Source organism: Humulus lupulus, chromosome 2, assembly GCF_963169125.1.
Source record: "Humulus lupulus chromosome 2, drHumLupu1.1, whole genome shotgun sequence".
NCBI lineage: Eukaryota > Viridiplantae > Streptophyta > Magnoliopsida > Rosales > Cannabaceae > Humulus > Humulus lupulus.
The window spans coordinates 2,065,993-2,138,081 of NC_084794.1; the positions used below are offsets into that span (position 1 = coordinate 2,065,993).

The 72,089-nt window shown below is 34.1% G+C and overlaps 4 protein-coding genes and 1 pseudogene across 4 annotated transcripts; 2 read left to right on the forward strand and 3 right to left on the reverse strand.

Moving 5' to 3' along the window:
• Window positions 1-17,251: 17,251 nt before the first annotated feature.
• Window positions 17,252-19,092, reverse strand: LOC133817995 (tryptophan N-monooxygenase CYP79A68-like; annotated as a pseudogene).
• A 14,645-nt stretch (window positions 19,093-33,737) lies between these two features.
• LOC133818105 (tryptophan N-monooxygenase CYP79A68-like) lies at window positions 33,738-35,766 on the forward strand. The gene is made up of 2 exons (XM_062250812.1): window positions 33,738-34,778; window positions 35,057-35,766. Exons 1-2 carry the CDS (start codon window positions 33,738-33,740, stop codon window positions 35,699-35,701), a joined length of 1,686 nt encoding a protein of 561 aa, XP_062106796.1. The 3' UTR covers window positions 35,702-35,766.
• A 6,523-nt stretch (window positions 35,767-42,289) lies between these two features.
• On the reverse strand, window positions 42,290-42,826 carry LOC133818168 (uncharacterized). The gene has a single exon (XM_062250892.1). It carries the CDS (start codon window positions 42,824-42,826, stop codon window positions 42,290-42,292), a length of 537 nt encoding a protein of 178 aa, XP_062106876.1.
• A 6,361-nt stretch (window positions 42,827-49,187) lies between these two features.
• LOC133818265 (uncharacterized) lies at window positions 49,188-49,984 on the forward strand. Its single transcript, XM_062251041.1, has 2 exons — window positions 49,188-49,596; window positions 49,896-49,984. The coding sequence occupies exons 1-2, from the start codon at window positions 49,188-49,190 to the stop codon at window positions 49,982-49,984; spliced, it is 498 nt and encodes a 165-aa protein (XP_062107025.1).
• Window positions 49,985-67,440: 17,456 nt separating this feature from the next.
• Window positions 67,441-69,646, reverse strand: LOC133816850 (tryptophan N-monooxygenase CYP79A68-like). Its single transcript, XM_062249158.1, has 2 exons — window positions 68,531-69,646; window positions 67,441-68,427 (listed from the first exon to the last, which is right to left on the reverse strand). Exons 1-2 carry the CDS (start codon window positions 69,569-69,571, stop codon window positions 67,783-67,785), a joined length of 1,686 nt encoding a protein of 561 aa, XP_062105142.1. The 5' UTR covers window positions 69,572-69,646; the 3' UTR covers window positions 67,441-67,782.
• Between the last annotated feature and the right edge of the window lie 2,443 nt (window positions 69,647-72,089).

Consider the following 72,089-nt stretch of genomic DNA (forward strand, 5'->3'; position numbering starts at 1 on the left):
CTTCTCTTCCAAAGAAGATTTAGTCTTCAATAGGGTCTATCAAGGTATGTATTTGTATATATTTCATTTTATTTTGTGTATAACTTTATCTAATTTTTTTTTTCTATTTTGGCCATCTCTACTCCAATAATAGGGTTATTTCTTTATTTCTTTTTAGGTATTGCATTATTCGCAAGAGCTTTTGCAGGTATCCAAGAATTTTATTTATAATTTTTTGGTTTTTTTAATCTTTTTGGCATAAATATATTTGGGGTTTTATGTATAATTTTTTTAATATTTTTAATATATCGTTATTTGTCATATTATATATAATATTTGATTATGTATTTATAATAGGTAAGAATAATAATTAGAAATAAAAATTAGGTAAAAGTTTAGTGATATCCAATTTTTAGGATATAATGTTGTGTAGTATTTTAGTAAAATACATATATAGCTTTAGGATTTAGTTAGTGTAATTTTTTGGATAAATAATTAATTTATTAGCAATTAGTTTGTGTTGGATTAATTAATGATGAATGTGAGTAATAAAATTAGTATGGAAATTTATTAATTTAATAGTTTATTTTTTTGGTATATAATTTGACTTTTAGTTATAAAAATATGTTTGTATGAAAATATAATATTTGAGTGTTAATTTTTTAGATTGGGTTAAATAATTTGAGTGTTAGATTATTAGATTGGGTTAATAAAGTTTGATTATTAGAGTGGGTTTTGTTTCTTTAAATTGAATTTTGTTGTTGTTGTTATTTTTTTTATTCTTAGTGTTGATGAATATTGATGCTTTATTTTTGTTGTTAATTTTTAGTAGAATTATGATATTTTGAATAGAAAATTGAATCATTAATAAAATTCAGACTAATAAGTATAAATTATATAGTCGTTTACAATGTATTTGTATTGCTTTATGTATGTTCTGGGACTGAACATTTTTTTTATGTGTTATTTGCAGATTTTTAAATTTTGGAATACATGAAAATACAGTCGTTATGCTGCCAAATTTTTTATAGAATTAAAAGTACTCAATAAAATTTCTAATTTATAAATAGTGAATTGATAAGTAATATAATATATTTTTAATTGTGATTAAATAAAATTAACATTAATATTATGCAACCAAATTTTAATAAAAATAAACATTAATCTTGAATATTAATTAAATAAGTAATAAATCTTAAAGTAATTAAATAACTTTTAAACAAATCTTAGAAATTTTGTGTAAATTAATAAAACTATTCAATAAAGCATAAGTAAAATATGTAATTTAATAAATACTGAATTAATATGAAAAATAATAATATTTGTTAGTTCTGATTAAAGAAAATTAACAAATATATTATTAGAAAATCAATTTCAAACATAATCTTAATAATTATTAAAATTAATTTAACTGTAAAAGATTAACCATTAATTGTAAATAAAATTAAAATTAATATTTGAAGTTAGAAAAAAATATGTCAAATTTAAATAATTTTAATAATATTTACACTCAAATATATATTACAGTTAGGTATCATAAAACAACATAATTAACTTCAAAGAGCATAACACATTATAAAAATAATATTTAATTTATTTGTTTTTCTTTGGTAATAAGAAATTATTACCAAAGATATGATAGTGTGTTATTATCACCTAGTGGTAATTTTTTATTTTATTAGTGTTCATCACAAGAAGCCTTAGACCCGTTCTGTAACGTCCCTAAGGTAGGGTACGTCTGCCACATACTCGTAATTCTAGGGTTTACGAGTATGTAAGGCACTTGACCAAAAGAATTAAATAAAATGATACGAAGAAATACAGAAAAATTTAAAACTTTTATATAAACTTATTAGAAGAAATTATTACACGTATGAGTACTTTAAATTTAAGGCAGCCATATGAAAACTCTAAACCATTATTGCATTGCTACTGAGTCCGTGCTCCACAAGTTGCTCAACAGCTAAAGCCACACCTGGAAAAATGTTGGAAAATAACATAATGAGCTAACGCTCAGTAAGCAAATCTCATGCATACACATACACATGAATGTCGTGAGTTTGTAGTGCACATATACTAATATGCTGACTTATATACTTATGCATTTCATTTATTGCTCATGCACTTTCAAACTTTACTTTTATGCTCTTTCTTTTGGTTTCACATTTTTATGGGCCCAATATCACTTGTGCACACTGTTTGATTCAGCCAATGCCTGCAGGGCTTGTTACACATATCATATAGAATCCCATGGGTTCTCCTCCGGCTAGCCATCATCTCAGCTAGGCTCATCATAACACTCATTTCATCGTTGCCATAGCTGCCATACTTATTATACATATGGAGGAGAAAGACGGGAACATGGCAAACATATCTGAACGGTCAACTCTGACCTAGCCCACACTAGTGGACGGCCACTATAAGCCTTAATAGACCTCCGTCTTCTTTACTGAACTTACTTGATTGCTTCATCGAAACAGTGGCACCCTTTTTAACATCTTATTATCACTTTGCTTAAGCCTTGTGTCATTAAAATGTTTAACTTTACATAAAACTTTTCAAGACATTTCATAACTTTTCTCATATTCATATGCATGGTCTTATATCACATAATAATGTATCACATAACTGTACATGCCATGCATACATGCTGATGCTGAAATGCCAATGTTCATGTTCATGATTCATGTTGATGGTATTCAATCAAGGCATTGTATCACATCTCATATAACTCAAAACATCTTTAGTCATAATACATGAAGCTTTGGGTTGGTGGCGTTGTTATACCTTAACGTAGAGCTATGGCTCAGGTCTAAGGTTTCCAGCCTAAAAACTTAAACGCTTCATATATCATAACATATAACAAATCATGAACATAGAGTAATCCACATATCCATCAACATAAGAACACATACTTGCACATAATTCATATCATTCTTAACCAAGTAAGACATCTTTCACATATCACAGAATTCATTAATTACATATCACACAACACCCTTATGGTGTTCATATAACCATTCTTCACATACTTATCATATGCATCATCATCATACCATACTTAACTCATCAAATGTACACAATCAATGTAGTCATGCATCTTACACTTAAGCACAAAAGGTGAGATTTACTTACCTTAGGTCCTTAGCTTATTTTAAAATTCCTCACCAAGAGTCAATCAATCAAATCCATACAAATCCTATTCAAGGCACATCATTTATTAAATTCTATCAAAATCATAAATATACACTATTGATAGTGTATATTAATAATACCAGAAACTATATAAATGATAATAATAAATTATTATCAACGTAATGCAAATAACTCTTCATATAAAACCATGCTTTAAACCTTGCTCATAAGATAATGTACCCTTATGATAATAATAATAATAATCCCAACAAAAATAATAATTATCGTCTATAATTAAACTTATTTCGATATTAATAACAAAATACTTCAATAGCAATACGTATATGGATGTATATATTCAAATAGTCATTTTATAAAAGAAATCATATTTTTAACATAAAGTTGTAATAATCAATATAATGATAATAATATAAATATAAATATTTATATTATTATTAATTAGTCATAATATCAATTCCAGTGATATAATAAATATACTTTCTCCAAACTTCACTGGTCTTACAAATATCAATAACTGTAAGAAACTAATATTTGATATTATTTTAATATTCAAATATTAATATATAAGAATAATTGTTAAATAACATGTTTACTATAAATCACACTTTTTTTATATATATATATGAAACTATATTCTTGATTTACTTAACAAAATAATAACAATAATAATTAAAATTACTTAATCATAATAATTTCCATATTAATATAAAATCAATTAAATATCTATTTTTATACTTTATTTAATATCTAATATTTTCTAGAAAATTAGACAGCACAACGGCTATAAAGTGGACAATTCCAAAATCAAAACCTGTATCAAAAATATATATAATCCCAGACAGCCAGTAAATTACAGAAAATATTCCATATATCAATAATATAGAATTATATACTATAAATACACATAATAACAATTACTCTAATCAATCATAATTAAATCACAATATATAGGTTAAATAAATTATACCAAAATGATCGGGTTCCACAATAAGTCAAAAGATGATTTTCTGAGACTCAAAACGTACTTCGGAACCTCGAACACTAAGTTTTGACCGTCGATCTACGGTGGATCGCGGTGGCTCGTGGTGGGACCACCACCCAACTATGGTAGATGTAGGAACAAGTTATTGGGTTTTGAAGCCCACAACACGAGGAGCACGATGGTGGTGACGGATCGGCAAACGGATGCCCGAGGTGGCCGAATCGCAACTTTGAAGTCGCGGGGTGGCCGAACTTAAATCGAGTGGTTAAGGCGTTTAATCGGCGAGTGAGCTCTAGATTCTCGCGTGGGTCGATAGTTCGGAGGCTTCTGAATCCAACGGTCTGGCGCGTGGCTAAAAATGGTGGCCGGAAAGTACTCCTGCGTCGTCGGCAACAGTAATACGCAGAGGAGAGAGAGAGAGAGAGAGAGAGAGAGAGAGAGAGAGAGAGAGAGAGAGGGGTTTTCTGAGGAGAGAGAGAGAGACTCGGGTAAAAAAGAAAGGCTGAAGCCTTTTCTTTTCTTTCTTTTTTTTTTAAATTATTTTTAAAATTACACTTGGACCCAAAATATTAAAATTCTTTTCAAATAAGCCCTTTAGCAAAACTTTCTTAATTTTATAAAAATCCCCAATTAAAATTATATGACATTTGGGTCCAATACTTGACTACTCAAGTTTCTCTCTCTTTAATCTCATTAAAAACATAAAATCATATTTTAAACACTGTTTTTCCATTACTATTTCTTAAATTTGTAAACTTGTACATTTTATGTATTAAAACTCTGATTTATTATAAATAAATGTATTATGAAAATGTTGGATATTACACGTTCGGAGAGGGTGAGTCATTGAAAACTCTTAAATTTGCAGTGCTACACTCATACAATGTCGATCGACAAGAGCTGAATTAATTTGACAAATCGATTATCTCATGAGTATGAGGCCGGTGTGATGGATTTTCTCTAGAGAGCTCGGCAGTGCGTTGACTCAAGGGGATTGATGAAATTTCTGTGTAGGAGGTGTGTCAACGTTGAATTTCGGACGATTGATGTATTAGAAAATCATCTCTTTGTAAATGGTTTTCTGCGGAAATATACCAATTGGCATTGGCATGGAGAGGATGAAATAATATCAATGAGGAAAGTGATAGATCAAAATGATGAAGATGAAATGATGGATGTTCTCATTGATGTTATGCAAAATGGCAATGACTACAGGGGTGGACAACATTATAACGATTTGTTTCCTGAGATCGAGGCTCCATTATTCCCCGGATGTCAAAATTACACATCATTGAATTTCCTAGGAAGTTGATGCATTTCAAAGTGTTGGGAAAAATTCCCAACAAAATATTTGATGGAATGCTGGAGTTGTTACATGATGCATTTCCAGCCCCAAATAAGCTTCCAAAATCGCATTATGCAACAAAAAGGTTGTTGCGAAAACTTGGATTGGGCTACAAGTCAATCCATATCTGCAAGCATAATTGCGCATTGTTTTGGAAAGAACATGCTGGAAAAAGCAAATATCATGTTTGTGGGGAGGGTCAGTGGGTGGACAAGAACACCAAGGGCAAGAAAGTGCCTCATAAAGTGATGCATTATTTTCCTTTAACCCCTAGGTTAATGCGAAAATATGCGTCGAGGCACATTGCTCAACATATGAGATGGCATCACGAGCAACATATAAAAGAAAATGGTGTATTGCATTATCCTGCTGATGGGAAAGCTTGGAAGGACTTTAACCAAAATAATCCAACGTTTGCGATGGAGTTAATTCAGGGAACTCATTCGCCAGGAAAAGATTTTGATGTTTTCACCATTGATTGATGAGTTAAAAGAATTATGGGTGATCGGTGTACAAACTCGAGATGCAGTCGATAGTAGTTTCTTCACTCTTCGAGTAGCTTTGATGTGGACTATAAACAATTACCTAGCAAGGAGTAGCCTTTCTGGATGGACTGGCCAAGGTTATCATGCTTGCTCTACTTGCAATGTAGCAACACCATCTATTCGTTTACAAAAGAAGGTTGCTTTTTATGGCCATAGACATTTTTTACCAATTAAACATGTCATTAGAAGGGACAAGAAGACATATGGTGTTGTTGAAAAAAGACTACCACCAAAGCCATTAACCATGCAAGGATTGAACACACGAGGAAAAAGGGAAGAGTTGGGGAGTTCTCTCCCTCTCGAGTGGGATGTGCGAGAGAGAACATATAAAGAGATCAGAGATTACAGTTCAAATTTCTCAAGAGAGCTGGGATTACTTGTTCGACAGTACACAGATCCAGACTGTCATCAATGGTCAAAAGTATCAAATGCCTCAAAACAAATAATACTTGCACATCTGGAGGTAAGTAGTTTATGTATTTATGTTAATTCTATTTTTAGGTTATATATCATATTTACTAATAAATGTTTGTAATTTAGGAGGATTTGTTTGATATCGGGCGTACCAGCACTACAAGAAAATGGGGTATTTACCAATTGTAAGTGTAGGTAAAACTAACCTAATGGTGGGTAATATGGTTTACCTACCAATATTGAATTGGTAGAGACTGGTAGGTAAAGGTTAATGGGGAAAGAGTCTTTACCTACACTTATTGATACTAGTAGGTAAAAGAATCAGTGGACCCCACTAAGCTATAAATCATTTGATGAGTCATCAGATGACGTGTCATCCTACGTGTCTGCTGACATGGTTTCCATAGTAGCATACACATGGCATACGTCAATACCGCCACTTGGCATCTTGTGGTTACTCCATGTGTCAAACAATAATTTGTCCACGTGTCGTTTGATAATTAGTACATATGTCATCATTTGATATAGACCACGTGGCATCATTTTATTAGTCCACGTGACATCATTTTATTGGTCTACGTGGCACAATATTATTGGACCACATGGGGTCATTTTATTAGCTCACATAGCATGATTTTATTGGTCTGTTACATCATTTATATTTTGATCAAATTTAATGGTTATGTGTAAGTAAAAGATAATAACAGTTATTTATACAAATTCTATATTAAAAATAAACTAGAAAAAAACCATACAATCATCTTGTGACTCCCGAACCGAACTCAAATAAATTATTTAACATTAATAATAAAATAATCATACGCATATTATAAAATATTCATTGCTTATTAAAGATGAGTGTTAAAGTAATTACATTTCATAAAAAAATATCAACAAGTCTATTACAAGTCTATTCTTCACTTTGAGATTATTACACGAGTGCATCCTTTTTCTCGAACTTGTGAATGTCGATGATGGCTTTGTGAGGTGGACAACGACGATGGTTGGAGGTGGGGTTCGGGTTGGCAACAATGGGAAAATATAATTAATCTCAACACAATAATTATCCCCAATTTAATCATCATAAGGATTTCATAAAATATGACTTATTATTATGGGCATTTATGACACTTGATATACCAGCATATATTAAAAACAAATATATGAGCACATCAAGTCCCATAATCACCAACATAAAATAAAATCATTTATCAACATCACAGGCAAAAAAAAAAAAATCAAAGTAGCATAATGATCCAAATCAGAAAAAGAAAATATAAGTCAACATTCAAAACTACTTTTAATAGGCAATTTGCATCGAAAACTAGAATTCATGTGATAAAACAAAGAATTTCATCTGCAGTATATATGAACATGTAAACAATGATGAAGATAATACAAACTAGATTCAAAATTTAACATAAAAAAAAACTCAAAATAAAAAGTAGATGTCTCTTCTCCTTTTTAAAAAGAAAAACAAATTCATGTATATAATCAATGAACATAAAACATAACACATCTCGGAGCCTCAGAACATTGAAACAATAATCCAGACAATGAAACAAAACTCTAGAACACAACTTAATACCTCAAACCAATAAAGCACATAAACCTCATTAAAGTACTTAATATATCAGCATAGCCAAATTAGGCAGTTGAGTCTATACCAAATTTATAAACCTAATTCATATCTGATAGCAAGAGCATTGGACTTTGGATATACCATATATTTATTAGAAAAGGAGCAAATAATTATGTCAAACATTATCTCAATAAAACAACAAATAAAGTTTAAATATGCAAAAGAATAATAAAAAACTAGTTTCTTAATTACATATATAGATGACAAGCATATAAGTTAGTTCAAACAAATCCAGAATTATGTCAAATTCAGCAAGCATAAAGATTATGATGTTACAATCAAATAATCTCACCAAAATCAGTTTTTCACCCATACTCAAAATCTTATATTTCATTCAAGTCAATTAGTCAACAACATACAATATAATTTGACATGAATCATTTAATAAATTTGAATAACCACAGAAAAACTAAAAAAAAAAAAATCATAGAGCTACTCTCATTAGAAACAATACATCATAAGCAAGCATGAGAAAAGAGTAAGACAGTAATGAATGAGTTACTCTCATTAGAAACTAACTGAACCCCCTTTGGATGAGTAGATTTGCATTTCCCTACAGAGGAAACAATTAATCTACATAACAGTGGAATAAACATTTAATTTCTCACTAACATATGTCACCCATTGATTCATTGAATCCAAACTTTTAATTTCAAAATCACACAAAATGCAAAGAACTGATAAATGTTCACCATCACAGTAGGCAATATTACACAGATAATAAAAACTCATCAAAATATCTAGATTATAAAAACTCATCAATATTAATAACTATAGCTTTCAAACAAGATAAAAATGAAGATATACAAGACATTCTAGAACCACAAACTGTGACATTTAAAGATTTTCATCTAAACACAACCAAGCTTGTAATTCATAAATACAAGAAGTATCCAAAGCCCAAATGAAGACAACAATGAAGAAAATACAAACCAGTAAGCAGAGTCCTTAATCTGAATATAAATCATTTAAAGTCCCTTAAAAACATGTTCATTGGTAATATGTTCTTAAAAACATGAGACATTAAGCTAATATGTTCTTGAATAAACCCATATCAATTTAAAAATCAGGAACACACGCAAGAAAAGATAGATCATTTCCAAAAATACTCAAACACTGAAAATTTAATCTCATAAAGAGATCAAAGACCAGATCTGAAATATGCCACTGTCAGAAGCAAAATGCCCAAAACTAACAACATAGAAAGATGCAAACAGAACCACTCAAACTAATTGTTACATCATATCAAACACTTGCATAAAAAAAATCATATAATAGGATAAAATATCAGGTCCAAAAAATAATTAGAAACAATAAAATAACTAATCAAATTCAAATCATACTCAAAACACAGAATCACAAAATAGCATCATAAATCAAATCTCCAAAATATATTCAAACAAAATATGCCTCAACTGTAATGCCCCAAATTTCCTAATAAGGTTTATGACCTTGATTAGGAGGCCGGGAGGGCCATAATTGATTTATTATGGTATTTAATGATCATGTGTGTGTTAATGTGAATTATATTATTATATGATGATAAATGCATGCATATGGGTGTATTTATAATGATAAGGGCATTTTGGTATTTTGGCCTGCTGAGGGCGTATTTGTAAATTGGGTGCATATCGTAATTTGTGAATGAGATTTTATTATTATGGAGATATATTTGAGCTATTCGGCATGAGATGGTCATATATATGGATTAGCGGTTTTGTCATAACGGGGTCAATTTCGGGGTAATAGAAATGTTTATTTGGTGATAGATTTGGAGTATTTGAGATCAGGGTGGAATTCTGGAAGTTTTGACTATAGTATCCCCGGGGTTGTTTTCGGGACCCCGAGCACTAGGTTTTATTTGAGGTTACTTAAGCTTGAAGTAGCTTCCCAGACAAGAACGTACGTTAGAAAACCTCTCGTTTTCTCTCTCGACAGTCCGTTATACCATTTGAGCATTTTTGAGGAAATCTTGAGTTCTAGGAGTCGGAATCAAGCGAGGATCGAGGCATAGCGATCCTAGGAAAGATTAGAAGCTTCTTAACCGAAGGAATTGACAGAAAACAACCCAATCAAAGGTAATCTAAGTTTGAAGTTTTAAGTTTTTAAGCTTAGAATTGGACTTTGTGAATTGTTGAGTTTTTGGTTAGTTTGAACCTTGGGTTTTGAGGGTTTTGGAGTATTGGGAAGCTTGGGAACTTTGATTTGATGATTGGGGAATGTTTGGGTATGTTTTTGGAGGATTTGGAGTGCTTAAAACACGTTTTGGGAATGGCCCAGGGTTGGGGGCCGCGGCCCTGTTCTTGAGCGCCGCGGCCCTTGCCTCAGAGAACCCTGGGTTCGTGGCCCAAGATGCTAGGGCCGCAGCCCTTGCCCTGTTTTCACCCCGTTTGCTCGTTTTGACCCCGGGAATTTAGCTATGGGCCTCGGGAGTGTCCCTACTACTTGGATTAGGTTGTATTGATCTCTTGGAGGCTAGATATTGGTTTGAAAACCTTTGATTATCACGTTATTGATGGTGTTCCATATTTGGTTATGATTAGGTGACCGCTAAGGGCTTAAAGGTTGATCGTTCTCAAGGGTCGTTCTTATATTGGTTCTAGCTCGAATCTTAGGTAAGAAAACTGCACCCCATATGTGACATGCGTGGCTATGGTTGATGCATGTTGGATGTTGAATGTGAACATTGATAGCATAATGTATGCTTGGCAATTTTGCCCATTTGCATATGGTTATTATTGAGGCATGCTGGATGATTAAGTGTGATGCATGTGATGCACGAGAAACATGTGATTAGGGCATGCCGTGAATGATGAATATGAGATTTGTCAGAGCTTGAGTCTTTGTGTTTGTGCATGATCATAATTATGCTAGCAACTATTTAGTAAGCATGCTGAATGCCCTATTCTTGGATAATTGGCATATGATACACATTGATAGCATTGCCTTCCTGTGCATGGTACTGACTAATTAGTCAGATTTGGCAAAGGTGCTGGTATCAACTGTGAAGCTGTGACTTATTAGTCAGGTTCGGCAGTGGTACTGGGCACTGGTCACGTTGCACTGACTCATTAGTCAGAACGGCCTTAGCGTGTATCACGCAAGCCAACAGAGATTAGATCTAATCGACTATCAGCATTGAATGACTCAAAGAGCATTAATGCCAGACCGACCTCGAGGGTCGATGAATGAAATAAGCGCTTGGAGGCTAGTGGCTTACCTAGCAACCACTCTCCCACTTGAAACAGTGACATGCTTGTCAGTCACTCAGTATGGTTTATCAGAACCTGTTGAAGGCTAGTGGCTTACCTAGCAGCCACTCTTCCATTTGAATTAGTGACTTGCTCGTCAGTCACTCAGTATGGTTTATCAGAACCTATTGAAGGCTAGTGGCTTACCAAGCAGCCACTCTTCCATTTGAATTAGTGACTTGCTTGTCAGTCACTCAGTATGGTTTATCAGGACCTCATGTGATGTTCACTCACTTGTTTGAAAGCTTTATGCTCAGTGTGATTATAATGATAATCATTTGATAATGTTTACATATAGTGTTATGTTTTCTTGCTGGGCTTCGGCTCACGGGTGCTTTGTGGTGCAGGTAAAGGCAAAAGGAAGCTGGACCATTCTTGAGTTGGAGAGCTTAGGTGATGACGTGTACATATGCAGCTGCTCGACCAATACTTGGGCGAGGTTTGAAAGTGGAACTAGGGCTGAACCCTGTTTTGCCGCTTAGAACGGCCTGTTGTAAACACTTTCTTGTAATAAACTCTGAAATTATATTTTTTGGATCCCAATATATACAGTAAACGTTCTAGTGAAACGTTATATCTTAACCAAAGTTTTTAACCCCTAAACCACTAATCACGCTTAGTTACACGTTTATGGCCAAACGACTCGATTAGCGAGTTTAGCACTGTTTGCAATGTGCACTGTAGCGGTCCCTGGAGTTGGGGCGTTACATCAACAATTAAAAATTCATCATCAATCCTTCAGAATTGGGGATTTTCATCAACCAAGATGCTGAAAATATACCTCAAAGCCACCTGGCCAATAATTCAACATTCCGAGAGCCACCAAGCCAAGTGCTCATCAATCTGAAAGTCACCAAGCAAAATCTGAAACCAAATAACCATCCAAAGAAATCAAACCTACAAAACAATGTAGAAATTAATATCAAAATTCACAATAGCACAAACTACAGTATTTACCAATAAATAGAAAAGAAAATACCCATGGAACAGTCAGATTAGGGATAGAAAACAAGGCAGAGACTCACAGTGAAAGTGAACAAGGTGGCGACCCACGGTGAAAGCGAATAAGGCAGTGACTCACCGTGAAAGCAAACAAGGCAGGGGCTCACAATGAAAGAGAACCAGGCATCGACTCACGGTGAAAGCGAACCAGGTGGCGGCTCCAGGTGAAAGGGAACCAGGCGACAGCTCAAGGTGAAAGTGAACCAGGTGGCGGCTCAAGGTGAAAGTGGACCAGATGACGGCTCACAGTGAAAGCGAAGAAGGCAATGGCTTATCATGAAAGAGAACTAGGCAACCACTCAAAGTAAAAGCAAAGCAAAGGGAGGGAGAAAGGACGACAATGGTGGGAAGGGATGGATTGGAGAGAATAACAAAGAGAAGAAAATTTAGGGGCGGCTGCTAAGATTAGGGTTGTTTACAACCCTAATCTATTTATATAAATAAATTTTTTAATAAAAATGTTTTTTATATATAATATAATTAAAATGTATTATAAATATATTTTATTTATATTTTTTCCAACTATGTACACACGTGGCATGCCACATGTTATACAATGTGTACACATCATATTATTTACTCCACATAAGTTTCCAAATAAGCATTTATAATAATGAAAATAAAAAACGGGGGGAAAATTGAGCGGGAGTGGTTAAAAAATTTCCCTCCATAATATACGTAGGTAAAGATCATTACCTACTAATATTATTGGTAGGTAAAGCTATGTTCCGAAATATAATATAATGGACTAGCATTTACCTACTAATATTATCTACCAATAAATATTGGTAGGCAAAACATTACTTTCCCTACCAATATATATTGGTAGGTAAAATATTGGTAGGTAAAGATCAGATTTCTTGTAGTGCAGATATGGACAAGGGCACATGCCTGGGATCTTGAGAGACATTGATACATAGTGTGCTGTAACGACCCAAATTTGCTATTAAGGCTTAAGGGCCTTGATTGGTGTGTCGGGAGGGCATAACTGGGATTAGAATGAATGTTATTGATTTAAATGCGTAAATGTATGATTAATAGTGTGTTTATGATAATTAGTGATATTATATGATGATGATGATATATATGTTTGAGATATATGCGAGAACCACATTATGATGTGGATAATTTAGCAGCCGGCGACTCGAGGCAATCCTAGGGCTAGATAGTAGGAAAAGTCACAACGGGGCATTATAATTGACTCTGGACAAGTCAGGGGTATTTTAGGTATCGGGTAGAGATTTAGACTATCGGGTGATAAAAATAAATAATTGGAGATATATCTGAGGTTAGGATGTCTAGGCGGGATTATTGGGGGATTTTACCGTTTTGGCCTCGGGGACGTTTCCGGCACCCCGAGCTTTGGGATTAGTTTAATAAACTAAGGGTATACTTGGAAGACTTAGGAAAATTCTAGACAGAAAAGTGTAAACCAACCTTAACTTTCCTTCTCCCTCTCTCTTCTCTCTTAGCAAAGGAAGAACTTCTGAACTTGAGAGGGAATTGCTGGAATTAAGCTAAAATTTGGGGAAATAGTCTGGAGGATTAGCCCAGGAACTGATCAAGTTCTTAGCTAGTGCTAAAGGTAAGTGTTGAATTTTCGTTTCTAAGGTTATGAATTTAAAGAAAATGGCTGAGTTTTAAATTATTTGTGGTTTTGGAATTTAAGGTGGGATTGAGGCTTGAAACTTTGAAGATAGGTCAGGGGACTCTTGGAGAATCGATTCTACAGGTGAGGTAAGGTTTAAATTATAGTTTGATGGTTGAATTTGGGGGTTTTCATGGCTGGTTTTAAGTTCTGTGGGTTTGAAATTTCAGAAGTTGGAATTGGGGGTTTTGGTGAGTCTTAGGCTGGATTTTTGGTTGGATTGTGTTGTTTAAATCATCCTAATGTTGTTATAATTAATTGGTTTTGAGTTGGGGGCTTTGGGATGGTTTAAGGTGAGGTTTAGAGATTGAAAATGGTGTTTTTTTCTGGGTTCGAATGGTCGGGCCGCGGCATGGTTCTTGGTGAGCCGCGGCCCTTCGAAATTGTTTCATGCTGAAGAAGAAGGGCAGGCCGCGGCATGGCCCAAGCAATTTCGCGACCCTTACCTGTTTTTGAGCTGTTGGAGGTTCTGTTTGGGGGCCATGCCGTGGCATGGGTGGCCTATGCCGCGGCGCTTAAGGGATTTTGGGATTTTAAGATTTTAGGCTTGGGAATTTAACCTAGGGTGCTCGGGGTTGAGTCTTTTACCATATTTGGTGAAGTTCAATGTTCCGAGTACTAGAACTTGGCTTGGAAGCTCATTTAAGGTTGTTAATGGTGTCTTTCTTCATGGTTGTGACTAGGTGTTAAGCTAGGGCTCAAGGATCGGATCGCGCTCAAGGAGTATCGCCCGTAACTAACTCATCTGAAAGTTAAAGGTAAGAAAACTGCACCTGGTTGATTATATGAGACGGGACTAAGGGTTCCCTATTGTAAAAGCTTGAAAGAATGGTATTATGTCATGCAAGCCATTTAGTGAACCAAAGGCCTAAGGGTGCCAAGGGTCTCACTAGCGCACAGGGCGCGGCTCGGCCACTGGTAGCCGAGGACAGCTTATTATGCACTGAGCTTGGTTTAAGCGGGCCAGAGTCAGTGGGTTAAACAGAGGGCGCGGCCTAAGTCGTCGGCCCTGATTATTATGTGATATGACAGCATATGTGGTAGAATGTATCTTGTATTGGATTGTATATGCTGATTATCTGTTGTGGACTATCTAGTGAGTTTACATGCATACTGAGCTGTTTGTCTGTTATTATTGTTTGAGTTATCTATGATGTTTTCTTGCTGGGCCTTGGCTCACGGGTGCTACGTGGTGCAGGTAAAGGCAAGGGCAAGTTAGATCAGCCCTGACTGGAGAGCTCGGCAAGCGGAATGTACATAGCCAGGTGCTCGGCCGCCACGATTGAGGTCTAGGCAAGGACATGGAACCTAAAGACTGTCTGTTTTTCCTTAGTATGGCTAGTGGATACTTATGTACTTTTGGAAGTCTGTAAACTTATTTTAACTTTGTGTTTATGGGATCCCTTGTTTATTACAGTTTAAATATATGAAATGAGTCTTTTGAGACCGAAACCTTTTTAACCATAGATCTTACATGTCTAGTGACACGTTTTCAAATTAATGACTTGACTAGCGAGTCCTGCACCTTTTTAAGTACACAGTGTAGCGGTCTTGGCTATCCTAGGCGTTACATGTGCTAAAAAGTATTTTGATTGGAAGTACGATATTAAAGAACATTTAACGATTAATGGGCGGTATTAATTTCTTGCTAAAATTAACTCTCTTAATTAAATATATTACTAACATAAATTTTTTGCAGAAACGTTCTGGGATCAACAAGGAAAATAGGAAGAAACTAAAAGAGCTTAGCTATGGAGGTTCTCAATCAATCCCAGTACTGCGCTATAAAAAAGTTAGTTAATTAATTCTTTTTAAGTTTGTTTTTCTTATTTACGTTTAATTATTATTTTTATAAAAATATATGTACGTGATAGCGCAATTTAGAGACTGGGCAACTTGAGCCTATCCCGGATAGCTGGATGAATACTTCCCATAAATCAGGCACAGGGTGGGTGACTGAGGCAGCAAAAAAAACTTGGGTAGGTTAAGTTTTTTTAAACATTTTTCGAATTTTAAATTATTTGTTTACAATACATAATTACATTATACATTGTATCATAGGAGGAATTGCGTGCATATCGCGACACACAGTAGACACAAACAACTGATACGGAGAGTTCCACACCAGTTTCGAGTGCGCCTGAAGATGACGACTTATCTTTGGTACAAACTGTCTTCGGAAAACGACGTGACCACCAGAAAGGATATGGACGTATCTTTAACATAAGGGACCGAACTCCATTTACTATTGATCCTCCACAAACTAGAGATGAAGATATGTCTGAGATGAGAAAGCGTGTTCGATAATTAGAAGAGCACATCCGGACTCATTGTATCACCCCGGGATCTCAATGTGCCCCACCACCACCTGATGATCCTGATGTTGGAGCACTAACTCAGTAGGACTTATGTATGAATTTTATTACTATGGACTATTACATTTTTCATGTTTATGACAACTCTTTATTTTGATTTAGCAAACGTACTCTTATGTTTCTATTTATATGTTTAATATAAGTGTTTTAATTTTATTATATTATTTTATATTTAATTCAAATTAAATAAATCAATAAATAAATAAATAAGTGAATAAACATTACAAATATAAAAAAATTCTCAGTTCAGTCTTCTCGGTATAGCCCATCCTTATGACAAAATTGGACTGGTTGTGTTGAGAACATTGTCCACTCTATACCGATAACATTGTCCTCGGTACAACTTATATTGAGAACAGATTTAATGTTGTCGGTAGAAGTTTACCTCTACCGATGCGGCAATACCAAGGACTTATTGCTAAGAACATGTTCTCAGTAGAGGCTATACTGAGAACATTTAGGCTTATACCGACGGCATTTGTTCTCGGTATAGGCCTTGTTTTTTGTAGTGTTTGAAGATCACACATCAACCCATGGAATCTATCTTGCTATCTTTTTGCTCTTTATTTTTTTCTTTATGATTTCATTTGTCTTTAATGATTCAAAGCTTAAATTAAGTAAAAAGTTTAGTTAAAACACTAATACATGCATTTCGAATAAGTATGTGTTTGATTTTTTTTTTTTTTTTTGCAATTTTTTTTACAATTTTTTAGATTTGAAACATAAAAATTTATAGAAAATTCGATATACATTGATTTCTAGATCGATGGGCCCTTAAAAATCATGTTTTTCATGAAAAAATCTATCTGCATCGACAGGAACTCAATAGAACTCGGTACAATTAATAGAAAGAATATAACTTTTAAGTCTAGTGTGCCTATGAATTTTTTTTTTTTTAATATGGGTAATTTTTTGAAATCTACACGTATGATGTGTACACACATTTGTCATATTATTGATGATGATGAATTCCCTAGCTGGCCATTGATGATGATAAATTCCCTAGCTAGCTAATAATGATGATGATTCATTCATGTGATAATGATTTATAAAGAGATGGATTGAAGCGAGGCTTTGCATGGGCATACAATGGCGTAGCCTTAAAGAGAGAGCTGCCCTCTCCACTCCTCAGATCGATCTTCTCCACTTCTTGTGGAATCGTCCAGGTGAAACACTGCAACAGTCTTCCCAAAAGCATAACAGTCATGTTGGTCCCCAGCACCATTCCGACGCACCCTCTCCTCCCTGTCGAGAAGCTGATGAACCGCAGCTCCGATTCCCCCAAGTCACACTTGTTCTCCGGAAGATGGCGCTCCGGATTGAAGCGCAACGGCTGATCCCACACAGCTGGGTTGCGCCCGAGGCCGTGGCGGCTGAGGAGGACGTGGCTCCCTTGGGAATGAAGTAGCCAGTCACGGTGCAGTCGGCGGTGGACAGATGGGGAAGGTTGAAGGCAGTGACCGGGTGGAGGCGGAGAGCTTCTCTTGCGCAGGCCACAAGGTAAGGGAGTTGGGGGATGTCACACTCTTGGAGGAGTTTGCCACTGCCACTGCCAACCACTCTGTCGATTTCTTCAGTTGCCTTTTGAAGCATCTCTGGCTGGTTCAACATCTCTGAGAGTGCCCACTCTGCTGCACTGTATGAATTGTCAATTCCTGCTAAAAGCAATTCCTGCGTTTCCATACAAATTGTGTATTATGTATTTGTAACTCTTGTTATTGACATGTATATATTAACTAGTCTTTCGAATATATATATATATATGAGATCACCGTGACTTGTGCTCGGATTTAATCGTCCGACAAAAGCGGATTCCCGTCAGAATCTTTGGCCGAGATGAGAACATCCAGCAGGTCTGAAGGTTGCTTCTTGTTCTTGGCCTCAGCATGCTCGTCCTCTCTCCACTCTCGAATTCTCTCGCTGATTATCGAGTCTTGGTGGTTGTTGATCACTTTTATGGCTTCACTAACAGTCCTCTGATGACCATCCAAGTCAAACCACCGCAGCCATGGCAGAATGTCCGATACAGAATAGGCATAAGCATGCGACAGCAAAGTAAACAAAGCCTCCACGTGCTCTTCCTCTTCCTTCCCAGGGCCACCGTCCCCTCTTCGCTTCCCAGAATATCCTCTACCGAACATCATTCTCCTCAGTACCCCAGCCGCGTAATGCTTCGCGGCAACTTTCACATTCACCACTCCTCCTCCTCCTTCTCCACCGCCACTGCTAGCCAAGGCCTGTCTATAAACGAAGCGAACCAGATCATCAGCTTCCTCGGTTCTCTTCTGGAGAAGCCAAGCGAGCTTAGAGCGGTTGAAGAGCTCGGACACCAGAACTCTCCTCATCTTCTTCCACTGGTTTCCGAATGGAGTGACGACAGTGGCCTTGTAACCGCGGCTTATTAGAGAAGTGACCACCGTGTCGGGTCTGGAAGCGAGCACTGCGTCGTCGTGTTTCTTCAAGAACTCTCTGGCTATCTCCGGAGAGGTGACAATGATGAGATGCGTGGCCGTGCCGAGGCGGATACAGGCAATGTCTGTGTTCGTCTCCTTCATGAGACGGTGGATCCACTGGTACGCTGGTCTGTTCCGCAATATCTCCGGAATGTTTCCGAGGATCGGCCATGGAGAGGGACCCGGAGGAAGAGTAGTAGTAGTGGGCTGCTTCTTCTTATTACCACTAATATGTAGTAGTAATAATAACACTATTATTATTACTCAAGCTCTAGAACATCCTGGTTGGAAGAGTGCCATGGATGTTGAATTTAATGCCCTTACACAGAACAAAACCTGGTTTCTTGTACCGCGAGTGGAATCATACAATGTTGTGGGAAACAAATGGGTCTTCAAGGCCAAGTTCAATGCAGATGGGAGTTTTCAGAGATACAAAGCTCGTCTGGTGGCAAAGGGGTTTCACCAAAGACCCGGTATTGATTTTGGGGAGACGTTCAGTCCAGTGGTGAAAGCTTCCACTATTCGAATCATCCTAACCATTGCAGTAACTAAAAGCTGGACAGTGAGACAACTTGACATAAACAATGCATTTTTAAATGGTTTTCTGGAAGAGGCCGTGTATATGGAGCAGCCCGAAGGCTATGAAGACAAGCATAATCCCACGCACGTGTGCAAGCTGCAGAAATCGTTATATGGCTTAAAACAAGCTCCTAGAGCCTGGTTTGACAGTTTAAAGGCAACTTTGATTCGCTGGGGCTTTGTTATTTCAAAAGCAGATAACTCATTCTTTATCCTCAAGAAGCAGAAATTTGTAGTTATGGTGTTAATATATGTGGATGACATTATTGTCACAGGCAACAATAATACAGAGTTACAGGAGTTCATTGGCAGACTGAATAAAGTCTTCTCATTGAAGGATTTGGGTGATTTGCACTATTTTCTGGGTATTGAAGTGTTTAGAGACTCAACTGGTATTTACTTGAATCAAGGAAAATATATCAGTGAAATGCTCCATAAACTTAATATGCAGAGCCTAAAACATGTTCCTACGCCCATGGTCGCTGGAAGACCACTTTCAGCAGAGGATGGCGAAAAGTTAGAGAATCCCACGTTTTACAGGAGCATCATTGGAGGATTACAGTATCTTACGCATACACGACCCGACATAGCGTTTGCAGTGAATAAGTTGAGCCAATTTCTCAAGAGTCCAACCACATGTCATTGGAATGCCACTAAGAGGATTCTGCGATATTTAAAGGGTACTATAAACTGTGGCTTACATATTGGGGTCAGTGAAAACTTGAACTTAGTGGGTTATTCAGATGCAGATTGGGCATGTTGCCCAGATGATAGAAAATCTATTGGGGGATACTGTGTTTACTTTGATGAAACACTTGTTTCTTGGTCTTCAAAGAAGCAAACGGTGGTGTCTCGATCTAGTACTGAATCCGAGTATAGAGCACTTGCTCAGGTGACTGTAGAAATTGTTTGGATTGAATCACTTCTCAGTGAGATAGAATTTCGGCCACAACTTGTGCCTGTGATTTGGTGTGACAATATGAGTGCAGCAACATTGGCGTCTAACCCTGTTTATCATGCTCGTACCAAACATATAGAGCTAGATGTCCACTTTATTCGAGATCGAGTTCTGCAGAAGAAAAATCGAAGTTCGCTACATCTCCACTTTTGACCAAATTGCAGACTGTTTAACCAAGGGACTACCGCCTGCCAGATTCAAATTTCTTGCAGAAAAACTGGGCATTACAAACTCACCCTTAGGCTTGAGGGGTGGTGTTAAGGCATAATACAGGAGACTAATTAATATATAAATTAGCTGTCTATTTGTCTAGGACAAGCCAGTAAGGGTGACCACGATTGTATGCTTTTCCCTTTTTCACCTTTCTGTTTTGCCTTGTTATTTGTGCTTTCTGTTACATAGCCGTTTGGCTCATTGCCACACGTCAGTAGGCTAAAGGCCTTCTCCTTGGTTGTAATGATTGTATTCCTCATACAAAGATATATATACAGAGTACTCTGGCTCTCAATTCTTTGAGCTGAGTTTACAAATATTGTGTAAATACCATTTCTTAGCTATATATATACATAAATGATTCAGATTTGCTGTCAAAATCCCTGTCTCAAAGGATTCAGACATCTGTCTATTACAACACTCAAATCAGCTACTTCTCACGCGCCATGTCTTCACTCTATTAAAACCATTTGTTTATGCAATTTTTTTGTATTTATTATGCCCATTCCACACCATACCTAAATCTTTATCTTTCCTTGAGCTGAGCATAAAATTTTAAAAAAAAACTCAAGTACACCGATATTTTGATAACTACAAAAACTAAAATCAATAAAACCAAATGTCAAAAAAATCGTTAACGATGTAAACTGTCACTGTTCAGTTGGTTTGAATATCTATGTGGACCGACTGATTAAAACCGAAACTGACCAAAATTATAAATATATATAAGTTATGTTATGCTTATAGACTTTTATTCAAACTTTTTAATTTGTGTATGTAGTTATATTCTATGAATTTATGCTTTAAAAAAAATGCAAAAATAGATTCCAACAATTCAATTTTTTTTAACTAAAACTTTCTAAAAAATTATGAAGAAAAAAAAACAACTTCAGTTTGGTCGGTTAATGGTTTGATTTTTTTTCTTTAATTGGTTTGGTCGGTCGTATTTTGATTGCACCAATCCAAACTGAAAACCAAATTCTAAATTTAATAATATGAAAAAACTGCTCAAATCAACTAATGCTCCACCCTACGTGTTATTCTAAAGGAAACTTTTTTAGGGGCTTCTCAAGTAAATTTGTAAGTTGTAATATATTGTTATTTTCTCATTTTTGTATTTCTTTTTTTCTTTTTTTTTTTGGGAAAATCGTGAATTAATATTTCAACTTTATATTTTAAAAAAAATCAAAATTGTCTTGTCATTAATTTAATAAACTTTAAATTTTTGCCTTTCAAAATTATAGGTATATCTCTTCTATATAAAAAATGTATAGATATTTAAAAGTTTTTATTATTTTTTTATTAATTTTAACGAAATATTTTTATATTTAACGGTAGATTGTAAACATAACTTAAATTTAAATAAATAATTAAACGAATTAAAATAAAATATTTTAAAGATATTTTAAATAATTATTATTTAAAAATAATAAAACCATATATTTTGTATCTTAAATAAAATTTAATTAAACTTAAACTTAATATTATATTAAATATATGATGTAATGTCCCGAATTCTCCGATGTGGTTTAATGGCGGGATTGGTAGGCCAGGAGGGCCATACTTGCTTAATTATGCCATTAATTGATAATATGCATGCATATGTGAATTATATTATGATATGGTGTTATATGTGTGCATGTGGGTCCACATTTGAATATTATGATAATTTGGCCCGTTAAGGGTATATTTGTGTATTTGGGTGCGTATTGTGATTTGTGAATGAGATCTCATTATTATGGAGATATATTCGAGCTATTCGGCATGAGATGGTCTTATATATTGGATTAGCAGTTTTGTCATAATGGGGTCAATTATAGGGTAATATGAATGTTTATTTGATGATAAATTGGGAGTTATTGATATCATAATGAAATTCTGGAAGTTTTGACTATAATGTCCCCAGGAGTGTTTTCGGGGTCCCAAGCACTAGGTTTTATTTGAGGTTATTTAAGCTTGAAGTAGCTTATCAGATAGAACGTACGTTAGAAAACCTCGTTCTCTCCTTTGTTAGTTCGTTTTGCCATTCGAAGCCTTTTCGAAGAAATCTTGAGTTCTAGGAGTCGGAATCAAGCGAGGATCGAGGCATAGCGATCCTAGGAAAGATTAGAAGCTTCTTGACCGAAGGATTTGACGGAAAACAACCCAATCGAAGGTAATCTAAGTTTAAAGTTTTGAGCTTTTAGAATTTCTAAGCTTTGACTTGGATTTTGTGAATCGTTGAGTTTTTTGTTCGATTGAGCCTCGGGTTTTGATGGTTTTTGGCCATTGGGAAGGTTGGGAACTTTGATTTGATGATTTGGGGATGTTTAGGCATGTTTTTGGAGGCTTTGGGATGAAGGAGAACGTGTTTGGGGATGACTCTAGGATGGGGGCCGCGGCCCTGTTCTTGGGCGTCGCGGCCCTAGCTCGAAGAAGCAGGTGGGGGGAAATTGCCCTTGCTGGGCGCCGCGGCGCTTGCTCCTAGTGTGACTGGGGGCTGCGACCCAAGGTGCCAAGGCCGCGGCTCTTGGGCAGTTTTGAGCCCGTTTGCGTGTTTTGACCCCGGGAACATAGTTTTAGGCCTCGGGATTGTTCCTACTACTTGGATTAGTTTAGATTGATGTCCTGGAGCCTAGATATTGGTTTGGAAACCTATGTTGATCATTTTTATTGATGATGTCCTGTATTTGGTTATGATTAGGTGACCGCTAAAGGACTAAAGGTTGATCGTTCTCAAGGGTCGTTCTTTTAATCATTGTAGCTCGAATCTGAGGTAAGAAAACTGCACCTTGTGTATGTATAACATGCGTATTTGTTATTGAGGCATGTTGGTTGATAAATGTGGACATGGATTGCATATTAAATGCTAGTGAATGTTGTTTACTTGTATATGGTACTGACTAGTCAGGGACACTGACCTAAGAGTCAGAACCGGCATAAGCGTCCTCAACGCAGGGCCGAGTGAAGATTAGATCTAATCGATATCAGCGTTGAATGGCTCTAAGGCATTAACGTTGGATCGACCCTAAGGTCGATGAACTTATAAGCGCTTGTCTAGTCTAAGACTAGTTACTAGAGCCAGGGCTTAAGGCCCCGATGACTGCTTGTCACATGGCTAGGGAACAATGTTCCAGGGTTATGACTCTATGGTCATGAGGAAGGTTATGTTGGTGACCAGTCACCATGCACCTATCCTGTTTGAACTTATAAAAGGTTCACCTATCTGTTAAGCCCCGGTGACCCTATCGTCACAAGGCTAAAGGGAGCTAGACCCAACTTAGTGACTTTTGCCATTTTTTTTCCCTTTTTCTGGATTTCGGACCCCAAAAGCTTGGTTTTTGTTAAATCTTCCCTTCCAAAGAAGATTTAGTCAACAATAAGGTCTATTAAGGTATGCATTTATATATATATATATATATATTTTTCATTTTTATTTGTGTATAAATTTATCAATTTTTTTTCTTCTGTTTTGGTCTTCTCTAATGGGTTTTTTCTTTGTTTATTTTCAAGTGTTGCATTATTCACAAGTGGTTTTACAGGTATCACGGATTTTCTTTATAATTTTTTGGTTTTTTTTTATATTTTTTGCATAAATATATTTGAGGTTTTATGTATAATTTTTTTAATATTGTTAATACATTGTTATTTTTCATATTATATATATAATTTTTTATTATGTATTTAAAATAGGTAAGAATAATAATTAGTAATGAAAATTAGTTAAAAGTTTAGTGATATCCAATTTAGAGGAAATAATGTTGTGTAGTATTTTAGTAAAATACACATATAGCTTTAGAATTTAGTTAGTGTAATCATATGGATAAATAAGTAATTTATTAGTATGAAACTTTATTAATTTAATAGTTTATTTTTTAGGTATATAATTTTCCTTTTAGTTATAAAAATATGTTTGTATGAAAATATAATATTTGAGTGTTTGTTTTTTAGATTGGGTTAAATAATTTGTGTTAGATTATTAGATTTGGTTAATAAAGTTTGATTATTAGAGTAAGTTTTGTTTATTTAATTTGAATTTTGTTGTTGTTGTTAATTTTTTTATTCTTAGTGTTGATGAATATTGATGCTTTGTTTTTTATGTTAATTTTTAGTAGAATTATGATATTTTAAATAGAAAATTGAATGATTAATAAAATTTAGAGTAATAATTATAAATTATATAGTCATTTACAATGTATTTGTATTGCTTTGTGTATGTTCTGGGACTGGATATTTTTTTATGTGTTATTTGCAGGTTTTTAAATTTTGGGATATATGAAAATACTGTCGTTATGCTGTCCAATTTGTTATGTACTCAATAAAATTTCTAATTTAAGAAATAGTGAATTGATAAGTAGTATAATATATTTTTAATTATGATTAAATAAAATTAACAATAACATTATGCAACCAAATTTTAATAAAAATAAACATTAATCTTGAAATTTTATTTAAATAAGTAATAAATCTTAAAGTAATTATAACGATTTAAACAAATCTTAAAAAATTTGTGTAAATTTATAAAACTATTCAATAAAGCATAAGTAAAATATGTTATTTAATAAATACTGAATTAATATGTAAAAATAAAATTAACAATTATATTATTAGAAAACCAATTTTAAACACAATGTTAATCATTATTAAAATTAAAATTAATATTTGAAGTTAGAAAAAAATAAGTCAAATTTAAATAATTTTAATAATATTTACACTGAAATATATTATAGTTAGATATCATAAAACAACATAATTAACTTCAAAGAACATAAGACATTAAAAAAACATATTTAATTTTATTTGTTTTTTTCTTTGGTAATAAGAAATTATTACCAAAGATATGATAGTGTTATTATCACCTAGTGATAATTTTTTATTTTTTTAGTGTTCATCACAAGGAGTCTTAGACCCGTTCAGAGAGGGTGAGTCATTGAAGACTCTTAAATTTTCCTCTCTCTGAATTAGGACACACACAAATTGATTGTAAGTTTGATGATTAGTGTTCCGTGCAGTGCTACATTCATACAATGTCGATCGACAAGAGCTGGATTAATTTGACAGATCGATTATCCGATGAGTATGAGGCTGGTGCGATGGATTTTCTCCAGAGAGCTCGGCAGTGCGTTGACTCAAGGGGATTGGTGAAATGTTCGTGTAGGAGGTGTGTCAACGTTGAATCTCAGACGATTGATGTATTAGAAAATCATCTCTTTGTAAATGGTTTTCTACGGAAATATACCAATTGGCATTGGCATGGAGAGGATGAAATAATACCAATGAGGAAAGTGATAGATCAAAATGATGAAGATGAAATGATGGATGTTCTCAATGATGTTATGCAAAATGACAATGACGAATATGAAGAGAATGAGCGCGATCAAGAGATACCTACAACAGACTACAGGGGTGGGCAACATTATAACGATTTGTTTGCTGAGATTGAGGCTCCATTATTCCCCGGGTGTCAAAATTACACATCATTGAATTTCCTAGTGAAGTTAATGCATTTCAAAGTGTTGGGCAAAATTCCCAACAAAATATTTGATGGACTGCTGGAGTTGTTACATGATGCATTTCCAGCCCCAAATAAGCTTCCAAAAACGCATTATGCAGCGAAAAGGTTGTTGCGGAAACTTGGATTGGGCTACGAGTCAATCCATGTCTGCAAGCATGATTGCGCACTGTTTTGGAAAGAACATGCTAGAAAAAACAAATGTCCTGTTTGTGGGAAGGATCGATGGGTGGACAAGAACACCAAGGGAAAGAAAGTGCCTCATAAAGTGATGCGTTATTTTCCTTTAACCCCTAGGTTAATGCGAAAATATGCATCGAGGCACATTGCTCAACATATGAGATGGCATCACGAGAAACATATAAAAGAAGATGGTGTATTGCGTCATCCTGCTGATGGAAAAGCTTGGAAGGACTTTGACCGAAATAATCCAACATTTGCAATGGAACCCAGGAATGTGCGGCCTGGATTGGCTGCAGATGGATTCAATCCCTTTGGTAATATGAGTCTTTCTTATAGTATGTGGCCGGTTGTGTTGATGACCTATAACTTGCCACCATGGTTGTGCATGAGAGAAACTAATTTCATGTTGAGCTTATTAATTCCGGGACCTCATTCGCCAGGAAAAGATTTTGATGTTTTCTTAAGATCATTGATTGATGAGTTAAAAGAATTATGGGTGACCGATGTACAGACTCGAGATGCAGTCGATGGTAGTTTCTTCACTCTTCGGGCAGCTTTGATGTGGACTATAAACGATTACTCAGCAAGGAGTAGCCTTTCTTGATGGACTGGCCAAGGTTATCATGCTTGCTCTACTTGCAATGTGGCAACACCATCTATTTGTTTACAAAAGAAGGTTGCTTTTTATGGTCATAGACATTTTTTACCAATCAAACATGCCATTAGAAGGGACAAGAAGACATATGGTGTCGTTGAAAAAAGATTACCACCAAAGCCATTAACCATGCAAGAAATGTTCACACAAATGAGTTTTATACCCGATTCTCTTCCTGGTAAGCATGTCAATTATGGCGGCCAAAAAAGAAAGCGTACAAAAGAGCAAGTAGGTTGACGGAAAAAAAGTATATTTTTTGAGCTCCCATATTGGGCCAATATAATGTTGCGACACAATCTAGATGTTATGCATGTTGAGAAAAATGTGTGCGACAGTTTAGTAGGCACAATAGTTGGGTTGGAGAATAAGACCAAAGACACAGTTAGTGCCAGAGTAGACTTGGAGAAGATGAAGATGAGACCAGAGTTACAGCTGAGGAAGTTGAATGGTCGGATACAGAAGCCTGCGGCCAAATTCACTTTCACTGTTGAAGATCGCCAAAAGTTTTGTCGATTTCTTAAATCAGTGAAGTTTCCAGATGGCTGATGTTATTGCTCGATCTCACGGGGGTGATGGTGGAGGATGCGATCCTCCACGTGGACCGTCAGATATATCCCAGCTGATTGTGAATGAGGTAATACTTTACACATTGATATACTCCTTAAATTTTAACAATTAATCCATATTAATTTTAAAATATTGAATTTGCATACAATAGCGCCTCCAAACAAATGTGGACGCCATAAAGGATTGAACACGCGGGAAAAATGGGAACAGTTGGGGCGTCCTCTCCCTCTCGAGTGGGATGTGCGGGGGAGAACATATAAAGAGATCGGAGATTACAGTTCAAATTTCTCAAGAGAGCTCGGATTACTTGTTCGACAGTACACAGATCCGGACTGTCCTCAATGGTCAAAAGTACCAAATGCCTCGAAACAAAGAATACTTGCACATTTGGAAGTAAGTAATTTATGTATTTTTATGTTAATTCTCATTTTATGTTATATATCATATTTACTAATAAATGTTTGTAAATTAGGATGATTTGTTTGATATTGGGTGTACTAGATATGGAGAAGGGCATATGCTTGGGATCTTGAGAGGCATTGATACTTCGTGTGCTAAAAAGTATTCTGACTGGAAGTACGATATTAAAGAGCATTTAACGATTAATGGGCCACAAAATCCTTATGGTGGTTGCACGGATACGCAGTGGCAAAAAGCCATTGAATTTTTCCGACGCCCAGAAATTACGGTATTAATTTCTTGCTAAACTTAACTATCTTAATTAAATATATTACTAACGATAACTTTTTGCAGAAACGTTCTGTGGTCAACAAGGAAAATAGGAAAAAACTGAAAGAGCTTAGCTATGGAGGTTCTCAGTTAATCCCAGCTCTGCGCTATAAAAAAGTTAGTTAATTAATTATTTTTTAGTTTGTTTTTCTTATTTACGTTTAATTATTAATTTTATAAAAATATATGTACGTGACAGCGCAATTTAGAGACTGGGCAACTTGAGCCCATCCCGGATAGCTGGATGGATACTCACCATAAATCAGGCACATGCAGCCAAAAATACTTGGGTACGTTAAGTTTTTTTAAACATTGTTCAAAATTTTAATTGTTTGTTTACAAAACATAATTACATTATACATTGTATCATAGGAGGAATTGCGTGCATATCGCGGCACACAGCAGACACAGACAACTGATACTGAGAGTTCCACACCAGTTTCGAGTGCGCCTGAAGATGAAGACATATCTTTGGTACAAACTGTCTTCGGAAAACGACGAGGCCACCAGAAAGGATATGGGCGTATCCTTAACATAAGGGACCAAACTCCATTTGATTTTCGTCCTTCATAAGCTAGAGATGAAGAGATGTCTGAGATGAGAGAGCGTCTTCGACAGTTAGAGGAGCATGTCTAGACTCATTGTATCACCCCGGGATCTCAATGTGCCCCACCACCACTCGATGATCCCGATGTTGGAGCACCGACTCAGTAGGATTTATGTATGAATTTTATTACAATGGACTATTACATTATCATGTTTAAGACAACTCTTTATTTTGATTCAGCAAACATACTCTTATGTTTTTATTTATGTGTTTAATATAAGTGTTTTAATTTTATCCTATTGTTTTATATTTAATTCAAATTAAATAAATAAATAAATAAGTGAATAAACATTACAAATATAAAAAAAATTATGGTTTAGTCTAAACCGAGGACATTGTCCTCGGTATATCCCATTAAGATGACAAATTTGGGTTGGTTGTGCCAAGGACATTTTTCACTCTATACCGATGACATTGTCCTCGGTACAACCTATACCGAGAACATGTTGATTGTCGTCGGTAGAAGTTTACCTCTACCGACGCGACTGTACCGAGGACTTACTGCCGATGACATGTTCTCGGTATAAGCTCTACTGAGAATATTTAGGCTTATACCGATGACATTTGTTCTCGGTATAGACCTTGTTTTTTGTAGTGTATGGCAGCTATGGCAACGATGAAATGAGTGTTATGATGAGCCTAGCTGCGATGATGGCTAGCCGGAGGAGAACCCATTGGATTCTATATGATATGTGTAACAAGCCCTGTAGGCATTGGCCGAATCAAACAGTGTGCACAAGTGATATTGGGCCCATAAAAATGTGAAACTAAAAGAAAGAGCATGAAAGTAAAGTTTGAAAGTGCATGAGCAATAAATGAAATGCATAAGTATATAAGTCAGCATATTAGTATATGTGCACTACAAACTCACGACATTCATGTGTATGTATATTCATGAGATTTTCTTACTGAGCGTTAGCTCATTATGTTATTTTCCAACATTTTTCCAGGTGTGGCTTTAGCTGTTGAGCAACTTGTGGAGCACGGACTCAGTAGCAATGCAATAGTGGTTTAGAGTTTTCATATGGCTACATTAAATTTAAAGTATTCATACGTGTAATAATTTATACTAATAAGTTTATATAAAAGTTTTAAATTTTTCTGTATTTCTTCGTATCATTTTATTTAATTCTTTTGGTCAAGTGCTTAACATACTCGTACACCTTAGAATTACGAGTATGTGGCGGACGTACCCTACCTTAGGGTCGTCACAGTCTTGACCACAATTTTTTTTCATAATGGTGTTCATTGTATAGCAAATCTCTTGCAAGTTTTTGAAAAATTATGAATAATTAAAATGCCGAAAACAAAGTTCAAAAAGCTTGTTGTATGTGTGCTTTTTTTTTAATTATTATCATTATTATAACCTTGGTGTGATTATTTTTTTTATAAAATATCTAAATTATGTATATGAAAATTTATGTTTTGTGTAAAACTTTTTTTGGGCGATTACCTGTTTGAACCATTTATTTTTAAAAATTAACTTTTAGACCTCGTGTTTTGTCAAAATGTTAAATATGGGATTGGATAGATTGATTATTTGAACATTGTATTTTAGCCGATTACCTGTTTTGACCCTTTATTTTTATAAATTAACTTTTGAACCATATATTTATTCAAAAGGTTAAAAATTCTTTATAAAAATTAAATTATATATAATTTATGTTTTTTGTAAGGGTTCACACCATTTTGAACCTTGTATTTTAGCCAATTACTCGTTGGGGCCTTTATTTTAAAAGTTAACTTGTGGACCTCAAGTTTTGTTAAAAGGTTAAAAATAGGAATATATAGATCGGTTATTTGAACACTATACTTTGACCAATTACTCGTTTTGACTCATTATTTTTAAAAATTAACCTTTGGACTATGTATTTATTCAAAGTGTTAAAAATTCTTTATAAAAAGTAAATTATATAAATATATATCATTTATGTTTTACTTAAGGGTTTACACCATTTTGAACTTTGTATTTTTAGCCAATTACCCATTTGGACCCTTTATTTTTTTTAAATTAACTTGTGGACCTTGTGTTTTATCAAAATGTTGATTACTCGTTTGGGTCATTTATTGTTAAAAATTAACATTTGGATCTCGTATTTTGTCAACAGGTTCTAAAAAGAAATAGATAAATTATTTATTCATTATTATATATAGATACTTTTAATTGACATCTATCATTATTATTATTCTTATTAAAATAATTTTGAGAAAAAAGAGAAAATAGATATAGTTTTTTCCTTGATTAATTAATAGCCATAAATTAGGAAAGTAAAATAAAAAATGAGAAAAGTTCATGGTTATTTATATTTATAATTTAATTAAATAATTTTCGTAATTAAATATCTAATCAAGTTTGAATTCAAAATAAAAAAATGTGAAAAAAAAAAGATAGAATAGGTGTTTAGAGCAATTTTAGAGTGTCACATCATATAAATATATTAGAAAATATATCCGCCTTCGCATAATTTATTTTATAATAATTTTAAATATATATTTAAGGTAATTTTATATTTGTTTGATAAATATTATAATTTGAATTTATACATTTTGTAATTCAGCTATATATATTTAACGTAATTTTATATTTGTTTATATATACTAATATGATATATATATATATAAACTAACAATTTTAGATATACAATTTGTATATATACACATATATTCATATACATATATATATAGAGTGAGTGAGAGAGAGAGAATGAATACCTTGAAACTTAAATTATTGATTATTACTCACTTGAGTAATTGAGAGTCAAGTCATGAAGCTAAATAAATTCTTGATCAAATTAATATTATGTTTATATGTATTGATATTTTTAATTGTTAAGATATTTTGGTTTTGAATTTGAAATTTTTTACGTTTTAATAGCTCTTTAAATAAATTTTTAATCAAAATAATATCATGTGTATTATTTTTTCCAAAGGAACTCTATATCACCACACCATATAATCTTTTATATATCATTCCAAAGATTATGAACTGTGACTTTTTTTTTTTAAATGATGATAATATATATACATTTTTGTTACAATATATTTATCATTTTTTTCAATATATATTATATAAAAATATATGCTACAAAATTAAATATATAAATATAAATAATATATTAAGTATTAATATAAATTTGATAAACTCAAAAAAAAAAACTATTGGGTATTTTATTAAAAAAATATCTTATTATCTTATATAAATATCTAAAAAAATAACGCTTAACGTGTATGTGGTTATTAGTATATTATGTAATATATATTTGTAGTTTTTTTATTATTTTATTTTTTTTGTTAGTTTATTAGGTATTTAATTAAAAAAATATCTTATTTAAATATCTAAAAAGATAATGTTTAACATAGTTCTTTTATTATTTTATTTTTTGTTAGTTTATTAGGTATTTTATTAAAAAATATCTAATTTAAATATCTAAAAAAATAATGTTTAAATAATTATTAATAAAAATGAATAAAAAAATTAGATTAAAAAATAAAATAGAAACAATACTTGGGAGTAATTTTAGAGTGACACATCATCTCCTTGAATCTCTCATTTATATATATATATATATATAGATGCTATGTATTTTATTTCCTTTAACATTGAGAGCAATAATGTTAATGTGGTTTTCTATTTTATTTTTATTTCCAGAAATATTTTTTTAAAAAAATTTGTCATTTAACGTGACTGATTACTTTTAATAAGGATTTTTAACAATTGTCACCAAAAAAATTATACTTTTAATTAATTGAGATTAAATATTAATAAGGATTTTCAACTAATTTTATATTTAACCGATGAATATTATTGCTAAATTTAAATTGAGATTATTTTTCTTTTAAAAATAAATTGATATTATTTTTATTTTTATTGGACAAAGAATTTAGCATTAATTGATGAGAGAAAATTGAAAGCTCATTTAATTCATTTTAACGTTATCAAATAATTTTATTAATAGTTAATTAAATTAAATGAGGTATCGGATCTGATTGGTTCGCGATTAGAAAACTGTATTTTTGAAAAGTGGGATTCTGAAATGAAAATCTGAATTTAGTGACTAAAAACATGTTTCTGAAAATGTGATTGGTATTAAATTTGAAAATATAACAGAAACTGAATACGTGATTGGTTCAGCTGAAAGTAAAATTTAATTATATTGATAAATTAAAATTTAATAATAGTGCATTAATTAAATTCATAACAATATTACATTGTCATTAACTTTGATTTTTTTTATAAATTAAAGTTATATTTATTTAGGGCATGATTGGTTAGTGATTTAAAAATTGTATTTTGAAAAAGTATGATTTTGAAAAAATAATCTAGATTTAGTGTCTGAAAATATGTTTATGAAAATGTGATTGAATGTATTGTCCGTTAATTATTTTTTAGTTTTATAAAATTGAATAATTTTTTGGTAGAAAATCTAAAAATTGAATATGTAAATATTATTTTTTTTATTTTTGGTATAATAGTAATTGAAGTGAAATTTTTTTTTTATTTATTTGTTGTAATTTTTATTTGATCAATGAATTTTTTTAGCAAACATATTGTAAATTAGAATCAAATTATATTCTGTTATATGATTTTATAATTAATTATTTTACTAAATTTATATAGATGACTAAAAAAATTGATAATTGAAAATTTGAGAAAACGATATATTTGTGTTTTCAACTTTTGCCTTAGTTTTGGAGTTTAGATTTGAAAACACTTTTTCAAAATAATGAACCAATCAACTATTTTGGTGGGACCTACTTATTTTGAGTTTTCATATTTATAAAATTGTATCTCAATTGCTTACCAATCAAACCCTTAAATTAGTTAGTGAGATAGGGACGAGACAATAGATTTTTTTTTTCACTCACAACACTAATTTCTTCATCACAATCTTATTTCATACATCGATCTATTAGCTCTCTCTCTAGTTCTTCCTCTTCATTAATCTTATTATCATATAAGAATATGGAAGTTTCATCATCCCTAATTGTAGGGAACAAATCACACTACGTTTCTTCTTATCATAATGAAGACAGTATTACTGTTATGTTTTTCATAGCACTATTATTGATAATAGTGTTATTATTACTACTACATATTAGTGGTAATAAGAAGAAGCAGCCCACTACTACTACTCTTCCTCCGGGTCCCTCTCCATGGCCGATCCTCGGAAACATTCCGGAGATATTGCGGAATAGACCGGCGTACCAGTGGATCCACCGTCTCATGAAGGAGATGAACACAGACATTGCCTGTATCTGCCTCGGCACGGCCACTAATCTCATCACTGTCACCTCTCCGGAGATAGCCAGAGAGTTCTTGAAGAAACACGACGCAGTGCTCGCTTCCAGACCCGACACGGTGGTCACTTCTCTAATAAGCCGCGGTTACAAGACCACTGTCGTCACTCCCTCCGGAAACCAGTGGAAGAAGATGAGGAGAGTTCTGGTGTCCGAGCTCTTCAACCGCTCTAAGATCGCTTGGCTTCTCCAGAAGAGAACCGAGGAAGCTGATGATCTGGTTCGCTTCGTTTATAACCAGGCCTTGGCTAGCAGTGGCGGTGGAGATGGAAGAGGAGGAGGAGTGGTGGATGTGAAAGTTGCCGCGAAGCAGTACGCGGCTGGGGTAATGAGGAGAATGATATTCGGCAGAGGATATTCTGGGAAGCGAAGAGACGGTCGCCCTGGCAAGGAAGAGGAAGAGCACGTGGAGGCTTTGTTTACTGTGCTGTCGCATGCTTATGCCTATTCTGTATCGGACATTCTGCCATGGCTGCGGTGGTTTGACTTGGATGGTCATCAGAGGACTGTTAGTGGAGCCATAAAAGTGATCAACAACCACCAAGACTCGATAATCAGCGAGAGAATTCGAGAGTGGAGAGAGGACGAGCATGCTGAGGCCAAGAACAAGAAGCAACCTTCAGACCTGCTGGATGTTCTCATCTCGGCCAAAGATTCTGACGGGAATCCGCTTTTGTCGGACGATGAAATCCGGGCACAAGTCACGGTGATCTCATATATAAATATATATATATATTCGAAAGACTAGTTTATATATACATATATTTATAGATATATTGTAAGGATTTGAATAAAGGTACCATATTTAACATGAAAAGACGACACATGCATGCACTTTAACTTGCTAGCTAATTTATCAGGTTACTAATTTATCAAATAAGGATAATGATTACGTACATATTACACACTAATGTATATATATGTTGTCACATGTCAATAACAAGAGTTACTAATGCATAATACATAATTTGTATGGGAACGCAGGAATTGGTTTTAGCAGGAATCGACAATTCATACAATGCAGCAGAGTGGGCACTCTCAGAGATGTTGAACCAGCCAGAGATGCTTGAAAAGGCAACTGAAGAAATCGACAGAGTGATTGGAAATGGCAATGATAAACTCCTCCAAGAGTGTGACATCCCCCAACTCCCTTACATTGTGGCCTGCGCAAGAGAAGCTCTCCGCCTCCACCCGGTCAACGCCTTCAACATTCCCCATCTGTCCACCGCCGACTGCACCGTAGCTGGCTACTTCATTCCCAAGGGAAGCCAAGTCCTCCTCAGCCGCGTCGGCCTCGGGCGCAACCCGGCTGTGTGGGATCAGCCGTTGCGCTTCAATCCGGAGCGCCATCTTCCGGAGAACAAGTGTGACTTGGGGGAATCGGAGCTGCGGTTCATCAGCTTCTCGACAGGAAGGAGAGGGTGCATCGGAATGGTGCTGGGGACGAACATGACTATTATGCTTTTGGGAAGACTGTTGCAGTGTTTTACCTGGACGATTCCACAAGGAGTGGAGAAGATCGATCTGAGGAGTGAAGAGGGCAGCTCTCTCTTTAAGGCTACGCCATTGTATGCCCATGCAAAGCCTCGCTTCAATCCATCTCTCTATACCTCCTTATCACATGAATGAATTATCATCATCATTATGCAGCTAGGGAATTCATCATCATCAATAATATGATCAAACTGCCTTGGTTATAATTAAGTATTGTCCTTTGTTTTGTTCTGTTTTTTATGTTCTCTCTTGAATAATTATTTATAATTAAGTACTGTCCTTTGTTTTTTTTTTTTGATGAATAAGGATCAATTTATTGCTCAACAATGTCTATTACAAACTCAAGAACAAAGGCCTAGACATGGCTCAATTGCTCAAACCAATTACAATCACTATGACTAGTTTTCTCATTTTTAAAAAGAGAAAACCTATTACAAATTCCTCTTTTAATTTTCTGTACAAGAGTATAAACTGTATACACATTATCATTCCACAGAGTATTTTTCCTAGCTTCCCAAAGATTATATACAAGGCTATTCACAATGGCAAGATAGAACTCTCTTCGGAATTTGGAATGCTTCGACCTCTTGATCTTTTTGATACATGCTTCAAGCTCCAATTTATGCACATTGAAATCTGCCCAAGTAAAGATAATTTGAGCCACAGTAGAGCTAAAGTGACATCTAAAGAAGAGGTGAAGATGCGACTCTAAATGAGCACCACAAAAAAGACAATTAGCATCAACAATCTGTCCAATTTTAAGAAGTCCCTCTCTAGTTTGTAACCTGTTTAAACAAGCAAGCCAAGTGATGAACTTGTGCTTGGGAGTACTTAGCCGATTCCAAATGGAAGAGAACCAAACCTTCTTGACATTTATAAGTGATGAACTGTCCTTTGTTTTGTAATAGAATAATTATTTATAATTAAGTAATGTCCTTTGTTCTGTTATGGAATAATTATTTTTAAAAATGCTTTGGATTTCATCTCGATACATATATAGGATAATTCTATCGAGCCATCCATACTTTTTGTGTTTACAGATTCGTTAATAGTTTTCGGCACGATTTTTTTATGACATTGTATATTATAGTTATTTAAAGCATTCTGCAAATTTTTACAAAATTCTGAATAATTTACAATACTGAAAACTAAATTCAAATAAGTTGTTTTTCACTCGCATAAAAAAATTAATTACGTGTACAACATCTAAGTTCAAATATGTATGCACCATAAAATTATCATATATATATATATATATATCTTTTATATAATAGGTGTGTAAATAAATGAAATTTTTAGTTTTAACGGTTTTTTATTTTTTTAATGTTAACTTTAACGGAATATTTTTATATTTAACAGAATATTTTTATATTTAAGGGTAGTACCCACAAGAAATTATATATTATATGTTTAATGTAATATTAAATATTATACGTAAATTTTAAATTTAAGTTTCTTACTAAATTTTTTAAAAAAACAATTTGTTGCTAATTGACAGTAGATTATATTATATGTTTAATATGATATTATTCTAATAAGTGAGTTTAAGTTTAATTCACTTTTATTTAAGTTATAAAACGTATAATTTTATTATTTTTAAATAATTATCATTGTAAAATATCTCAAAAATATCATATTTTAATTTTTTTAATTATTTATTATTTTTAAATAATTATCATTGTAAAGTATCTAAAAAATATCCAATTTTAATTTGTTTAATTATTTATTTTTTTAAAATAATTATTATTGTAAAATATCTCAAAAATATCATTTTTTAATTTTTTAATTATTTATTTTATTTTATTTAAGTTTAAGTGTTTACAAACTACCGTTAAATATAAAAATATTCTTGTAAATATAATAATATTCCGTTAAAGTTAACATTAAAAAAATAAAAGACTATTAAAACCAAGAATTTTCATTATCTACACACTTATTATATAGAAGATATATATATAATTATATAGGAGAATTCTTCGATAGGGGCTTCACTTTAAGCCTTATCGATGGGGCTCTCAGTGTTCTCGACCAGTAAACAGTTTTCGACGTGATTTTTTTTATGACCATGTATATTGTAGCTATTTAGAGCATCATGCAAATATTTAGAAAATTCTGAATAGTTTACAGTACCGAAAACTAAGTTCAAATATGTTGCAGGCGTGACTAATTTTTTTTTATGTACGTGGAAAACAACATGTTTGAACCTACTTTTCGGTACCGTAAACTAATCGGAATTTTATGAAAATTCGCAGCATGCTCTAAATAGCTACAATATACACTGTCATAAAAAAATCGCGCCAAAAACTGTTCACGAGTCAAGAACACTCAGAGCCCCACCAACAAAGATTAAAGTGAAGCTCCTATAAAAATTGTACTATATATATAATGGATTATATTGATTGATTGGCAAATTGGCCTCGTGACTCTATATATATAATGGATTATATTGATTGATTGGTAAATTGGCCTCGTGACTCTATAAATATTTAATTATTGTACTTGCATGTGTGTGACAAATCGTACGTACGTATATTGAGTAGTCCTAATGACATGGATTAATTAATCCCTTAATAATTAGTTCGAATAATGTCCATTTCATATCATACATTTATAGTACAAATTATTATTATTATTATTATTATTGAAAAATTAAGACCCTGCACTTTTCAATGATACATAAAAGCAAAGTTAACAAAGTAAGTCTTCTTAAATACAAAATCTTATTTCTAATAAAAATTAATTGGAACCACCTGTGCCAGTTGGACTTTTCTATGAACTTGTCATATTTTTATGAAAAATTAAGATCCTACACTTTTACATTTTTCAATAATACTAAGTAAAAGCAGTGCAACGCACTATTTATAAAATATATTTTTTAATTGTTATATAAATTTTAAATAAATAAATATTGTCATATATTATAAAAGAATGATATAAACATATTAAAAAAATAAATCAAAATATTTTCTATAATTTTAAAATAAAATAAAAAATAAAAATTGATAAACTAAGAATCCATTAGATATATAAAGATATAAAAGCAAAATTAACAAAGCACGGCTTCATATAAATACAAAATCTTATTTCTAGAAAAAATTAATTAGAATGATTGGACTATTGGACTTTTTTATAAACTTATCTTTCTTACTCTAAAAATGACTTTAATTTTGTGTCAAAGGACATCTAATTTGGTAATAGAGATGGGATTGGATGGAGATACATTTTGTCCATATACTTCCCCTACAACACAATAAATCCAAAAAAAAAAAAACAAATGAAAACACACAAATGTTTTAAATATGAAATTAAATGTCTAGAAACAAAACTCATCTCTACATTGAGAATCTATGTACTTATCCATGGATTTTCTCATAAAAAACCTAATAAATTGATGGTTTTGTAGGTATTAGGTTGAACACTTGTGTTCACTTCTATTTTTGGAACGATTTCAACGTTCTTTCACAAAAATTCGCCGGAGATGTTAGGGGTGATCAGATTTTGGTGGGAGAGTTGTGAGAGAGATTGAGAGAGAGAGTAATCAAGAGAGAAAAATGAGAAAAAACATGGGGTAATATAATAGTGAGAGAGGTGTATTTTAATTTGTCTTAGAATATAATATTGACATGTTGTACAAGGATTAATTGCATTAAGTTAGGATAGTTTTTAAATTATGTCCCCACTTGAAGTATAGTTTCTCAAATTTCCCTAAGTTAAAAGGCCTTTCTTTTTTTCTTCTTCTTCTTCTTTTGAGAAATGTTAAATGGAGACTTCTAGCAGATAGAATAATAATGTAATTACCAAGCAAAGATAATAAAATGTCCTTACGTGACGTGTCTTTCTCTCATTCACCAGATAGATAAGGGGGACAGGTGTATGTCCTCGATCGAGAGAGAATACGGATTTGATGGAGACATCTATGTAATATACTAGTTAAGAGATATAGAGATAAGAGATAAATATATATACTAGTTAAGAGATAAATATGGCTCTATGTAATATATAAATTTATATCGATTGTGTACAAGATTATATTCACAAAAAAAAAATTATCTATTCTATATAATAAGTATGTAGATAATAGAAATTCTTGATTTTAACGGTTTTTTATTTTTTTCGTTAACTTTAACGGAATATTTTTATATATAACAAAATATTCTTATATTTAACAGTAGATTGTAAATATGATTTAAACTTAAATTAAAATAAATAATTAATTAATTAAACAATTTAAAATATAATATTTTTGAGATATTTTACAACGACAATTATTTAAAAATAATAAAACCATATGTTTTATAACTTAAATAAAATTTAATTAAACTTAAACTTCACGTATTAGAATAATATCATATTAAATATATAATATAATATAATCTACTATTAACTAGAGACAAACTTAAATTCAAAATCCACGTATAATATTAATTATTTTTATAAAATATCTCAAAAATATCCTATTTTAATTTTTTTAATTATTTATTTTATTTTATTTAAGTTTAAGTTTTCACAAACTACCGTTAAATATAAAAATATTCTGTTAAAGATAACATTAAAAAAATAAAAAACAGTTAAACCAAGAATTTATGTTATCTACACACTTATTATATAGAAGATATATATATTAGATACAAACAACATGCAATATGCATGTTTGTTTAGTTTTATTTATAGAATTTATTAATTATTTTTGTTAAATTTATATTAATGTCATATAAATTTTAAAAAATATCCAATTTAATTAAATAATTTATTTATTTTTGTTTAAGTTTATGTTTGTTATAGTTTTTGAATTTGGGAGTGACAACAAGATATTATATTATATGTTTGATATAATATTAAATATTATAAGTGTATTTTAAATTTAAGTTTCTTGCTAGTTTTTTTTTTAAAAAACAATTTTTTGTTAATTCACAGTAGATTATATTATATGTTTAATATGATATTATTCTAATAAGTGAGTTTAAATTTTATTTTATTTTATTTAAGTTATAAAACATATGATTTTATTATTTTTAAATAATTATTATTGTAATATCTCAAAAATATCATATTTTAATTTATTTAATTATTTATTATTTTTAAATAATTATCATCATAAAATATCTCAAAAATATTTATTTTAATTTTTTAAATATTTATTTTATTTTATTTAAATTTAAATATTTACAAATTACGATTAAATATAAAAATATTTTGTTAAAGTTAACATTAAAAAAATAAAAAACTGTTAAATACAAAAATTTCTGTTATCCACAACATTTATTATATAGAAGAGATGTGTAATTAATTAAGCTTAATTTATATGCATCGCCAAAAAGAAAATAAATTCATCCGTGGATTAAGTTAGGCCATAATAAATATATTTTTTTTTAATTATATAAAAATAAAACATATATCAATGAATTCATGGACCATATTGTATATTAGTTTGTGGCTCATAATCTCCACACGTTTATACACGTAATACGTGCTAAAATAAATATGCAACAAGAATACTTGTGTTGTTGCCGACACTCTTGACCTCGATCGTAGATAATCCTCAATTTCATATAATTATATAAGCAGAGGTAAAACTCCATCAGGGGGCTCTTATGTATTTCTGATCTGTGTATAATTTTTTACGTATATATTTTGTTGTTATTTAAAATATTTTATAAATTTTTCAAAAAATTTTAAATAATTATAAGTTTAAATATATTATTTTTTACGCATATAAAAAAATTAATTACATGTGCAATAACTAAGTAATGTTCAAAACCTGACGAGGGCGATCTGAAAATTGTGTTACTCGATCTCTGTTACACACATCTAAGATGATATGGAAGATATCTCTACATAGCCAAACTTGGTGACGTAAGCTCGAGCTATTTACTCTGTGGTTGATAAGACATCTTCATAGTATTATTATTGAAAAATTAATAGAATAAAGAAGTTAAAAGATGCTTTGACAATATATATACATGTTGTTATAATTAAGTTTTGTTTTTTAGTAGATATGTATATAGGTTAGGGTGGTTTTATAGCCATACAAATTAGAATAGCCGTGATCAGTAGATATATAACTCCATCACAACTTTAAATATACTCCCATTTAGCTGTTTATAAATAGTGCCACAACATATATGCTTGCACTATTCACACGGCAAAAGTTTTTTTATATATATATTTCATATTTGTTTAAAAAGATAAATATATTTATATCTTATATATATAAACATATGAGTATTATTTGGGTCTATATTTTATATTGTGTTTTTAAATTATAAATACACATATAACTTAATTTTCTAAATAAAATTTTAAATATTTCATAATTAATTTTTATATAATTTATTTTAATTTGTGTATAAAAATTCTTACTCTACACTATAAAAAAATAAAATTAACATTGAAATTGATTAAATATACAAAAGATAATTAAAATATTACAAATTTACATTCTAATATTAAAATCAAACACACCAAATATAAAATGGAAAACAACAATATATATATATAGAGAGAGAGAGAGATAGAGAGAGAGAACACAAGACAAACTAAGACATATTTCTAATAATTTTAAAAATTATTCCCAGTTCCGCCAAAATAGTCATAATATTGACTATAATCTTGTGAATGATTTTGAGATCGCTGATGTTCATCTTCAGCTCCTTCTCCTTGTTCTTCTTCATATTAAGATCTTTGGAACTGAGATGCTCGATATTGAGATCCCTGATATTGAGATCATTCTCCATGTTCGGATATTTGTGCTGTTGATATGTAAATTTTTCTCTTTTCGCTTTGAATAAATTGGCGAAACTCTAGATCGGATATAGAATTCAAATCCGTAAATAAAATTTTATTCTCTTCTCTCATTCTAGCCACATCAACCTTTTGTCTCAGAAGTTCATTTCTTTCAAAGGTACCATTTTCTATAACGTTAACAAGTTTTTGACTTTGATCCATTAATTTCTTAAATTGTTCATCACTTTTTTGTTTTCCTTTTTCTTTTTTCACACCGATAGGTCTTTCAGATATATTAATAGGAACTTCCTCATCATTCATATTAAGATCAAATGTACTCATACCGGTGGGTGTCGATGTCAGTGATTCGAAGCCAGAAGAACAAGATTGTGGGGAATTGAAACTACGACCATGTTGTTGGAATCTAGCTGGTGAATTGGTGTTGTCATTTGTAAATTTCTCACAATCTTTAAGAATGGACCACACATGATCAAATTTGAACCATCTTCTGTACTTTGGATCTTGTGCTATTAGCATCTTCGATTGATTTAACTATTGAATAATAAATAAATTTTGTCAATAAAATTAAAAATAAGTTACTAACTAAAAATAAACTATAACAATATATACTCACAATATCTTCTTGTGAAGCACCACTTGTATTTTTATTTTCAATTTGGTTAACGCATCCCCTTAAGTTTGAAACTGCCGCAAGAATGGTCATCATTCGAGTTTGCAAAGATCTTCTCGATCAAGGTTGACTACTAAACTGTCCAGAGTGATACGCTAACTCAACTCTTGCCCACATCTGATCTATGGATTGGTTAATTCCTGTGATTGGATTTTGAGAAATGTCAAGATACACATGACACAAGTGCACATCTTCTTCAATTGAGTATGAAGAAGTTCGAATTGAAGTCATTTTGAAAGAAAAAGAAGTTGGTTTAGAACTATGTTGAAGATGTGTGGTCATCTTATGTGAAAAATATGCCATTATATAGGGATGTTGAAGCTAGATTTCTTAAGACAAAATAATTTGAAATCCGAAGACAAAAATACGATGTGACAATACAATGCGACAGGTATCTTTTCTTAAGACAAAATATAATGTGACAATACAATGCTACTGGTATCTTTTCTTAAGACAAAATAATTTTAAATCTAAAGACAAAATGCAATGTGACAATACAATGCTACGGGTATCTTTTCTTAAGACAAAATAATTTTTGAAATCTGAAAACAAAATACGATGTGACAATACAATGTTACGGGTATCTTTTCTTAAGACAAAATAATTTTAAATTTGAAGACATAATATGATGTGACAATACAATGCTACGTGTATCTTTTCTTAAGACAAAATAATTTTAAATCTGAAGACAAAAATACGATGTGACAATACAATGCTACGGGTATCTTTTCTTAAGACAAAATAATTTGAAATCTAAAGACAAAAATACGATGTGACAATACAATGCTACATGTATCTTTTCTTAAGACAAAATAATTTGAAATTTGAAGACAAAATATGATGTGACAATACAATGCTACGGGTATCTTTTCTTAAGATAAAATAATTTTAAATCTGAAGATACACTACAAGAAATCTCATCTTTACCTACCAATATATATTGGTAGGGAAAGTAATGTTTTGCCTACCAATATTTATTGGTAGATAATATTAGTAGGTAAATGCTAGTCCATTATAATATATTTCGGAATATAGCTTTACCTACCAATAATATCAGTAGGTAATGATCTTTACCTACGTATATTATGGAGGGAAATTTTTTAACCATTCTCGCTCAATTTTCTCCCTATTTTTTATTTTCATTATATTATTTTATTATTATAAATGCTTATTTGGAAGCTTATGTGAAGTAAATAATATAATATGTACACATTGTATAACATGTGGCATGCCACGTGTGTACATAGTTGGAAAAATATAAATAAAATATATTTATAATAAATTTGTATTTAAAATTAAAATAAAAACTAAAAATTCTACCTACCCACGTTTTTTTCTTTTCACTACTACAAAATATCATTTACGAGATACTTTTTTAGGACACGCACATAAATGCAAGTCCTTAAAAATATTTCTGGAGTTTTTATGACACTCATTGGGAGTCCTGAAAAAATATGCGAGTCCTAAAAAATTTGGGCTAAAAAATGAGTGTTTTACTTAACAATTTTAAGGACTTGCTTTGGGAGTCCTTAATACTCTTTAAGGACTCGCTTTGTGAGTCCTTAAAACACTTGGACTGAAAAATTAGGAATGGTGACTTTTAAAGACTCACTTTGCGAGTCCTAAAAGAGTATTAAAGACTCTCAAAGCAAGTCCTTAAAATTGTTAAATAAAATAGCATAAAAACTTTTAAAACTAGATTTTTTTTGTTTCTAAATTTTTCATATTATTAACTTTTGTATTTATAATAATTTTTATATCAACACTTAAATTTATTATTATTTAACCAATTTATAAAATTAATTAATAATCAAAATTATATGAATATATATAGGTAGCAAAATTTTGGAGCCAAATGAAATAACGGGCGGCAATTGAAATAATAGGAGGCAATACAAATTTCCTTTTTTTTATTCTCTCTAAAGTAACCTATCTCATTCCCTCAACCTCTTCTCTTAGCCTCACCCTCTCTCTTCTCGTCTTTTTATCTCCCTCACATCTAACCTCTCAGATTTCTTTCCAAGTATTCTCTTGCAGGTGGCTGGCGTAGGAGACTCGACGGAGATAGCGACGGCGATGGGGACGGGGCTCGACCGAATGATCAACACTCTTGTAGGAGTCTCGACGGCAACGGGGACGGTGCCTGTTTTGTAGAGAAAAAAGGTCTCAATATTTTTTAGAATACATTATTGATCTCCGAGAGTACGATGTTCCTTACCATGTTCGTTTTGCCATTGACAACGGTAAGTTCATTTTGATGCTTGGGGAGTTGGTTTTTTAAGCAAAGGTTCCGACTTTAAAATAAACTTGTTTTTCTCCCTTGACATGCTATGCTTCCTAGATATACGCTGTGGGCAGTGGTACGATGTTAGCATATCTTGTAACGATGTTATGCTGGAGAGAAGAACAGATCTTCTACAGTGTGCTGAAGTTCGTGTTTGTGCATTCGATATTGAAACCACCAAGCTTCCCCTGAAATTTCCAGATGCTGAATATGATCTAGTAATGATGATTTCATACATGGTTGATGGACAAGGGTATCTGATAATTAACAGAGAGGTATTTGTGACTGAGTCAACACTAGTAATTTCTTTCCTTCTTTAAGGTTACTTATTTAAAATTCCATCATATACTCAACCTTTTAAATGTGCTAATAATTAGATACATTTTGGTTGTTCACATGTTATTAATTTATGCTGATTCTGGGTACTTATATTCGTTTTTTATTTCTTTTCTTTTTTACCCGCAATACTTATCAAAGTATTGTCTTTGAGAAGATGCTAGCGAGAGAAGTCCTATTCTTGCAATCAGTAGAAATGATTTGATTGTTTGTCTGTCAAAAAGAAAAAAAAAAGACTATTTACCTAGTAATTGGTTCTCATGGTCTTCTAAGAGTATTGTATTTGTGAAAAGTCCCTGGAGGCTTTGATGGTTTTTGATTTAGTAGAGCAAGTCAAGTGGGTTCCTTTTTTTTTGGGCACGTGCTGAAACAATGATTGTCATTGAGAGCTCTGTTTGCAGACTTCAAAGTCTACAGGAATTATAGAAAGAATGTAGCTTGTAAATCATTGTTTGGAAGGTATATGTTGTTTAATGTCATTGCTGCAACAGATACACCATGTTGTATGTAATAGGTTCACACTTTCATTCATGTGGTTGTTGTAATGATTCCTCAGCAGTAGGCAATTCATCTGATATTTTAGATTATTCTATGATAGAGTGGGCAATCAATCCACCTGATATTTTACATTATTTCATGGTACATTCCTTATTGGCAAGATTTATTAATAGTCATTTGGTTCTTGTGTAAACTTCATTATTGCACTTGCCATCTAGATACTTGTTTCTTGTTATTCCTATTGGCATCAATTACATGTACCTGAGTATATGATATGGAGCTAGACATGTGTTGTTTTCTTATGCCTTACTTTAACATGTCTAATTGCTTTTTGTTTGTAGTGTGTTGGTGATGATATAGAGGATTTGGAATACACTCCGAAACCAGAATTCGAAGGGCATTTCAAGGTTACAAATGTAAAAAATGAGGTAATGAATTCTTGTAGAAATAATATTCTGATTCTCATGTGGTTTCATTTCTTAGTTAGATTACTGTGTGTGTGTTTTTTAAATATATGAGTACAAAGGACTTAATAAGGTCTGGAAAGGAAAATTGTCTGAAGCCAAAGCTAATGGAAATTCTATTAAAATCCAGGAGGCACAGGTATGGAAAATTCATATGCTTGTTGAACATTTGTCTACAATAAGCGTCACCATGATGAGGATGATCATTAATACTGACCACAAATTCTATCGTCTGATTGTTTCCATTTGCATTTTTTATCCTCTCTTACCCATGCCTTTCTAATCAAAATGATATTGATTCTTGAGGTTTCTGCTTGTTGAGTTGATCCGTTCCCATTTGACCTGTATTTCCTAGTAGTATAACTAGTATATATTCTTAAAATTGTCAACTTAAAAGTTCACTTGTTGGTCATTACAGTTCTATCTTTCTTAACTTTTCATGGGTGTTGTAGAGATCAGCTGCTGAATCCATTGCATTTATTTTATTTTCCTGCCATCCTTTTGTTTCTTTGTGCTGGAACCTTTGTGAACTTTTTGGACTATGATTTATGATTTATTTTGAAGATTTATGTGTTTTTTTAGATATTTTGCCAATGATATTTGAACAATAAATATGATTAGTTTATGTTAGCGATTATGAGACTTGTTGTGCTCGTGTGAATATATGTTGCTAACCAAGTGTTGTAAATGCCCATAAAAATTCATATTACTTTCTTTTTTCTGAAATCCTTATGATGATTAAATTTGAGAATATTTTATTAATTAAATTTTGTAACACCCTTGGCCTCTAGCTCTCTCCATTTATTGAGCCAATCAGCCTATTCAGCCATCGCCACTGCTCAATCCAAAGCTGCTTGTCATCTGTTCTGAGGCTTTGAGTTGTATTTTCCTATTTTGTTTTTGTCTAAGGTCATAGACTGGTTTGTCTTAGTTCATGATCTTGTTTGTTTAGTATGTTTTTTATATGTTCTTTGATTTTATTGTGCGATTAAATTTAATTGTGGTGGCTTTAAGAGTTAATTTCAAATTTGTGGCTTTATGAGTTTTGTATTGTTGGCTTGGTGGCTTTGATGTAACTTTTAAATCCCTAATAATTTGAAGGGTTTATGATGATTGATTTTTCAGAGGCAATTTTTTTTATGCTCTGTTTGAGGTAAATTTTTTATAATATGTATCTATCCTTTTTTGTTGCTCTGGTTTGTTGTATTTAGTTCTTTAGTGTTTCATATCACCATATTTTTGTATTATGATTTAATTTTGGGCAATCTGTTGTGGTAGGTGTCATTGTTACTTTAACCCCACCTTCGGCCATTGTCGGTGTCTACTTCCCAAAGTCATCATCGACATTCACAATAAGTTCAGTCAGAGAAAAGGAGGCTCTCATGCAATGATCTTAAAGTGAAGAATAGGAAGAATGTCAAGAAAAATGACATTATTGAGTTTTCAATGACCTAAAAATAATGTATAGATATTTTTTTTATGAAATGTGCTTCTTAATAAGCAATGAATATTGTATAATATATGTTTGTTTATTTTTTTTTATTAAAGTTAAATAATTTATTTGATTAATAATGTTAAATATTTTTCAAATTAATTACTTTCATTTATTATTTATATTAAATAAAATTTATATATAATTAAAATTACCTACATAGAAATATTATATTTACTCACAAATAAATAAGTGTAGGTAAAAATAAGTATACTACAACATGTCACGTGGACTAATTATTTAGTGCTACATAACCGATAAAAAGGGGATAAGTAACACAATCATTTGAATTTATTGTAGCACGTGGATAAATTATTGTTTGACATGTGGAGCAACCACAAAATGCCAAGTGGTGGTTTTGATGTATGCCACGTAGGATGCCACGTCATTAGACACATAAACTATGGAAACCATGTCAGCAGACATGTAGGATGCCACATCATCAAACACGTCATCTGCTGACTCATCAATTGATTTATAACTTAGTGGGGTCCACTGATTCTTTTACCTACCAGTATTAATAAGTGTAGGTAAAGACTCTTTCCCCACTAACCTTTACCTACCAATCTCTACCAATTCAATATTGGTAGGTAAACCATATTACCCACCATTAGACTAGTATTACCTACACTTACAATTGGTAGGTAAAGACCTCATTTTCTTGTAGTGATAGTGAATATCTACACTATAAAACATTGGCTTAATGTAGACCAACAACACATACTGCTAAAGATGAATTCTCATTATGGTAGTTCATCTTATTTGGCATCGTCTTCTTCTTCAGATGATGATGATGATTATTATGATGATCTAGAAAAGCAAGTGGTATGTCAAATTACTGCTAACAACAATTTTTGCATCGCTCAACACCAAAATAACGAAGGGTCACACAAGGGCTCAATTCCTAGTCATATAGTAGTCAACCGTGACCGAGAAAATGCTGATCACAATCTCTTCAACGACTATTTTGCAGAGAACCCTCGATGTTCCGCCGAAGATTCCGAATGGGTCGTGCATTATTCCTTCATATTTATGATGTTGTACAAAGGCATGACAATTACTTCGTCCAACGAAGAGATGGACTCGGTAAGCTTGGGTTATCGGGTCTACAAAAAGTAATAGCCGTATTTCGAATGTTGGCATATGGTGTACCGGCAGATGCTACCGACGAGTACATCAAAATAGGAGATTCTACTGCTTTGGAAAGTTTGAAACGATTTTGCCGTGCTGTTGTCGAGGTCTTTGGAACCCGCTATCTCCGATCACCTAATGTTGATGATGTTGCAAGGCTACTAGACATTGGTGAAAGTCGAGGTTTTCCAGGAATGTTGGGTAGTTTAGATTGTATGCATTGGAAATGGAAAAATTGTCCTATGGCTTGGGGAGGACAATACGGTGGTCGTAGTGGATCTCCAACTATTATTCTTGAAGTTGTAGCTGACTATGATCTTTGGATATGGCATGCATATTTTGGTCTGCCTGGATCTAACAATGATATTAACGTGTTGGAGGTGTCCTATCTTTTTGCTGATCTTGTTGCGGGTATTTCTCCACCCGCTAATTATGTCATTAAAGGGAAAGAGTATAATATGGGTTATTATTTAGCCGACAGTATATATATATATATCCAAAATGGTCTACTATCATTCAAACCATTCGTGATCCACTTGGCCCGAAGAAACAATTATTTGCTCAAAAACAAGAAGCATGTAGAAAAGATGTAGAACGTGCATTTGGAGTATTGCAATCAAGATTTGCCATTGTGGCAGCGCGTCTATGGAATAAGAGTATATTACATGATATAATGAATTCATGTATTATTATGCATAATATGATAATAGAAGATGAACGCGACTTTAATGCACCCATTGAAGAACGACTCGAAGTGTCAAATCCAGAAGTTGAGATGGTGGGTAATGATGATGCTTGATTTCAAGAATTTCTAGCTCGACATAGAAAAATCAAAGATAAGGATGCTCACATTGCACTTCGAAATGCATTAATTGAACACTTCTAGAACAAATATAGTATCGGAAAATTAAATTAATTTAATTAATATTTCAAGGGTGTGTTATGTTTTAGAGTTAATTGAATGTATTTTATTTTAGTAGTGTAATATTTAAATAGGAAAATGTAATGTGTTATTATAATTTTCAAGTTTTAATATTTATGAAATAAGTTTCATGTAATTAATAATGACATGTTTACTTAATTGATTAATTAAATAAATAAATAATATAATAATAAAAAGAATATTCTATTTTATTAAAAAATAATATAATAATAATGAATATATTTTTGGTGTAATTTTTAGTGTTGTGGTTGGAATGGAAAAAAAATATGGTGCTAAGATTCCTTATGTAACGCCCTGGTTACCCCAAAACAGTTACGGTGAACAGTGAACCGAAAATTTGACCCGCTACCCGAGTCCTTTGGTTAAAAACGTGATCTAAGTATTATTAACAAGCTAAAGTGTAAAAACCAGTAAAAAGGAAAGGATACATTTCATTAAGTAGATAAACTGCTCATGAGCCATTAAAAACGTTTACAAGAAGTTTACATTACAAAATGGTCGCTACAGTTTCAAATTTACAATCCCCGCCGACCTAAGCGGCAAAAATAGGATAAACCCCTAGTCCCTCTGAGAACTCCCTAACCGTGGTGGTCAAGCGGCCAAATATGTACACAACATCGCCCAAGCTCTCCACTCAAGGTTGGGTGAGCTTCTCTTTCCCTTTACCTGCACCACATAGCACCCATGAGCCAAGGCCCAGCAAGAAAACATAATAAAGCATGATATAATATCAACAATGATCATAATAACCATTCAGGACTATCAGTCCATAACAGATAGGTGACAATAGCAAAAGTCGCAAAAGTGGGTGCAGCTCCCTTTAGCCATGTGACGATAGGGTCACCAGGGCTTAACTGATAAGTGATTCCTTCATAAGTTTGATCAGGATAGGTGTATGGTGATTGGTCACCAACATAACCTTCCTCCTGACTCTAGAGTCGTAACTATGGACAGCGTCCCCTAGCCATGTTGACAAACAATCACCGGGGCCATATGCCCTGACTATGAACATCTGGTCTTAGACCAGGAAAGCGCTTATAAGTTCTTCAACCTTAGGGTCGGTCCAACATCAATGCTATAGAGCCATTCAATGCATGTTCATCGACTTTAGGGTCGGTCCCTGACTAGTCAGTTGTTTAACACCCAAACGTGACTTCCACTTAGCGGTAGTCGTAGTATAGATGGGCGGTCGATTCCACAAGGAGATAAATGAACAAGTTAATCAATAAATAAATGTTAGAGATAAATAATGTGAGGAAAATAGAACAAGTGATATTTTTGTTATTTTTGAAATTTAAAGATTATAAATAAAGATAGAATAAAGTGTGATGTAACAATAGGTAACAAATAAGAAGGATCAAGAGTCACCAATATGCATACTTATTTATTTGGATCTTTGATTCACAAAAATTACACAAATGGATAGTTCACATCCCAACTATTCATTTGGAAGATTTATCATTACAGCACAAATATATTTCACAAAATGTATTCAAGTGATTATTATTCTTTACCATGAAAAGATGAGATAAATCTTATGAGAAATCTAAAAATGACATTATACCATTGGCAATAATGCAATAAAAGATTGGACATAAAACCTAACACAAATATTACTTTTACTATTTATAAAATACATAGAAAGAGCATGACTAATTCTATATAGATTTTAGCAAAAGTAAATATATATGGATGAGATGGAGAAAATGATAAATATATTATCTATATTATTTTCACTAATTTGATAATACATAGAAAGTGTATGACAAAATCTATATACTATTAGTAAACATAAATATAGATAACAAGATGAAGAAGTAGAGATGAAAGAAAATAAATCACTCAAATATATAAACTTTAAGTACATGGTGAATCAAAAATACCAAACAAAGTCATAGTGCATATAGGATCATCCTAACCTTCCCAAGAAGGTTAGCCTATTATGCTAGACATTCTCATAAAATTCTAGAGAGAAAATATGAGAGATGAGACTAAAATTTGGTAGAGTTTTGCTACCTAAAAATTACATACCAAATGTGAAGAGAGTGTCCCTATTTATAGATGGAGAAAAGGACTAAAAAGAAATTAAATAACAATTTGGGGTTTACAAAATAAATCTGAAATATTAATAATAAAATATGATTTTGAAAAATCAAATCTTATTATAAATATTAACCTAGCTATTTTGGTGTATGGTCAAAATGCCCTTTTTCAAAAACACCAAAAAAAGATGAGCTTTAAAGCTCCAAATGGCAATGTGCACAAAAATTTGGGCCAAGGGTGGCTGGTGGCAACTGGTCCATTGACCAATCCCAGCCAATCAAATCATGCCACGTCGATAGGTGGAGCTGGCTGGTTGGGTCTTGGAGTTGTGGGCCTTCAGAGGTGATTGGGAGAGCTGACCTTGCTGGAGCTGAATTTGGGCCTTGGAGTTGTACGTTGGGCTTGGGATGGTTGAAGGCTGGCTGAAGGAGGATTAACGTGGGTCAAAGGTGGGTCAAGGAGATGGAAATTGATGGTTTGACCGGTCAATGGTCAATGCAGGAGACAAGCTTCTGAAGAAGGCTTGGGGGCGTGAGATGCTTTGCTGAAGTGGCGGACAGGTGGCGCAACCTTGGTGGCTGGCTGGAATGTTGTTGGGATGCGTGGCGCGAGGAGGGCACGCCACCTGGCAGCTGGGTATTTGGGCCGAAATTGTGGGCCAACTTTCTTCAAAAACACCAACCTTTCCTCATTTCTTCAACTTTATTTATTTATTTCTTCTTTCTTTTCTTTATGACAAAATACACCTTTAATTCCTACAAAATAACAATAAATTAAATCATAATTAAATATTTTCATTTATAAAATAAATCATAATAATTTGATGAAAATATTAATTAAAACTTAATTTATTTTGACTATTAAAATCAATAAATGTGTATTTTTGGGCACTAATCATTAGTGCCATAAACAAGTAATCAACATTATCTAGCATTTAATATGCAATCCATGTCCACATACATCAACCAACATGCTTCAATAACAAATCATGCATGTCATATACATATACGGGGTGCAACTGTATCCATACACTTTTTTCTTACCTCTGATTCGAGTGAAAATTATTATAAGAACGACCTCTGAAAACAATCAATCTTTTAGCTCCTTAGCGGTTACCTAGTCACAACCAAATATAACCTCCATTAATGAGAATCCACATAAATAGGGTCTTAACCTAAGCACCACTCTCGGGACCTCGAAACATGCCCACACGGTGAGTAGATTCGATCCCGGACCTTAAGGATTGAAACCCCAAGTCAAAAACCCTTAAAAACACTCAAAACAGGACTTAGAAGGAACAAGGTAGTGCTACAGCGCTCAACCCCTAGCGCCCCAACGCTATACTCAGAACCACCCATATGCCAAAAAGCCTCCTGAGGAGCGCTGTAGCGCCCTAAGGTGGGTGCTATAGCGCTACCTCCAGACCCAAACTCCCCTAAACCGACCTTCTTCAACTCCTTCAATTCTAACTCGATTTCCAAGCTTCCAATTCCTATTCTTGATGCCAAATGAACCCAAAAGCCATCCTAACACACCCCAAACATCACAAGCATGGGAACCCTAGCCAAAACTCCCAACAAAACCAAGAATTCACCCTAGAAATCTCAGCTGCAAAACAGAACCAGAACATGGCAAACCAGAGAAATCCATGGTTAGAAACTTACCCAAAGTTCAGCTTATGATGCTCTTCAATGATGGAACACACTCCCAAACTCCCAAGGCTTGCTTCCCAAGCTTGAATCCTCAAAATTGGTTCAAAAACCACAAAGAAAGGTGAAGAAAAGAAGGTACGGGAGAACTCTTAGGCATGCTCTGTTTTTCCACTATCTTCTTCAGCTATCAAAGGATATATCTATCCTAGGGGTGAAATGTCCATTTTACCCCTAGGTCAATTAATAGTTTCTAAAGGCTCCCAATGGCATATTTGGTACATCCCTCCTATCTCGTTAATCATAACTAACGCTCTCCAATTCCCGCTATTCTCAATAATCTCAAACACCAATAACTCACAACCCGTTACCCTTTAATACCCGGTAATGCTCTAATCATTAAAATCACCCCGAGACTCAACCCAAGCCCCGACACTTAAACCTGTTGTGACTAAACCGCTAATCAATATTCTAAGATCGTCTCATGCCGAATAGCTCGAACAAACCCACATTATAATGTGGTCTCAACATATATCATCGACATGCATACAATTATACAATTATGCCCTCAACGGGCCAAATTACCAAAACACCCCTGTAAACAAATGTGGACTCACATGCATGCATTTAACATCATATTATAATATAATTCTCATAAGCATGCATAAACACATTTAATAGCATAATTAAGCAGTTATGGCCCTCCCGGCCTACTAATCCGGCCATTAAACCATATTAGGGAATCCGGGGCATTACAACTATCCCCTCCTTACAGAAATTTCGTCCTCGAAATTTACCTGAACAACCCGGGATACTGACTCCGCAAATCTGACTCCAGCTCCCAGGTCGCCTCCTCGACCTTGTTGTTCCTCCACAATACCTTAACCAAAGGTATTGTCTTGTTCCTGAGGACTTTATCTTTCTTGTCAAGTATCTGTACAGGCTGCTCCTCAAAGGAGAGATCTGGCTCAAGCTCCAGATCTTCATAACTCAAAACATGACTCTCATCAGATACATACCTCCAAAGAGCGGAAACATGAAATACATTATGCACGGCCGACAATGCCGGAGGCAAAGCTAGCCTGTAAGCCACTTGACCAATCCTCTCCAGGATCTCAAATGGACCTACAAACCTGGGACTCAGCTTGCCTTTCTTCCCAAATCTTCTCACCCCTTTCCATGGTGAGACTCTAAGGAAGACATAGTCTCCTACCTGGAACTCCACGTTCCTGCGCTTGGGATTTGCGTAGCTCTTCTGTCTACTTTGAGAAGTAAGCATCCGAGCTCTAATTTTGTCAATAGCATCACTGGTCCTCTGAACTGCTTCAGGACCTAAGTATCTCCTTTCACCTGTCTCATCCCAATGAATGGGAGATCTACATTTCCTACCATACAGCATCTCATAAGGTGCAACTCCAATGGTAGACTGATAACTATTATTATAGGAGAACTCTATCAGAGACAGATACTTACTCCATGACCCACCAAAGTCCAGCACACATGCCCGCAGCATGTCCTCTAATATCTGAATCGTCCTCTCAGATTGCCCATCTGTCTGAGGATGATAAGCTGTACTGAACTTCAGTCGTGTACCCATGGCTGTCTGTAAACTCTTCCAAAACTTGGAAGTGAATGTAGGGTCCCGATCAGACACGATCGACCTAGGAGCTCCATGGAGGCGCACGATCTCTCTCACATAGAGATCTGCATACTGGTCAACAGTATAAGTAGTCCTCACTGGAAAAGAGTGAGCTGACTTGGTATAGCGATCCACTATCACCCAAATAGAATCATGCTAACCAACAGTCCTGGGTAAGCCCACCACAAAATCCATCGTGATGTCTTCCCATTTCCACTCTGGGATATCCAGAGGCTGCAATAACCCTGCCGGCCTCTGATGCTCAGCCTTGACCTGTTGACATGTCAAGCACTTAGCCACATACTCCACTACATCTCTCTTCATCCCTGGCCACCAGTACAATGATCTCACATCCTGATACATCTTTGTGGTGCCTGGATGCAAAGAGTAAGGTGTAGTACGAGATTCATCCAGAATCTCTCGCCTCAAAGCAGTGTCCAACGGAACACATATCTGTCCATTGTACCTCAACAACCCCAAATCAGACACTGTATAGTCTCTAGATGCTCCAGCCAAGACATCCTCTCTAATCTTGATCAGCTGTGGATCACTCAACTAACTCTCTTTGATTCTCTCCAACAGCGTAGACTGTAGCGTAATATTGGCCAACTGGCCCACTAGCAACTCTATACCAGCTCTGGTCATGTCATCAGCTAACTCTCTGGCTATCAGCCTAATACCATGAATCTGTCCCGGACCCTTCCGGCTAAAGCATCAGCTACCATGTTGGCTTTCCCTGGGTGATACAGAATCTCACAATCATAATCTTTTACTAACTCTAGCCAACGCATTTGCCTCATGTTCAAGTCTTTATGGGTGAAGAAGTATTTCAGGCTCTTGTGGTCTGTATAAATCTCGCACTTCTCTCCATAGAGATAATGCCTCCATATCTTCAGAGCAAAGACCACAGCTGCTAACTCCAAATCAACTGACGAGAAGCATAAGCTATCACCCTCTCAGATTGCATCAAAACACAGCCCAAACCCTGATGAGAAGCATCGCAGTAAATCAAAAACTTCTCCTGGTCTGTTGGAAGACTCAGAATCGGAGCTGTAATCAATCTCTGTTTCAGTTCCTGGAAGTTGTTCTCACATTTATCTGACCACACAAACTTCTGACTCTTGCGTGTCAGCTCAGTCAACGAAGTAGCAATCTTTGAGAACCCTTCCACGAAACGCCTGTAATACCCTGCCAATCCAAGGAAACTTCTAACCTCAAAAGCATTCTTTGGCCTTGGCCAATCTCTGACCGCTTCAATCTTTGCTGGATCTACTTTAATCCTCTCCTTACTGACAATATGTCCAAGAAAAGACACTTGAGACAACCAGAATTCACACTTCTTGAACTTTACAAACAATCTATGCTCCCTCAATCTCTGTAGAACCAACCTCAGATGATGCTCATGTTCTGTCTCAGACTGAGAATATACCAGAATATCATCGATGAAGATGATCACAAACTGGTCTCGATAGTCATTGAACACTCTGTGCATCATATCCATGAAAGCAGCAGGGGCATTAGTCAATCCAAATGACATAACTAAAAACTCATAATGCCCATACCTGGTACGAAAAGCAGTCTTCGGTATGTCTCCCTCCTTGACCCTCAACTGACGATAACCAGAACGAAGGTCGATCTTAGAGAATACCGTCTTACCCTGCAATTGATCAAACATATCGTCTATCATTGGCAAAGGATACTGGTTCTTAATTGTCAACTTATTCAGTTCTCTGTAATCAATACACATTCTCAGAGAACCGTCCTTCTTCTTCACAAACAGAACTGGCGCACCCCAGGGTGAAAAACTAGGTCTGATAAAACCCAAATCCAACAGCTCTTGCAACTATACCTTTAATTCTTTCAATTCAGCTGGGGCCATTCTGTATGGTGCTCTAGACACTGGCTCCGTCCCTGGTGCCAGTTCTATAACGAACTCAATCTCTCTGTGTGCTGGCAACCCTGGTAAATCTTCTGGAAACACATCCAGAAACTCACATACAAGCCTAGTATCCTCTGGTCTCACTGGCACGACCTGGGTGGTATCAACCACACTGGCTAAGAATCCAATGCAACCCCCTTGCAATAAATCCCTAGCCCTCAATGTAGAGATCATAGGAATACGGGGTCCATGCACAGCACCAACAAACACAAAAGGATCCTCACCCTCAGGCTCAAAGGTGACCATCTTCCTTCTGCAATCAATGGTTGCTCCATACTTTGCTAACCAATCCATACCCAGTATCATATCGAAGTCAGTCATAACTAACTCTATAAGATCCACTGACAACTCTCTGCCCTCCACTATCACTGGCAAAGATCTGACCCATCTCCTGGATACCACTAACTCCCCAGTGGGTAGCAAAGTACCAAACCCCATAGCACAGAAATCACAAGGTCTACACAATCTATCAATAACACCACTAGCAACAAAGGAATGCGTAGCACCAGAATCAATCAATACATTATAAGTGGTTCCAGGACTAAGAAGCTGACCTGTAACAACTGAGGGGGAAGCCTCAGCTTCTGCTTGAGTCAATGCAAACACTCGAGCAGGGGCCGAGCTGTCTGCCTTCCTAGGTTCTTCCTTTCTTGCCTTAGGGCAATCCTTTTTTAGATGACCCACTGCTCCACAAGAGAAGCAACTCCTCGCCCTACACTCTCCCAAGTGATGCCTCTTGCATCTAGGACACTCAGGATAAGACCTCCAGGCTTCATTACCACCAGGACGACCCATAGAAACACCACGAGGCCGTCTGTCAGGACCTGGAACTGGGAAGGTGTCAGGAACCTTCCCCTTCTGATCACTGGGGCCAACACCCCTACCAGAACCCACAAATGGAGGACCTGGCCTCCTGAAATCCCTTATGGATGCACTGTCACGCCAGATCTTAGTCTCTGCACTCTCAGCTGTGAGTGCCTTCTCCACCACCTGTGCATAAGTAGTAACTCCTGCCACAGTGGTGATACGTACATCTCGGGCTAACCTGGGCTGTAGCCCCTGTAAAAATCTCTCTCTCCTGGTCCCATCAGTGGGCACCAACTCCTTGGCAAACTTTGCCAAGCGGTCAAACTTTAAGTCATACTCAGTAACTGATAAGCTTCCCTTAAGTAGCCTCATGAATTCATCAGCTTTAGCTGCCCTGATGGCATCATTGTAATACTTTTCATTAAACAAGGCCTGAAACTCCTCCCAGCTCAGAGTATTAACGTTCTTGGTCTGGGCAATCACTTCCCACCAAATCCGGGCATCATCCCGAAACATATAGGTAGCACAGGTTACCCTCTCACTACCAACTACCTTCATAAAGTCAAGAATAGTGGTAATCATGCTCATCCATTCTTCAGCCTTGGTAGGATCTGCACTACCCTCAAACACAGGAGGTTGTTGTTTCCTGAACCGTTCATAAAGAGGTTCCCATTTGTTTCCAACCTCAGGCAGTTGCCCAGTAACTGGCACCGACACAGAAGGTGCCTCTGCAACACTGGCCACTACAGGCACTTGCTGCTGTCTTAGGAGACGAAGCTCCTCTCCCTGCTTTAACACTGTTGCCTGCAACTCCTCAAACAGATGTTGCCAGTTTGCAGGTGCTAGCTGTGGAATCTGGGATTGGTCATTCTCTTGACCCTGACTGTTATTATTCTGGCTTGGATCACTCTGGCCAGCTGACATGTCTGTCTACCCTGGATTCATTGTCACTGATACCTTACTGAAACAATAATCAATACGGCCAGTCAAGTAGTAATAACTAAACCTCTTGCCGCCTTACGGTCCAAGAAAAAACAGACAATTATCACATTCCACAGTCATACACATATATGAGCAGGTACATGTTTATAGCATTCAGCACTCAGCATGTATCACATAATAACTTGTAAACAACCATACTAATAAGCAGGTTCGAGCAATCTCAGTACTAATTAGCACACATTTGCTGAAGATATAATATTCCAGGGCACAAGTTCAGCATGGTATCTCATGCACACAGGTAAAGCATATATATCACATTTAAACAATTATACATGTAACCACATAGATAGTTACCAAACCATGAGTCGAGCTTGACTTCGGTGATGTGTGTACATACCCAGCCAGTCTACAGGAACCTTAACCTTGGCATTGCTCTGATACCAAGTTGTAACGCCCTGGTTACCCCAGAACAGTTACGGTGAACAGTGAACCCGAAATTTGACCCGCTACCCGAGTCATTTGGTTAAAAACGTGATCTAAGTATTATTAACAGGCTAAAGTGTAAAAACCAGTAAAAAGGAAAGGATACATTTCATTAAGTAGATAAACTGCTCATGAGCCATTAAAAACGTTTACAAGAAGTTTACATTACAAAATGGTCGCTACAGTTTCAAATTTACAATCCCCGCCGACCTAAGCGGCAAAAATAGGATAAACCTCTAGTCCCTCTGAGAACTCCCTGACCGTGGTGGTCAAGCGGCCAAATATGTACACAACATCGCCCAAGCTCTCCACTCAAGGTTAGGTGAGCTTCTCTTTCCCTTTACCTGCACCACATAGCACCCATGAGCCAAGGCCCAGCAAGAAAACATAATAAAGCATGATATAATATCAACAATGATCATAATAACCATTCAGGACTATCAGTCCATAACAGATAGGTGACAATAGCAAAAGTCGCAAAAGTGGGTGCAGCTCCCTTTAGCCATGTGACGATAGGGTCACCAGGGCTTAACTGATAAGTGATTCCTTCATAAGTTTGATCAGGATAGGTGTATGGTGATTGGTCACCAACATAACCTTCCTCCCGACTCTAAAGTCGTAACTATGGACAGCGTCCCCTAGCCATGTGACAAACAATCACTAGGGCCATATGCCCTGACTATGAACATCTGGTCTTAGACCAGGCAAGCGCTTATAAGTTCTTCAACCTTAGGGTCAGTCCAACATCAATGCTATAGAGCCATTCAATGCATGTTCATCGACTTTAGGGTCGGTCCCTGACTAGTCAGTGCCATAAACAAGTAATCAACATTCGCTAGCATTTAATATGCAATCCATGTCCACATACATCAACCAGCATGCTTCAATAACAAACCATGCATGTCATATACATATATGGGGTGCAACTGTATCCATACATTGTTTTCTTACCTCAGATTCGAGTGAAAATTATTATAAGAACGACCCCTGAGAACGATCAATCTTTTAGCTCCTTAGCGGTTACCTAGTCACAACCAAATATAACCTCCATTAATGAGAATCCACATAAATAGGGTCTTAACCTAAGCACCACTCTCGGGACCTCGAAACATGCCCACACGGTGAGTAGATTCGATCCCGGACCTTAAGGATTGAAACCCCCAAGTCAAAAACCCTTAAAAACACTCAAAACAGGACTTAGAAGGAACAGGGTAGCGCTACAGCGCTCAACCCCTAGCGCCCCAGCGCTATACTCAGAACCACCCATATGCCAAAAAGCCTCCTGAGGAGCATTGTAGCGCCCTAAGGTGGGCGCTATAGCGCTACCTCCAGACCCAAACTCCCCTGACACTACAACAATAAAGTCTATTAGCGGCGGATTAATAAGCGGCGGACTAAGTCCGCCTGTAATGTCCAGTATATTAGCAGCGGACTTGGGGTTCCGCCACTAATAATAAGTGACTATTTAAAAAAATATAAAAAAATGTATTAGCGGCGGACTGTACGACTATTAGCGGCGGAGGCTCAGCCGCAAATATCCCAAAATAAACGCCTGGGAACGGTTTTTAAAATTTATTAGCAGCGGATAATCACCTTTATTAGAGGCGGGCTATCCGCCGCTAATACTATCAGCGACGGGTAATCACCCTTTATTAGCGGCGGGTCCCGCCGCTAATAATATCAGCGGCGGATAATTACCTTTTATTAGAGGCGGGCTACCCGTCGCTAATAATAGTTTTGGCGGCGGGAGAAACTATTAGCGGCGGGACCCGCCGCTAATAATATTATTGGAAACCGCCCATTTCCTCTTAGCGTCTGTTCTCAAACTATTCGCTCATTTCTTTCCTCCTCCCCTTCGCGACTCTCCCTAACGCCGAGCCTCTCCAGTCCGACAACCGCAATCGAGGCCGTTCCTAGAAAATCCATTGACACTTTCGGACAAAGAACATCTATATACCGTGGTGTAACTAGGTCATTTTCTCATCTATATACACACACATATGTATATATATATATGCACACATTTTTTTCTGTTGTATTATTTCTTAGATATTTGGTTTTGAAATTTTTACAGGCATAGATGGTCAGGTAGATACGAGGCTCATCTATGGGATAATAGTTGCAGAAGAGAAGGAAAAACTCGCAAGGGAAGACAAGGTGGAGTTCTATATAATAAATATATATATATTAATTCATGTATATATAAACTCATCACATTTTTTATTAACAAAACCATTTATTTTATGTTTTATAGATAAACTATTTGTGCTTTGTTCTGTTGTGGGTCTTATTCTCCTCGATTTATATCTGCAAGATCTTCTTGGTTTGTTGGGGCTTTTGTTATCATCATCACTACTCGATCTCCTTTGCAGTTTACTTGGGTAAGCAAAACTAGCTCTTTCTTTATGAAGATATATATATCAATATGTATCGATCTATATATATTATTGTTGATTTCATCATGTAATTAATATATGGTAATTGGTTAACCAGATAAATTAATCTCTCAAACTAGCTCAATCATTTGACAATGAAATTTTCATTTTGTATAAGCACGTACAGCATCACAAAGAGACCATATAAAACATATATAAGACATAATTAGTTTTGATTAATTAGTCATTTGTTTTTATCTAAACAGCATTGAAAACTATAGACAAAATCATCATATTGATTGATGATGTGAATGGGAAAACAGAGTTACAAAGAGTAAAACTATCAAAATTATAGCTCAGAAAATAGATTAAAAAAATTGTGGGGCAAAATATATAAATGATAGTATTGAATAGATAAAAGAAATGAATATTTGCATAGAAAATTCTTATTGTTTTCAATTTGTTGTACTTATTTAACATTATATTTTGGTATCACAGATAGTTCTTGATTATTGTCTTCTTAACATTATATTAAATTATAAAAGTTTGATATATTATTATTTAATTAAATAATTTAATTTAATTTGTTTATTGAATAATATTGTTTAATATAAATTACATGAATATAAAAATTGATAACTATATTTAATAAAATTTTAAAAAATTATGAATAAATAATAATTTATTTTTAATTATTTTTTATTAATTTATTGAATAACATTATCCAATATTAAATAGTTATAAATTACATGAATATAGAAATTGATAATTATATTTAGTAAAAGTATAATAAAATATGAATAAATAATTATATAAATAATAACTTATTTTTTGACTAATTTTTAATAATTTAATGAATTAAATAATAAAAGTTTAATATAATATTATCTAAATAAATAATTTAATTTAATTTGTTTATTGAATAATATTGTTTAATATAAATTACATGAATATAGAAATTGATAATAATATTTAATAAAAGTATAAAAAATTAAGAATAATTAATAATTTATTTTTAATTATTTTTTATTAATTTAATTAATTAAATAATAAAAGTTTGATATAATATTATCTAATTAAATTATATAATTTAATTTGTTTATTGAATAATATTATCTAATATTAAATAGTTATAAATTACATGAATATAGAAATTGATAATAATATTTAATAAAAGTATAAAAAATTAAGAATAAATAATTATATAAATAATAATTTAATTTTTGATTAATTTTTAATAATTTAATGAATTAAATAATAAAAGTTTGATATAATATTATCTAAATAAATAATTTAATTTAATTTGTTTATTGAATAATATTGTTTAATATAAATTACATGAATATAGTAATTGATAATAATATTTAATAAAAGTATAAAAAATTAAGAATAAATAATAATTTATTTTTAATTATTTTTTATTAATTTAATTAATTAAATAATAAAAGTTTGATATAATATTATCTAATTAAATTATATAATTTAATTTGTTTATTGAATAATATTATCTAATAAAACATCATAAAATAGTATAAGATATTATAATATTGCATAAGATTTCAAAAATGATAACAAATCTCCTTTGTTATCAATTTCTTTTCTTGTCGAGTTTTTATTTCATATATTTGGTTTGAATTTTTTTCGTGTATCTTTTGGCATTAATTTTTTTTTTATCAGGACAGCGACACACCCACGACCCCGACACACACACGGCCTTGGCACACCCTCAACAGGTGTGGATATATTTTTTGTAATTAATATCTTTTGTATTTTTTGAATAATTTATTTTGTATTTGTTTAGTGTATAATATTTGAGTTTTGAGTCCTTTAGTTAGTATCCTTGGTATGTAAATCTTGATATCTATTGTTAAGATATATGTTTGTTCTTACTTTATTTTTTAATCTTGGTATGTAAATAATTATAGGACTGTTTTGGTTAAAAACAAAATTTAAGTGATAATTTAAATTAATTTATAAAATATAATAATAGATGATTTAGTATTAAGTAAAATATAGTGTTTTTGTTAATATTGAATAAAGAGGATTTAAACTTGATCAATCAGATTATTAGCACCCATATTTTCTTTATCACCATTTTCTTAATTATATAATATTAATTAAACTAAGTGCTAGAAAAATATACAAATTCACAGCCATCGTCACAGCCATCGTCCTCACAGCCAGACCAAAATGTTGAAGATGAGGACAATTTCAATATTAATCTTAATGACTTTCTTTAGTTACTAGTTTATATATTTGGACTGAATTAATACTTTATTTATTTTTAATGACTATAGTGATATTTACTAGGTTGATAAATATTAAAACTATTTATATTAATTTTAATGTTAGTTATGTTTAAATTAATTTAATATTTATTTTTATTAAATTATATTATAAATTATTTTTAAAAATAATTAAATTTAATAAATATTAATTTATTAATTTATTTAAAATTTAATTTTAAAAAAATTATAAATACAATAACAGCGGCGGACCCCGCGGCTAATATTAATCACTCGGACATAGTTATTAGCGGCGGGTTCCGCCGCTAATGTCCGCCGCTAATAATCATTATTAGCGACACTTTTTTAGGCGCGGGGTATTAGCGGCGGAGGCCCGCCGCTAAAGTCTATTAGCGGCGGACGTGGCATTTATTAGCGGCGGAGTCCCCCGCCGCTAATAATTAAATTTGTTGTAGTGTGAACCGACCTTCTTCAACTCCTTCAATTCTAACTCGATTTCCAAGCTTCCAATTCCTATTCTTGATGCCAAATGAACCCAAAAACCATCCTAACACACCCCAAACATCACAAGCATGGGAACCCTAGCCAAAACTCCCAACAAAACCAAGAATTCACCCTAGAAATCTCAGCTGCAAAATAGAACTAGAACAAGGCAAACCAGAGAAATCCATGGTTAGAAACTTACCCAAAGTTCAGCTTATGATGCTCTTCAATGATGGAACACACTCCCAAACTCCCAAGGCTTGCTTCCCAAGCTTGAATCCTCAAAATTTGTTCAAAAACCACAAAGAAATGTGAAGAGAAGAAGGTACGGAAGAACTCTTAGGCATGCTTTGTTTTTCCACTATCTTCTTCAGCTATCAAAGGATATATCTATCCTAGGGGTGAAATGTCCATTTTACCCCTAGGTCAATTAATAGTTTCTAAAGGCTCCCAATGGCATATTTGGTACATCCCTCCTATCTCGTTAATCATAACTAACGCTCTCCAATTCCCGCTATTCTCAATAATTTCAAACACCAATAACTCACAACCCGTTACCCTTTAATACCCGGTAACGCTCTAATCATTAAAATCACCCCGAGACTCAACCCAAGCCCCGACACTTAAACCTGTTGTGACTAAACCGCTAATCAATATTCTAAGATCGTCTCATGCCGAATAGCTCGAACAAACCCACATTATAATGTGGTCTCAACATATATCATCGACATGTGTACAATTATACAATTATGCCATCAACGAGCCAAATTACCAAAACACTCTTGTAAACAAATGTGGACTCACATGCATGCATTTAACATCATATTATAATATAATTCTCATAAGCATGCATAAACACATTTAATAGCATAATTAAACAGTTATGGCCATCCCGGCCTACTAATCCGGCCATTAAACCATATTAGGGAATCCGAGGCATTACATTACAGTTCAAATTTCTCAAGAGAGCTGGGATTACTTGTTCGACAATACACAGATCCAGACTGTCATCAATGGTCAAAAGTATCAAATGCCTCGAAACAAATAATACTTGCACATCTGAAGGTAAGTAGTTTATGTATTTATGTTAATTCTATTTTTAGGTTATATATCATATTTACTAATAAATGTTTGTAATTTAGGATGATTTGTTTGATATCGGGCGTACCAGATATGGACAAGGGCATATGCCTGGGATCTTGAGAGGCATTGATACATCGTGTGCTAAAAAGTATTTTGATTGGAAGTACGATATTAAAGAACATTTAACGATTAATGGGCGGTATTAATTTCTTGCTAAAATTAACTCTCTTAATTAAATATATTACTAACAGAAACTTTTTGCAGAAACGTTCTGGGGTCAACAAGGAAAATAGGAAGAAACTAAAATAGCTTAGCTACGGAGGTTCTCAGTCAATCCCAGTACTGCGCTATATAAAGTTAGTTAATTAATTCTTTTTAAGTTTGTTTTTCTTATTTACGTTTAATTATTATTTTTATAAAAATATATGTACGTGATAGCGCAATTTAGAGACTAGGCAACTTGAGCCTATCCTGGATAGCTGGATGAATACTTATTATAAATCAGACACAGGGTGGATGACAGAGGCAACAAAAAAACCTTGGGTACGTTAAGTTTTTTAAAACATTTTTCGAATTTTGAATTATTTGTTTACAATACATAATTACATTATACATTGTATCATAGGAGAAATTGCGTTCATATCGCGACACACAGGAGACACAAACAACTGATACGGAGAGTTCCACACCAGTTTCGAGTGCGCCTGAAGATGACGACTTATCTTTGGTACAAACTGTCTTTGGAAAACGACGTGACCACCAGAAAGGATATGGACGTATCCTTAACATAAGGGACCGAACTCCATTTACCATTGATCCTCCACAAACTAGAGATGAAGATATGTCTGAGATGAGAGAGCGTGTTCGACAATTAGAAGAGCACATCCGGACTCATTGTATCACCCCGGGATCTCAATGTGCCCCACCACCACCTGATGATCCTGATGTTGGAGCACCAACTCAGTAGGACTTATGTATGAATTTTATTACTATGGACTATTACATTTTTCATGTTTATGACAACTCTTTATTTTGATTTAGCAAACGTAGTCTTATGTTTTTATTTATATGTTTAATATAAGTGTTTTAATTTTATTATATTGTTTTATATTTAATTCAAATTAAATAAATCAATAAATACATACATAAGTGAATAAACATTACAAATATAAAAAATTCTCAGTTCAGTCTCCTCGGTATAGCCCATCCTTATGACAAAATTAGACTGGTTGTGTTGAGAACATTGTCCACTCTATACCGATGACATTGTCCTCGGTACAACTTATACTGAGAACAGATTTAATGTCGTCGGTAGAAGTTTACCTCTACCGACGCGGCAATACCGAGGACTTACTCCTGAGAACATGTTCTCAGTAGAGGCTATACTGAGAACATTTAGGCTTATACCGACGACATTTGTTCTCGGTATAGGCCTTGTTTTTTGTAGTGTTTGAAGATCACACATCAACCCATGGAATCTCTCTTGCTAAATTTTTGCTCTTTATTTTTTTCTTTATGATTTCATTTGTCTTTAATGATTCAAAGCTTAAACTAAATAAAAAGTTTAGTTAAAACACTAATATATGCATTTCGAATAAGTATGTGTTTGATTTTATTTTTTTTGCAATTTTTTTTACAATTTTTTAGATTTGAAACATAAAAATTTGTAGAAAATTCGATATACATTGATATCTAGATCGATGGACCCTTAAAAATCATGTTTTTCATGAAAAAATCCATTTGCATCGACAGGAATTCAAATAGAACTCGATGCAATTAATAGAAAGTATATAACTTTTAAGTCGAGTGTGCCTATGATTTTTTTTTTTTTTTTGAATATGGGTAATTTTTTGAAATCTACACGTATGATGTGTACACACATTTGTCACATTATTGATGAAGATGAATTCCCTAGCTGGCTATTGATGATGATAAATTCCCTAGCTAGCTAATAATGATGATGATTCATTCATGTGATAATGATGTATAAAGAGATGGATTGAAGCGAGGCTTTGCATGGGCATACAATGGCGTAGCCTTAAAGAGAGAGCTGCCCTCTCCACTCCTCAGATCGATCTTCTCCACTCCTTGTGGAATCGTCCAGGTGAAACACTGCAACAGTCTTCCCAAAAGCATAACAGTCATGTTGGTCCCCAGCACCATTCCGACGCACCCTCTCCTCCCTGTCGAGAAGCTGATGAACCGCAGCTCCGGATCCCCCAAGTCACACTTGTTCTCCAGAAGATGGCGCTCCGGATTGAAGCGCAACGGCTGATCCCACACAGCCGGGTTGCGTCCGAGGCCGTGGCGGCTGAGGAGGACGTGGCTGCCCTTGGGAATGAAGTAGCCAGCCACGGTGCAGTCGGCGGTGGACAGATGGGGAAGATTGAAGGCAGTGACCGGGTGGAGGCGGAGAGCTTCTCTTGCGCAGGCCACAAGGTAAGGGAGTTGGGGGATGTCACACTCTTGGAGGAGTTTGCCACTGCCACTGTCAACCACTCTGTCGATTTCTTCGGTTGCCTTTTCAAGCATCTCTGGCTGGTTCAACATCTCTGAGAGTGCCCACTCTGCTGCATTGTATGAATTGTCAATTCCTGCTAAAAGCAATTCCTGCGTTTTCATACAAATTATGTATTATGTATTAGTAACTCTTGTTATTGACATGTATATATTAACTAGTCTTTCGAATATATATATATATATATGAGATCACCGTGACTTGTGCTCGGATTTCATCGTCCGACAAAAGCGGATTCCCGTCAGAATCTTTGGCCGAGATGAGAACATCAAGCAGGTCTGAAGGTTGCTTCTTGTTCTTGGCCTCAGCATGCTCGTCCTCTCTCCACTCTCGAATTCTCTTGCTGATTATCGAGTCTTGGTGGTTGTTGATCACTTTTATGGCTTCACCAACAGTCCTCTGATGACCATCTAAGTCAAACCACCGCAGCCATGGCAGAATGTCCGATACAGAATAGGCATAAGCATGCGACAGCACAGTAAGCAAAGCCTCCACGTGCTCTTCCTCTTCCTTCCCAGGGCCACCGTCCTCTCTTCGCTTCCCAGAATATCCTCTACCGAACATCATTCTCCTCATTACCCCTGCCGCGTACTGCTTCGCGGCAACTTTCACATTCACCACTCCTCCTCCTCCTTCTCCACCGCCACTGCTAGCCAAGGCCTGGCTATAAACGAAGCGAACCAGATCATCAGCTTCCTCGGTTCTCTTCTGGAGAAGCCAAGCGAGCTTAGAGCGGTTGAAGAGCTCGGACACCAGAACTCTTCTCATCTTCTTCCACTGGTTTCCGGATGGAGTGACGACAGTGGCCTTGTAACCGCGGCTTATTAGAGAAGTGACCACCGTGTCGGGTCTGGAAGCGAGCACTGCGTCGTGTTTCTTCAAGAACTCTCTGGCTATCTCCGGAGAGGTGACAGTGATGAGATGCGTGGCCGTGCCGAGGCGGATACAGGCAATGTCTGTGTTCATCTCCTTCATGAGACGGTGGATCCACTGGTACGCTAGCCTGTTCCGCAATATCTCCGGAATGTTTCCGAGGATCGGCCATGGGGAGGGACCCGGAGGAAGAGTTGTAGTAGTGGGCTGCTTCTTCTTATTACCACTAATATGTAGTAGTAATAATAACACTATTATCAATAATAGTGCTATGAAAAACATAACAGTAATATTGTCTTCATTATGATAAGAAGAAACGTAGTGTGATTTGTTCCCTACAATTAGGGATGATGAGACTTCCATATTCTTATATGATAATAAGATTAATGAAGAGGAAGAACTAGAGAGAGAGCTAATAGATCGATGTATGAAATAAGATTGTGATGAAGACATTAGAAGTGTTGTGAGTATTTATAGCTAGCTAGAGATCGAGTTTTATTGCCCCTTAAGCCCGCACGCGCGCATGGCATACTTACATGCATGTTCAACATCTGTGATGTAATTTTATCAATTAATTTTGTAAAACTACATCAATGAAAGCCATTTGCGTCATAAGGATTAGCTGCAGACCCAGTCTCCTTGTATTGTACAGGGCTATTAGTAACAAACTAGATCCGCGGTTATTTAAAATATATATTAGCTGCAGAATCACCATTATTATCGACGAATAGTTAATTTCTAATATACCAAATGAAATACCCAAGAAAGAGATATTTTTTTTTTAAGATTTATTAGCAGCGAATAATTACATTTATTAGAGACAAATTATTCACCACTAACAATATTAGCGGCGAGTAATTATTTTTATTAGAGGCGAACTACCCGCTGCTAATAATATTATTAACGGCGATAGAATACTAATAGTAGCGGATCCCACCATTAATAATCTTGAATAGTTTTAAATTTTATCAGAGCCCTCGTCCGCTCCTCTCTCGTTCTGTTCTTTTATCTTCTCTTCACTTGTCTTCTCTCTCAGGCGCAAGGCAACGGCACCCACCCACCCACCCACCACGGCTGAGCTGCATCAAAGTCATTGCCTTGGGCCTCTCTCTTGGGACCGTCTTTTTTTGGCTTTGTTAATTGTTAGCCCTCCTTAAAACTCAGCTCTTATTTTTATTTCATGCTCTCTGGACAAAGTTCAAGGTCAGTTCTTCTCACAATCCAAGTCTGTTTTCTCCTCTAGGTCTTTTCCTCATTTAGATTTTCTTATGTTGATTGGTTTTTCTTCTTATTATTATTATTTGTTGAAATTATTGAACTTTAAATTAGTTCTCATCTAGAAAAGGTGAAAAAACGCACACTTTAAACATAAAGTTTGTGTTAAATATATTACTTCTCTCTCACCAACCCATTTCGACTCCGACAGACCCAACAATGCTACTGCGAGTGACTTCGCCACCTTCGTCAGTGACCCACGCCGATAAGCTCGTATTAATTACAATATCATTTATTTTTATAAATTACAATCACATATTTTTTTCTTGAACATGAGTTGAGTTGAAATTTCATGTCAACGACCATCTCTAATAAATGATATATATTGTATGTTAAATTTTGTCTTAAATATATGTCAATGTCATACTTTATTTATTTTTTACATTTATTGTCCAATATACAAAAAAGTCAATACACAGCTATTAATGTTTTTTTAAAATATACCAAACTATAATTTTTTTTATTATTAAAAGATATATTAAAAATTAAAAAAAAACAATTAATAAATGATATTGATAAGTGGCAAATGAGTAATGAAATCATTTTAGACCACTATTAGTCTATTTTATAAATATAGGCTAAAAAATAATTGTACACCACCATTCGATTAAATCACTCTTACTACTTCCCAAAAGTTAAAAAATAGATAAATAAAAATTTAAAAGTTCATTTACCCTCCAAACTAAGTCAAAATTGTCAAGTTTCAAATATAATAAGTCATTAAAAAATTTAATGTACATATATGTATATAAAAAGCACATTACCATATATATATATATATATATAAAAAGTAGATTACCATATATATATATATATAAACATAAATGATTCAGATTTGCTGTCAAAATCCATGTCTCAAAGGATTCAGACATCTGTTTATTACAACACTCAAATCAGCTACCTCTCACGCGCCATGTCTTCACTCTATTAAAACCATTTGTTTATGCAATTTTTTGTATTTATTATACCTATTCCACACCACCCCTAAACCTTTATCTTTTCCTAGGGCGAGCATGAAATTTAAAAAAAAAAAAAAAAACCTTAAGTACACCGACATTTTGAACACTACAAAAACTAAAATTAATATAATCGAATGTCGAAAAAACCATTAACAGCGTAAACTGTCATTGTTCGGTTGGTTTGAAAACTTGTGTGGACCGACCGGTTAGAACCGAAACTGACCGAAATTATAAATATATATATATAAATTATGTTATGCTTATAGACTTTTATTCAAACTTTTAAATTTGTGTATGTAGCTATATTCTATGAATTTATGTTTTAAAAAATACACAAAAGTGGATTCTAACAATTCAATTTTTTTTAACTAAAACTTTCTCAAAAATTATGAAAAAAAAAAAACTTCGATTTGGTCGGTTAATGGTCGATTTTTTTCTTTAATTGGTTTGGTCGGTCATTTTTGGATTGCACCAATCCGAACTGAAAACCGAATTCTAAGTTATAATAATATGAAAAAACTGTTCAAACCAACTAATGCTCAACCCTACGCGTTATTCTAAACGAAACTTTTTTAGGGGCTTCTCAAGTAAATTTGTAAGTTGTAATATATTGTTATTTTCTCATTTTTGTATTTGTTTTTTTCTTT

Excerpts from the sequence above, each read along its gene's own strand:
- LOC133818105 (XM_062250812.1), top strand. The coding sequence starts at position 33,738 with ATGGAAGTTTCATCATCCCTAATTGTAGGGAACAAATCACACTACGTT. Across the intron at positions 34,779-35,056 it reads AAATCCGGGCACAAGTCACG|GAATTGGTTTTAGCAGGAAT; the intron begins GTGATCTCATAT and ends ATGGGAACGCAG.
- LOC133818168 (XM_062250892.1), bottom strand. The coding sequence starts at position 42,826 with ATGCTAATAGCACAAGATCCAAAGTACAGAAGATGGTTCAAATTTGAT.
- LOC133818265 (XM_062251041.1), top strand. The coding sequence starts at position 49,188 with ATGTTGGCATATGGTGTACCGGCAGATGCTACCGACGAGTACATCAAA. Across the intron at positions 49,597-49,895 it reads TTTTGCTGATCTTGTTGCGG|AAGATGAACGCGACTTTAAT; the intron begins GTATTTCTCCAC and ends ATATGATAATAG.
- LOC133816850 (XM_062249158.1), bottom strand. The coding sequence starts at position 69,571 with ATGGAAGTCTCATCATCCCTAATTGTAGGGAACAAATCACACTACGTT. Across the intron at positions 68,428-68,530 it reads AAATCCGAGCACAAGTCACG|GAATTGCTTTTAGCAGGAAT; the intron begins GTGATCTCATAT and ends ATGAAAACGCAG.